The 71534-nt window shown below is 41.1% G+C and overlaps 3 protein-coding genes across 7 annotated transcripts; 2 read left to right on the top strand and 1 right to left on the bottom strand.

The window, feature by feature from the left end:
- The first annotated feature begins 4041 nt into the window (after positions 1–4041).
- On the top strand, positions 4042–14779 carry krr1 (KRR1 small subunit processome component homolog). Of its 2 annotated transcripts, none has more exons than XM_004086119.5 (10): positions 4042–4193; positions 6106–6281; positions 7237–7371; positions 9669–9794; positions 11767–11850; positions 12926–12982; positions 13582–13752; positions 13837–13914; positions 14038–14134; positions 14221–14779. In XM_004086119.5, the coding sequence occupies exons 1-10, from the start codon at positions 4118–4120 to the stop codon at positions 14364–14366; spliced, it is 1146 nt and encodes a 381-aa protein (XP_004086167.1). In that variant the 5' UTR covers positions 4042–4117; the 3' UTR covers positions 14367–14779. The 2 variants fall into 2 exon arrangements, with proteins under 2 accessions (XP_004086167.1, XP_078802929.1); XM_078946803.1 differs by lacking the exon at positions 4042–4193 and adding an exon at positions 5994–6029.
- A 7245-nt stretch (positions 14780–22024) lies between these two features.
- On the top strand, positions 22025–34700 carry misp (mitotic spindle positioning). Of its 4 annotated transcripts, none has more exons than XM_078946800.1 (6): positions 22025–22160; positions 24650–26512; positions 30620–30813; positions 30921–30959; positions 31732–31794; positions 33990–34700. In XM_078946800.1, the coding sequence occupies exons 2-6, from the start codon at positions 24763–24765 to the stop codon at positions 34074–34076; spliced, it is 2133 nt and encodes a 710-aa protein (XP_078802926.1). In that variant the 5' UTR covers positions 22025–22160; positions 24650–24762; the 3' UTR covers positions 34077–34700. The 4 variants fall into 4 exon arrangements, with proteins under 4 accessions (XP_078802926.1, XP_078802925.1, XP_011492891.1 ...); XM_078946799.1 differs by lacking the exon at positions 31732–31794 and adding an exon at positions 33199–33287; XM_078946801.1 differs by lacking the exons at positions 22025–22160; positions 31732–31794 and adding exons at positions 27491–27674; positions 33199–33287 and having other exon boundaries at positions 26349–26512.
- Positions 34701–39023: 4323 nt separating this feature from the next.
- LOC101154846 (14-3-3 protein beta/alpha-1) lies at positions 39024–52806 on the bottom strand. The gene is made up of 7 exons (XM_004086118.4): positions 52635–52806; positions 48609–48769; positions 48028–48168; positions 45685–45808; positions 43245–43408; positions 42974–43069; positions 39024–41130 (listed from the first exon to the last, which is right to left on the bottom strand). The coding sequence occupies exons 2-7, from the start codon at positions 48759–48761 to the stop codon at positions 41074–41076; spliced, it is 735 nt and encodes a 244-aa protein (XP_004086166.1). The 5' UTR covers positions 48762–48769; positions 52635–52806; the 3' UTR covers positions 39024–41073.
- Between the last annotated feature and the right edge of the window lie 18728 nt (positions 52807–71534).

Consider the following 71534-nt stretch of genomic DNA (forward strand, 5'->3'; position numbering starts at 1 on the left):
GACCGCACATTTTCCCGTCAAGTTTGCTTTTTATAAATCTCAATTATTGCGTAGAGAGTGGCGTACGGCTTCTTTTGTGCGTACGCAATGTTTATAAATGAGGCCCCAGGACGGAAACAGCACTGTTGTTCCTGAATCTAAGGTTCGACTATCGGACGGACTCTCCTCTCCAGTACCCTGGCATAGACTTTCCCATGGAGGCTGAGGAGTGTAATTCCCCTATAGTTGGGACACACCCCATGGTCCCCCCTCTTGAAGAGGGGAACCACAACCCCTGTCTGCCAATCCAGTGGTACAGTTCCCGACTGCCACGCGATGCTGCAGAGACGTGTCAGCCAAGACACTCCCACAGCATCCAGAGACTTGAAGTACTCAGGGCGGACTTCATCCACCCTGAGTACTTCATCCACTCCGCAACAGTCCGCTCGCTTAGACTCCCGATACCTGTCAGCTGCCTCTGGAGTCCCGCAAGCCAGCCAGGCCTGGTAGCACTCTTTCTTCAGCTTGACGGCATCCCTTACTTCCGGTGTCGACCACTGGGTTCGGGGGTTACTGCCGCGAAACGCACCAGAGACCTTGCGACCACAGCTTTGACTAGCAGCAGAGACAATGGTAGTGGAAAACATGGTCCACTCAGACTCAATGTCCCCAACCTCCCTCGGTACCTGTTTGAAGTTCTCCCGGATGTGGGAGTTAAAGACTTCCCTAACGGAAGGTTGGCCAGATACCAGCCGACCCTCACAGTACATTTAGGTCTTCCAAGTCTTTCCGTCCTCCTTCCCCGCCATCGAATCCAACTCACCACCAGGTATTGATCGGTGGAAAGCTCTGCCCCTCTCTTCACCCGAGTGTCCAAGAAGGTCGCCTGAAAAAACTACAAAGTCGATCATTGACCTCCTGCCTAGGGTGTTCTGATGCCAGGTGTATTGATGGACACGCTTGTGCTCGAACAAGGTGTTCGTTATGGAAAAACTATGACGAGCACAGAAGTCCAATAACAAAACACCACTCGGGTTCAGATCGGGGGGGGGGGGGGGGGGGGCATTCCTACCAATCACCAGGAGGACAATGGAGTGCCCTGTTGTGGCACTTTCCAGTACCCCTTCGAGAGACACCAAGAAGGTCTGGTACTCCAAACTGCTGTTCAGCCCGTAAGCTGAAACCACAGTTAGAGACTTGTCCCCCACCCGGAGGTGGAGGGACATGACCCTCTCGTCCATCAGGGTGAACTCCAACACTTGGCGACTAAGCAGGGGGCTCACGAGTAAGCCCACACCAGCCCGCCACCTCTCACCTTGAGCAACTCCCGAGTGGTAGAGAGTCCAACCCCTCTCTAAGGACTGTATTTCAGAGCCCAGGCTATGTGTGGAGGTGAGCCTGACTACATCTAGACGGTATCTCTCAACATTTCGCACCAACTCAGGCTCCTTCCCTCCCAGAGAGGTGACATTCCATATCCCAAATGCCAAGTTCCATGACCTCGACTGCCACCAAAACCACCTTGCACTGGCCCCTTTTGAGGTCTCCTATGTGTGGCAGGCTCATGGGAGAATGGTCCCATGTTGCTCCTTCGTGATGTGCCCGACCGGGGTCTGTGGGAAAAGCCCCGGTCACCAGGCGCTCGCCTGTGAGCCTCAACCCCGGGCCTGGCTCCAGAGAGGGGCCCCGGTGACTCCAATCCAGGCGACGTAATCGGGTCCTTGTTGTTTCTTTTCATTAGGGGGTTCTGATCCGCTCTTTGTGTGGCTCGTCACCCAGGACCTGTCTGCCATGGGAGACCCTGCCAGGGGCTTAAGCCCCAGACAGCTTAGCTCCTGGGATCACTCGAGCTCTCAAACTCCCCCACCACGTTAAGGTGGCGGTTCACGGGGGAGCTGGCTGATGGGTCTTTTTGTGAGAGCATATTGGATGCTGAGTCGTCTTGCCCCCCATCATGTGCGGTCCTTCAGGGTTCAGTTCTAGGACCACTGCTGTTCTCCCTCCACTTGTTGTCTTTAGGTTCTATCCTTCGGAGACACAACGTTGCCTTCCACTGCTATGCTGATGATTGCCAGGTCTACTTACCTTTGAAAAAGAATGATGGCTTCTTAGCTAAAGCACTCTTGGATTGCCTACAGGGCATAAAAGTACAGTTGGCCCTGAATTTCTTATATTTCAATGAAAACAAAACAGAGGGCATAATGTTTGGACCTGGTGGCCCTTGTGAGTCCACTTTGCTTTTTAAGATTGACAGTGATTTTAAATTGGAGGGCCAGATTGAATCAGTGGTGAAGTCCTGTTTCTTCCACTTAAGATGATTGGGAAAGGTGAAATTGTTTCTTTCCAGGCAGCACTTAGAAACCTTGATACATGCATTCATCACATCCCATCTGGATGATTGCGATGGACTTTAATTTGGAATGAGTCCGTCCTTGCTATCTCGTCTGCATCTGCTTCAGAATGCTGCTGCTCGACTTTTAACTGGGACTCGTAAGAGAGAGTGCATCACCCCAGTCCTTGCATCACTCCACTGGCTGCCTGTGTTTTATAGAGTTCATTTTAAAATTCTCTTGCATGTTTTTAAGTGTTTACACGGTCTTGTGATGCGTCCGGGACCACCACTGGACGAGGTTGTGGTGCATCCGGGACCACCACTGGACGAGGTTGTGGTGCATCCGGGACCACCACTGGACGAGGTTGTGGTGCATCCGGGACCACCACTGGACGTGGCTGTGGGGGACGGCGGGAACGACGTCGACGTCGACCCCCCCTCATGGCGAGACGGCTCCCAGCATAATCTGGACGGCTCCCACTCCAGGGAGATGATGAAAACTGGGCCTGATCAAAAATCCAAAATGTTCTAGTCCTTTCAGCTTCCTGGCAGTAAGCCTCTAGGAGCATCATGTCCCGCTCCGCTGGGTCCAGAAAAAATGGCTGGTTCATTCTGTCATGTGTAGAGGAGGCTCGAGAGCCGGTTGGACCCAGACGCAGAAGCGGAGGCACGAGGATCAGGGACTAGTGGTTTTAATACAAGGAAACAAACAAAAAGCGCTGCAGAGCAGGTTCACAAAACAAAAACAAAAACTTACTTGGGGAGGCATGAAACGTGGACGAGGCAAGAGACAGGACCATGGACTAGACAGGACATGAACACCATAACAGAGGTAATGAACCAGCACAGGAGGAAGGCAAAGACAAGACTTAAATACAGACAGGGCAGACAAGACACAGGTGGACACGATCAGGGCTGATGGGGACCAAAGGAAGTAAAACTCAAGAAACAAGACAAGACAGGACCTTTCAAAATAAAACAGGAAACAGAAAACAAGACAGAACAAGAACTAAGATGAAAAACAAGACAACAAACTCAAAACCATGACACTCTAAGTATTGTAGACTACAATTCTACTGTTATTTTATTGTATGTTATCATTTTCTTCATTTTTTATTTATTTCTGTTTTATTTATGTGAATATGTGTGTCATCTTTTGAAGTTCTAATAAAAAAAAGAAAAAGAAACTAGAGGAGCTGCATTTCCAGAAGAAAATGCAGGGTTGAATGCTGTACTGCTAAATGAAAGCTGAATTTGCTGAAGAAATGGTTGAACTATTGAAAGTTTGAAGAACACAAAATGACTGCCAAACGGTCGTCATCCCATGATGCTGTAGTCTAAAGCCTTGTGATCATTTTAACATTTGAATGGTGTCCCTAGCTAAAAGTATGTTGAAGTTATAATGGTTGAAAGAAGCTGAAGTTTTCAAGGATTCTCCATGTATTTCAATGAAGGTGAAGTCCTGGAATATTTTGAAAAGTTCAAGGGTTTGAAGGACCAAAATTCATGGCTGGAATAAGCTGAAACAGCAGAACATTTTAATACTAGAATGGTTTAAAATAGGTGAAAATTGGTGAGAATTTGTAGAAGGAGTTTAAAGCCGAAAAACGGTGGAAGATGCTATGATAAATAAATAAATAAAGAGAAACATGGAAACAAAAGGTTGAATGCTTTACAGCATTTCAATAACCCAAAAAGAAAGAAATGGAATATACTGTGGTCCGTTAGGGGGCGAAACGGGTTCGACATTTTTCTAAAGGAAGACACGAGTGACGCTCCTGCGTCACTTCCGCTCTACTTAAAAAAATGGCGTCCTCTTTGCCTCAGAGTGGTACGAAGGAAGCGAAAACGGACAAAAATCCCACAAAAGCTAAATATGACGGTGGGTTTCTTTGTCAAGCAGCTGGTTACCGTTATATTACTTAAACTGCTGATTTTTGTGGACTCGGAACTGATCTTTCCACGTTAAACAAGCCACATGTCCGGTGAAAACGTGTTTTGATCTACTGCTGCCTGCGGCTGCGTCATTTATTCAGCGATCTGTGTTAACTTTATTTAAGTTTGTTTGTTCGGTGACTTAATCTGCATATACTGCAACACTTTTCCTAAATGTACTTGTTAAAAACAAAGCTTTAAATATCGTATTTTTGTTCTACCCTGCCCTCTATCGGACAAAATTATCATGAAGGATGTAACGATTATCGATGTCAATTAATCTATTTATCCAACCAGATCGATGTCTGAAGCAAGTTGTTTATTAAATCGACCTTTACCATTTTGAAATAGTTTTTAAATGAAATAAATTGATGGTAGTTAATTTCGGAAATAGCATTTAGATTGAGACATGGTAGGTTTATTTCACTATAAGATAAAAACCACCAAGTGCATCACAGTGAACAACACACATGTGATGTCATCAAAAACTGATCAGTCCATCATTCCAGTCCAATGTGTTGAAACACTTAGTCATGTGACCATCCAGTGTCTAGAATGTTCCCTTTGGATGAGGAAAAACAACAGTGGTGAACTTTAGGAAACTTACTAGAATGTGAATGGATTTGACATTCATTCTAGTTTACTTGTTTGTTTGGACACAGATTTCATTTATACTTGAATATCTTGAAGAAATTCAAAAATCTGGAAAAACTTCACCTGCATTGTTCAGTAGCAGGAATTTCTCTCTGAGTCACACTGCTTGAAGTTCTGGTTTAAGATGTCCTGGATCCATTTTAGGTTCGTTCATAATGAACCAATATCGACTTTTCTACATCTACCGGTACATCTATTACTAAAAACAGAACGTTGTTAGTACAATTCCTATCAATGAGAGTACTCTCCTCAAGGGAAATAAGGCATTCTGTTTCATTCATTTCAAGTGGGAGGTAATGATGGCACACAAGTGGTCTCCAACCCTGTTCTTTGGATCAGGTGTGTTCAGTCAATCAGAAACTGGGCTAACTCCATTCAGGTAATCAGCAGCTACTGAGGCAGAGTTAGCTGCAATTCAAGCAGGGCAGCGGCTCACAAGGAGCAGATGGAAACGCCTCTTTGTACACCATGTGACTTGATAACCATCACTTTATCTCTCTGTGGGGAACATCCATTTGGTTTTCAACCTTTCAAGTCTGTAGTTACCATCAACTTAATCATCCATTTCAAAGTTTTTATATTTATAACAAATCAATCAGGCAAGAAAAACATTTTCTTTTTGTGTAAAATGTCAGGATTGTTCCACACACTCAAACTGTGGGGAGAAAGTTGTGAAGAGTTCAATATAACATATTATTGATGAAAAATGTGGCTCATTTGAGAGAAAGTTTTCTGAACATCTCAACAGAACATGTGGGTCTCGCAGGAGTTGGATCCAAACTGTACGGCTGGATTTACTCCAAAATTTCTCGCCATTTTGTTCGGTTGGGGTTGTGGTATTAAGGTAGTGGGTGGGCGTGTAAACAGATGGGTGGGGGTGGGGTTCTTTCATGCCAACCATTCAACTCAGAGGTGAATTTCTAATGAACTCCTGCCGCTCTGCAGAAACGACACTAGAAAAACAACCCAGGTTTTTGGATTTGGGTTAAAAACGCTGTCATCCTAATTAAAAGACCACTGGGAACAAAAGATGGTCGAAGTGGAACTTCAAGGAATCTTTTTAACCCAGTTAATTTTATACATCTTTCATCAGAGTTCGTCGGATTCCATGAAACACTTTAAGTTTGAGGTATTGTGGCGTTTTGGTCGTCCTCGCTGTCGGGAGGAAAAGTCTTTGAGCCTTGACTGACCTGTGCATCCTGCAGGGGCAGAAGCTGAACTCATGACTGTTCCTGACGGATGGAAAGAACCGGCCTTTTCCAGAGAGGATAACCCCCGCGGCCTGCTGGAGGAAAGCAGCTTCGCAACTCTCTTCCCTAAATACAGAGAGGCGTACTTGAAGGAGTGCTGGCCGCTGGTGGAAAAGGCTCTTGGAGATTCTGTACGTAAAAACTCAGAAGAGAAGGAATCGAATCAGCTCGATAGATTGATGATCAATATTCTGGACTGCTTTCTCTGCTGAAATACTTTTCTGCCTGCTTAATTTGGCTTGGGATTTGATGCAATCAAACAAATATGTTATTTTCTGTATTAAAAAAACAAATTTGTTTTTCTTATATACTGTTTTTGAGATTTAAACTGAATGTAACACTTTCAGAGGGAAAATCATTGTTGCATTAAAAACAACAGATTTTTTTCCAGTCCTAAAAAATACAGCAAAAAAGTTGAAAGAAAAATGTATCCATAGGTTTGATGAATAGATTTTATATGTTCTAGAACAGGGGCGTCAAACTCATATTCACCGAGGGCCACATCAGCATAGCGGTTGTCCTCAAAGGGCCAGATATAATTTATACATGTAACTAAATGTAATGAAAAATAAATGCAACTACTCCTTAATGTTAAATAACTCATTTATTTAATTACCATAACTTTTTAAAGTGACAATTACAGTTGCATAGTAAAGATATGTTTGCTTGTTACTCTATCATAAATCCTTTTACATTTGATTCTGTCAGGTTAGGTTATATGGACAGTGTTTAAGTCCTAATGTATAGTCGCCCAATCTGATATTTCAAGTCTGATTCCCTCTAGATATGAATAAACACACACCAATTTTTATTTTTTATTTTAAGAAATTATAAACATTTATGCTCTTGCGGGCTGCGGCCCGCAAGAGCATAAATGTTTATAATTTTTTTAAATTTTTTATTAAAAACATAAATGTTTTTAATTTTATGCGTAAAATGACATGGAGGGCCACATTTGGCCCCCGGGCCTTGAGTTTGACACATGTGTTCTAGATGGTTTTTGGTTTTTGGATAAACTGGATTTTTTGAACCAGTCCTAAAATTGTTGCCTTGGTTTGGTGTAGTGATGCTCATTTTGTCTCTCAGCACATCAAAGCCTCTCTGGACCTGATCGAAGGCAGCATGACGGTGTGCACCACTAAGAAAACCTTTGACCCCTACGCCATCGTCAGAGCGAGGGACCTCATCAAGCTCCTGGCAAGAAGCGTCCCGTTTGAGCAGGTAAAGACTTAAGAGTCCTCTCTCATTAAAGCTGATTTTGTTAACCAACTGTTCAAAAATTAGATTTAACCAATTGTTTTGAAAAAGTAGCTTTTACACTGGTGGACAAAATAGTTGGTCCCCCTCAGTTAAAGAATTAAAGTCCACAATGCTCACTGAAATGACTTGAAACGTTCAAAAGTAACAAATTAAAATGTATTAAAAATCAAATAATCAAAATCAGCCATTACTTTTGAGTTGTTAAGTAATAGAATCATTTAAAAAATTTAATACATCAATACATCTTTAAAACCTGTCCAAACATTATACAAACAAACTGTTAAAACCTTGGATAAAAAACCCAACATATTTCACCATTGTCCAATATTACAAAAACATGGTTTACTGCATTGGGACAACATGGTCAAATTTTCAAATCTCTGTCTCATGTACAAAATCCTTCATGGCTTCTCATCCCCTCCTCTTCACCAGTTTATTAACATCCGGACAGCAGATCACAGCAGAACTCGGAGTGCAGTCAGAGGAGACTGTATCATTCCCTTCAGAAAAAGCACTTTTGGTCAGACCGCTTTTTCTGTTAGAGCTGCTACTGAGTGGAACTTCACACCTGTTAGTATCAGAAATCAAAACACATATCATTTATTCAAGACACAATTAAAGAAATGGCTCATTGACAATCAGAGCTGTCAACACTGAGTACATTTCCTATCACTGATCCTCATTACTGTCATGTCTTTTATGTGCACGTATGTTCTTACATTTTTCTGTTTTTGGATTGTTTTATCATTAATTTGATTTTAGGTTAACTGCTTATTTTATTGAATGCATTGTTTAATATATATATGTAATGTTATGTAAATATGTAATTTTACTTTGATCTTTTAGGGTGATTTTTAACATCTTCCCAGGGACTGCAGATGAAAAATAGCCCTTTGGCTAACTCTGGCATATTGACAGAAATGTTTATTAATATGCGCTGTCCCCCCTATTCAAATAAATGACTGACAAAAAACAAACTAATGAAATAGGGCTGGACATAGATGATGGTACCCATAACTTAATATTTTGTTGAACAACCTTTTGAGACAATCACTGCAATGAAACAGTTTCTGTATTTGTCAATGAGCCTTCTGCACCTGTCCACAGGTATTCTGGCCCCCTCCTCATGAGCAAACTGCTCCAGTTGTCTCAGGTTTGATGGGTGTCTTCTCCAAACGGCATGTTTCAGTTCCTTCCACTGATGTTCAATGGGATTCAGATCTGGGCTCATAGAAGGCCACTTCAGAATAGTCCAACGCTTTTCTCTGAGCCATTCTTGGGGTTTTTGGCTGTGTGTTTTGGATCCTTGTCCTGTTGGAAGACCCATGACCTGAGACTGAGACCAAGCTTTCTGACACTAGGCAGCACATTTCTACCCAGAATGCCTTGATAATCGGGAGATTTCATTTGACCTTGAACAACTTCAAGACACCCTGTGCCAGATGCAGCAAAGCAGCCCCAAAACAGAACTGAGCCTCTTCCATGTTTCACAGTAGGGACAGTGGTCTTTTGGTTGGATGCTTCAGTTTTGAGTCTACCAACATAGAGCTGATGTTCCTTACCCAAAAGCTCCGGTTTGGTCTCATCTGTCCAAAGGACATTTTCCCAGAAGCTTTGTGGCTTGTCAACATGCATTTTTGCTAATTCCAGTCTGGCTTTTTGATGATTTCCTTTCAACAGTGGTGTCCTCCTTGGTCGTCTCCCATGAAGTCCACTCTGGCTCAAACAACCATGAATGGTGCGATCTGACACTGATGTACCTTGATCTAGGAGTTCACCTTTAATGTCTTTGGAGGCTGTTCTGGGCTCTTTGGATACATCATAGTAGTAGGTTTAGGGGCTGTCATCTGGACTTTGTTTTTAAAGTTAGAAGACGTTTCAACGTTTCTTATCCAAAAGGGTTTTAAATAAACCTCCAAAGATTTCTGCTGCGTGTAAAAATGTATAAAAATGTTCTGGTTCAATTGTTTTGTCAACTTTTGTTTCATAGAACTCTAAAGTGTTGCTGATGTTTAACTCCAATTCTTTCCTCAGGGAGAAATGAATTTGCCTAAAATACTTGGGCTTAATAAATTCCAGTTTTAACTCGACTGGAGATTAAGACATTTAAGTTGAGCTGAATGTCCTGCCAGTATTGCGAACTATCACAGCAGGAGTTAGCAGAATTGTTCCTCGTCACAGTGTGGACGCTTGGCTATCCTTCGTGATGCTGACTGTATTCTGGTCTCCCAATGATCTTGTCCTTCTGATGTCTACAGGCTGTGCGGATCTTGCAAGATGACATGGCGTGTGACATCATCAAAATCGGCACCATGGTGCGGAACAGAGAACGCTTTGTAAAGCGAAGACAGCGGCTGATCGGCCCCAAAGGTTCCACCTTAAAAGTGAGTCTATTACTCCGCTGCAGAGTTGAAGCTAAAAAAGGGACAACTGGAGATGGTTTCTGTTAACCGTCTGCAAAGCCAGCGTGTGTGTACAGTGGGGCAAATAAGTATTTAGTCAGCCACCAATTGTGCAAATTCTCCCACTTAAAAAGATGAGAGGCCTGTAATTTTCATCATAGGTATACTTCAACTATGTCTAATTTTTAAAGAATTTATTTGTAAAGTATGGTGGAAAATAAGTATTTGGTCAATAACAAAAGTTCAGCTCAGTACTTTGTTATAAACCCTTTTGTGGTAATGACAGCAGTCAAACCTTTTCTGTAAGTTTTCACAAGCTTTTCACAAACTGTTGCTGTTTTTTTGGTCCATTCCTCCATGCAGATCTCCTCTAGAGCAGTGATGTTTTGGGGTTGTTGCTGGGCAACATGGATTTTAAACTCCCTCCAAAGATTTTCTATGGGGTTGAGACCTGCAGACTGGATAAGCCAATCCAGGACCTTGAAATGCTTCCTACGAAGCCACTCCTTCTTTATCCCGGGCAATGTGTTTGGGATGGTTGTCATGATGAAAGACCCAGCCATGTTTCATCTTCAATGTCCTTGCTGATGGAAGGAGGTTTTCACTCTAAATCTGACAAGACATGGCCCCATCTATTCTTTCCTTTACACGGATCAGTCGTCCGGGTCCCTTTGCTGAAAAAAAGCCCCAAAGCATGATGTTTCCACATCTGTACTTTACAGTTGGTATGGTGTTCTTTCCTCCTTATGGGTCTGGCCTTGTTGGGGCAAGGAGACTTCTGTGAACCGATGACCCAGAGAGCGATACCGTCTGGAGCTTGCTTCTGGTGGGGTCACCCTTGGCGGGCTGGTCACTTGGTGACGTTCCAGACAAACATAGACCCGCAGCTTGTTGGAACACTGCAAGGTGGCCCCCACTATCAAAAGTGTCCTGCGGAGGGCCAACAACACAGCCAGGGGAAACTTCCTTGTTACAAAACCGACCAGAAAATGAAGCCGGACTGCCCAATATGGTAACAGACCCCAGCTTGCCCCTGAGCAAAGAGTACTGCTTGATCTTCGTCAAACAACCCGTATTGCTACCTGGAAAGATGCAAGATGCATTAACAGAGGTGGTAAACTGGTCCTAGGATTGGGGCTTTCAATTTTTAGTGGATAAAACAAAATGCATGGATTTTACTAGGAAACATTGAGGATTGGACACACGGCTTTAAATAATACATTACATCAACTGGGGAAACATCCTACTGGCCTGTGTGATTGTGGGAAAAGGGAAGAAGCACATTCTAAATCACTGAATTGAATGGGGAAGAAAGACATCAGCTGGAGGATAGAGTACAGTTGCCAGAGGGAGAGCGACTGAGTTTGAGGAGGCTTTTGGGAGGGGAGCAGAATTTCAACAGAGTTGTTAGTGGTTTTCTGAAGTGAACCAGATAGACTGTTGAGAATATAGTTTTTTTTCTTTTTTAATTTACTAAACTAGTTAGGTAGTTCCCCAGTCCGACTCACACTTTTACACACTAGGTGTTGGTATTGCACCTTGACTTTGGTGCCTCCCGCTATGTAAACTACAAGAAGAAACGGGAGCCATTATTACAGGTAACCAGTGGAGGACAGAGGATCCTCTTACAGAAGAAGTTACAGGTCTGTGAGAGACAGAAAGCCTGCTTGTTTGTAGGTGACCAAAAACTTATATTCCACCATCATTTACAAAGAACTTTTTTTAAAATCCGACAATGTGATTTTCTGGATTTTTTTTTTTTCATTTTGTCTCTCAAAGTTGAGGTTTACTATGATGAAAACCACTGGCCTCTCTCATCTTTGTAATTGGAAGAACAAGGATGAGATGTTTGTTTTGATTGTTTGAAATAAACCCATTTCAGTTCCAAAGATGGGAAGTACGAGAGTTGCCCCTTGGACGTGAAAGATCATTTTCTGTCTCCATCTCTGTCCAGGCATTGGAGCTGCTGACCAACTGCTACGTGATGGTGCAAGGCAACACGGTGTCCGCGCTAGGACCCTACAACGGCCTGAAGGAGGTAAGACCACGGACGAATGGTAAACTGTCAATGAGGAACTTGTGCAGAAACAACGAAATTGTGTTCAACTTAAAACAAAAATATGATTACAACATTTAGTTTCATGTTTAACATGTCTGTTTTGAATGCGATTTCCCGCGTTAACTCTCTGTTTTAAATACGACACAGGGTCACAGACGTATTCGAGAACTGAAACATTGTTTCAACTTTATTAGCATGTGCTTTCAGGCTAATTTATTAAACTAAAAAAGAATTAAACTTTTTAGAATGTTAATGATCACATGGAATTTGTTTTAGTACAATTGCTGTTAAAAAAAACAACCAAAAAAACAGATTATGACAGTGATATCCTTTGCCAGAGCGGGGCAGGCACACTCACTCCAGCCCCTGAACCTGTCCAGGTGTACCGACCCCCCCCCCCCCCCCCCACCCCCCAACAGTAGCCGGGACGGGCTCCAGCATTACAGTGATCCCGAAGGGAAGATGGTGGATTATGAACATGTGGGAAAAATAACCAAATTAAAGAAAGCTAACTCAGAGCTAAAGTGGACTAGCTGGTAGCTGACCGTAGGGATATTTAAAAAAAAGAAAAGAAAATTGTTTTATTTTTAACCTGGTGACATTCATTTATTCATCTAATTTGATCTTATTTTACATCTAATGAGTGGAGTGACACGTCTGCTGCTGCTTTCTGGGCTTTTTTTCACCACCTCTGGGTCTGAAACTTTCTGCTGGTGCATTTCTTACTAAATGTAGACAGTTTCTGCTGTTGTTTAGTGCAAGAAAAACATTTGCTGGTTCTAATTACTGAATACAGATAAATGGGGATGAAATGTTGACATCTTGTTTGCCAAGTTCTCACTGCGGTTTGGGCCTGAAGCAAACAGTGTTGTCCTCTTCTTTTCAAATCAAACCTTTTCTATGTCATCATCATAGAAAATCATGCAAATGAACGTCACTAAAAATGTTAAATGTTGCCCAAAGAGCTTTTCTACAAACGTTCAGCAAACGGTAAGGTAAGCCTTTCTGTCTCATACATCGTATGTTTGACATGTTTGTCTTTTCTGCTCTGCAGGTTCGAAAGGTGGTGATGGACACGATGAAGAACATCCATCCCATCTATAACATCAAGGTACATTCCAGCTGCTGAAGCTGCACAGGAATCACAGAATGCTTGGAGAGACTGCATTCATGCCCTATGAGGACTTTCTCCATCCTTGTTCTGGATCTCATGACTGAAACAAGCCTCTCTGGGTTTGATGCCTGGAGCTGAGGGCATGAAAAACACTGCTACATTTATGCACCTTGTTTGTCCAACTCTCCTGTTGTTGTTCACACATATATCTACACTTTAGTTCAATGTTGAATTTTTTCATGTGGTTCCAGCAGTTTCTATATGTTGTTCACGTACTTAAACACTTTTAGGTCATTCCCCGCCCATGTTAAGGATAAGTCTTTTCTATTTGGCCTCTGTAGTCACAGCAGATCCAGATTTACTCTGAGTTTTGTTGCTGAAGCTGTGTTCATTAAAGCAGCACAAAAACCAATGAACTGCAACCTGATCACCTGTTATAGTGTTGCAGTTTGGAGAACAGAAACACTTCTTAATGTTACTGCAAGTGCAGTTATGGAGCACCAACACCAGAAGAAGTCCATGAATGTCTTCAGGAGGACCAAACTGACAATACGTGTATTTGGTTTCCCATGCATGCTGTTCTGTCTCGCCGTCAGACACTGATGATCAAACAGGAACTCTCCAGGGACCCAGAGCTGCGAACGCAGAACTGGGAGCGCTTCATGCCAAAGTTCCGCCACAAGAACCTGTCTAAGCGGAAGGAACCTAAGAAGAAGAGCGTGAAGAAAGAGTACACACCCTTCCCTCCTTCACAGCCAGAAAGCAAGGTCAGAAAGGCCTTGATTCATGCTCTCGCATATGTCGAGTTATGCTAACAGCCCAACATAACTCATCAATGCTGGCTTTTGCAGATTGATAAGGAGCTTGCCACTGGAGAGTTTTTCTTACGAGAAAGTGTGAAGAAGAGAAAGAAGATGGAGGAAATAAAAGTGAGGATCTTTTTTTACCTTTTAAACAATGCCAGCAGGTTTTTCATGATCTTCAGCTTCAGTAGAGAAGTGTAACACTGAAAGAAGAGGTTTATAATATTCACACTGGTCTTTTTTTCCCAGGTCAAACAAGCAGAAGTTCTGACTAAAAGGCAAGAAGAGCGAAACAAAGCATTCATTCCTCCCAAGGAGAAGCCTTTGATGAAGAAAAGTGCAAAAGGTAGACACCGGTGCCAGCTACAGATAGATCACTGAGTGAATGTAACATCCCAGCTAACCTCTCTACCTGTTCTGCTTTTGTCTCAGCTTCTACAGAAGCAAAGCTGGACATAGAGGCCATCAAGGACAAAGTCAGAAAAGCCAAAACCAAGAGACTGGGAGCTCTGCCTCTAATTCCAGCTCCAAGCAGCATAAAGAAAACAAAAAACAACAAAGCTAAAAGCAAAGGCTGAGGAGCATCCTGAAGCAGAGCTGGACGGGTTTGGGTTTCACCACAAAGGGTTTCTTCTGATTCAGAGAACTTCCTCTCTGACAATGAGAAAGTGGACAAAAGTGGGAAGAGAGGATCTGTTTGTTCTCCTGTTCTCTCGCCAGAGTCTTTGTGAAGATTTTTATGAATATTTATGCAGTTTGACTGTATTGACTCAGAAACAAATGTAAAAAACCAATTTATTACTGTGTTTATCTCACTTTTAGATTGTCTTGTGAACATGAATGAAAGATTTTGGGCTTGTCTTGTCTTTTGACCATCTGTTGTTGTTAGGAATCGGCTTCTGTTATTACCTGACAGTTACAGTAATTGTTTAATTACACCTCAAAATGTTATTTCAACAGTACGAAATAAAACATTTCTCCAAAACGTAAATTCTAAGGAACATGACATTTTTTGAAGATCGTTTCAAATAGATTTTCTGGTGACACTTAATATTAAGATTCCTTAACAAGCTTTAACGTATTAACAAGCATAATAGAATTTTAGGGCCTTAGTAAGACATTTATTAGTACAATAAGTCTAATAAGGTTTATGAAATTACTTAGTTAACACATTTACAAGCATTATTATTAGGATGTTTTTAAGATGCTAATTATACATTTATTGGCATTATAGGTGCCTAACAAATTTGTCAGTGTTAATAAGCTTAATAACATTTATTAACAACCTTATTCACCTGTAAGGGCAGATAAGGGTCACCTTTGCTCGTTCGCGCCTTACACTTTGGGTTGTTCCTCCAAAGACCCGAGCTGACAGTCAACTATGAGGCCAGAACACTGGAAACATTACTAAATAGGCTAATTTTTCTATTCCTCTACACTTTTTTCTGCTGTGTTGAAAGTCTTCTGACCACCTTGGTCACTTCATGGTTTTTTTGGTAATTGTACTGGGAAAGTACTTAGAGGACCAACTCTTTACATTATTAGTACAATAAGTCTAATGAGGTTTATTAAATTACTTAGTTAACACATCTACAAGCATTATTATTATTAGGATCTTTTTAAGATGCTAACGATACATTTATTGGCATTATAGATGCCTAACAAATGTCTCAGTGTTAATAAGCTTAATAAGATTTATTAACAACTTTTGTTAACAAATTAAGAAGTATTATTAATGTTTGGGTTTTTAGTAAGACATTTATTAGCATTATAGATGTCTCATAAGTGTTAATAAGCTTAAAAGTTTGATTAACTAACTTAACAAATTAATAGGCCTTATTAATGTGTAAGATGCTAGTAAGATATTTATTAGCATTATAGATGTCTTGCAAATACCTGAAAGTGTTAATAAGATTTATTAACATCTAAAGTCAGACCATGGTCTTCAAAATCCATATTACTAAACTGCTTATAAGCTTAACAAATGTATTAATTAACTTTGTTAACAGTTTATTAATTGTTTTGCAGCACCTCATCTAAAGTGAGGAAGGTTTTTACCACAAACAACCACAAAGCATAAAGCTTGTAAAAAGAGCTTTATAACATTAAACAGACTAAGCGTACAAAAATCTTTCTGTAAAATAAATACAATTACAATAAATAATTTCAGACAAATTAAAAAAAAAACACAGGGACCGGTGTTGAATGACTAGCATCATAGCTAATTAGGATAAAGTATTAGCAAACTATCCTGAGTGAAACATTCATTGAAATCCCATCACTAACAGACAGTTCTCTGGATTCAATGCCAACTGCATTCAACCACTGTTGCATTGCTTCCAAGTCCACTGGAAAGTTGCACAAGCCAGTAATTTTTGAAGGCTATGGGCGGGGCTTTTTGTCACCTAGGTGAAAGCTTAGAGAAAGTCTAAGAGGCCATGCAATTGGCTGAAAGCGAGTACGCCTGTTTTGCTGAGGAGTTTGATTGACAGACTCAATTGTGATCTTAGTTGACCTGCCCATATTTGATTCTGTACCGGTCGGACGTTAGCGTGTTAGCTTTAGCATGGCTCCTGTAGGTTTATTCAATGATTTATTTCGCTAGAGGAGACACGCCCCTTGGGAAGCCTATCCAATGGTGGCGGAGCGCGACGCCATCTTTGGGAGTTCGTTGGCGCCAACATGACAATGATTTCCATGGCCTTTAGTATGGAGTCCTGTACTGTTCATAATTAAATAAATAAATATTTAATTAAATAAATAAATATGACCTCATGCAAATACACAATCAACCAATAAATCTCTCATAAATATATAAAAAGATCATGAAATTGTGAAAAACCTGCACAGCGATTTTATATAAGCCATTATATTATTCAATATGTTTCATTTTGCTTTAAAAACCTGTTCATTATTTTAAAACAGTATTTTAAAATATTCATTTTATTCATGTGGAATATTATTATAATTCTACGTCTTTTTTCAGAACCTTGGATTTCAAAATCAATATTTACCAAAGTAGCTTCGTTTTTATTTCATGTTGCTGTTTTTCACAATGACTGATTTATTTCATGAAGAGATTTTTCAGGAGAATGGGTCTGTCTGTCAATCAAACTAGACGAGTCGGAGACACTTTTGTGATTGGCTACTTCTTTACTCAGACATGAGCAGCAGCACCCTGACTACATCGATCGAAGATGCTTCAGCAAACGTGACGGCGCGATGCTCACTCCTCAACACTAGGGGGAGTATGCACCTCAACACATCCACGTTGTTACACGAAATTGGGCAGTTTTGGTTTTAAATTTGAGGATAAAAGTGGCTTTGGGCAAGTGTGCATAATTCAGGCGATTTTGTTGTCAGTTCGGCGGTTTTCATCTTCTCATTAACATCTAGTAGTGGCCTAAGTTAGGATGAGTGGTTGTTGGAGTTCCACAAAACTTCTATGAACTGGAGTTCCATGAACGCAACAGGCCGCGTGTGGGAGGAGCTACCAGCTAATATTTTAGCCTGATAGCCACATGGAGCCATTGCTTGTGCTTATCTCATAAACAATGCATGAATGCACAATGCACAGGGAGTGTTAAAAGATCAGGTTTATTTATTTTGAATAGTTCCACATGATAAAAATGTTTCCATGTTTGAGTTCATATGATCATCCCAGAGAGTCTCTGCTTCAGGTCCTGCAGTCAAACTACGTCTTAAATTGCGTGTAAAGAGCGCCCAGGCAGCGCAAGAGTGTGTGTGTGAGCGCAAGTTAAGGGTCTGTTGCTCAGTTCCCTGGAAAAGTAATAGTAAAAAAAGGTTTCCTCCAAGTGTAGAGACTGGTTCTTTTAACCCGCTCTGGAAGCGTCTGAACGGGGAAAGTGAAACCCAAATCAAACCCCGGATCTCCGCTGCGTTTTCCGACCACAGTCAGAAACGTCATCGCAGGAAAGGTTCAACATTTTCCCCGAGAAGGGAAAATAAAACCAGAGGACCTGGTTATAATCATTGTCTCATTGAAAATAGAAAAATATCATAAGGTTCAGGAGGCCCGAGCAGGCTTGTTCCGTTTTGCGCAGCTGCCTGGTCTGAGTCTGTTGGTCCTGCCAGCTGACAAGGCACGATGTGAGCTCTGAGAGAATGGCGTGAGAATGAGGAGTGTTTCAACGGGGGACTTCTAGACGTGGACGACCGGAGCTCCTCAGTGGTTTGGTTCACACAAACCCTCAAACTACAAAAACAGAGTTGTCCATGTTTGCATCTTCTGCAGCAGACAGATTGTCTCTATTTGATCTCTAATGTCAGCAAAGCCTCGCGGATATCGCTGAAATATGTCATCTCTCTGACTGGAACACCGCTGAGCGGGTATCGAGGAATATGAGTCGATTTCCATGGATGAGCCAATGAGCGTTTAGATCCCGCCCACTTTCACTGATTGACAGATAGAGTCATTCTCCTGAAAAAGCTCTTCATGAAATAAATCAGTCATTGTGAAAAACAGCAACATGAAATATAAACAAAGCTACTTTGGAAAATATTGATTTTGAACTACAAGCTTCTGAAAAAAGAAGACAGAATTATAATAATATTCAACATGATTAAAAATGAATATTTTAAAATGCTGTTTTAAAATAATGAACAGGTTTTTAAAGCAAAATGAAATATATTGAATAATATAATGGCTTATATAAAATCAGTATGCAGGTTTTTCACAATTTCATGATCTTTTCAAATATTTATGAGAGATTTATTGGTTGATTGTGAATTTGCATGAGGTCATATTTATTTATTTAATTAAATATTTATTTATTTAATTATGAACAGTGTAGGACTCCATACCTTTAGTGGCATCTAAGTAGCTTTTATATGATTCATATACATTCATATTTCTTTATATTTATACATATATATAAATATATAATATATACATATATTATATTATACATACATGCATCATTTGTTGCTGTTAAATAAGAGAAACAGTAAGCCTTAAAAGCTCAAACTTTAATGAAAAATGCATTGTTGACGGACTTCTTATTATTTAAAAAATTATTACAAAGAATTTTTAAAGATGATTTCTAAACATTTAGAAGTTTTAGACCTCTTTGATATTTAATTTAAATTATTTAGATAAGCCCAACAATAAGTAAATAGTAAGTCAATAATGATAATAATGAATCAATAAAAAATAATAATAATAAAAAATCAATAGTCAATAAAAATAATAAATAATAACAACATATACATAAGTCAATGTGGAAACACATTTGGAAACACACAACGGCTCATGTTGCCTGTGTTAGCGACAAAGTCAGAGAAGCCAGACTGAGATGGTTTGGACATGTTCAGAGGAGGGATAGTGGATATATTGGTAGAAGGATGTTGGAGATGGAGCTGCCTGGCAGGAGGGCAAGAGGACGGCCAAAGAGGAGATACATGGATGTCTTAACAGAGGACATGAAGTTGGCTAACGTTAGGGTAGAAGATGTCCATGATAGAGTGAGGTGGAAAACGATGATTCGCTGTGGCGACCCCTGATGGGAAAAGCCAAAAGAGAAAGAATATACATAAGTCAATAATAATAATAAATCAAAAATAAGTCCAAAAGTTAACAACAGATTTACCCTTAAAAAAAAAAGAAAAACAATAGATTTACTGATTCATGTGAGTGATCAATTTGTGTAACACAGATGTTCTGGTGTCTGGTTTCAAGCAAACAGTCTGGCCTCTCATCAAAATGTGTTTCCACAAAATATTTTGAACATAGCCAGACTGTATTACTAGTTGGTACCACAGTGATCCATCTGGGTTAGCTCTTTTGATAGCTAAGGCCCACTTTTTCCTTAAGTCTGAATTCATTGGAAACCTGCAAGAAAAGTTCAGTCACTGAGTCAGAAATGTTTAAATCTATATTACTATAATAGCCTAGTCCTAGTATGCTGTATATAGGTTTAACACAATAAAATATACATTTATGTCGACAGCAAATTCTCCGTACATCATGCAGCATGTTGATAACAGCCCTGCAGCATCATACTTGTCAACATGTGTTCTATTAATGAAGCCCCTGCAGCATTAAAAGAAAAAATTATAGTACTTACCTGTGAAATGTTATGCCTTCCTCCTTCATGGATTAATTTATCTTATTTTGTCAGTTGAAACCCGCACAATGAGCTGGAATTTTGGAAAAAATGTGTTCACATGCATTCACTGCAGTAGTGACTTGACCTCACCAAGATGGCGGTGCTCTCCTCCCATGAGGAACCACGTGACGTCTCCTCTAGTGATATAACTCATTTTGTTTATTGCCTTCGGTCATCTAAGTCATCTGACTTTAGATGTTAATAAATGTTATTAACACTTTCAGGTATTTGCAAGACATCTATAATGCTAATAAATATCTTACTAGCATCTGACACATTAATAAAGCCTATTAATTTGTTAAGTTAGTTAATCAAACTTTTAAGCTTATTAACACTTATGAGACATCTATAATGCTAATAAATGTCTTACTAAAAACCCAAACATTAATAATACTTCTTAATTTGTTAACAAAAGTTGTTAATAAATCTTATTAAGCTTATTAACACTGAGACATTTGTTAGGCATCTATAATGCCAATAAATGTATCGTTAGCATCTTAAAAAGATCCTAATAATAATAATGCTTGTAGATGTGTTAACTAAGTAATTTAATAAACCTCATTAGATTTATTGTACTAATAATGTAAAGAGTTGGTCCTCTAAGTACTTTCCCAGTACAATTACCAAAAAAACCATGAAGTGACCAAGGTGGTTAGAAGACTTTCAACACAGCAGAAAAAAGTGTAGAGGAATAGAAAAATTAGCCTATTTAGTAATGTTTCCAGTGTTCTGGCCTCATAGTTGACTGTCAGCTCGGGTCTTTGGAGGAACAACCCAAAGTGTAAGGCGCGAACGAGCAAAGGTGACCCTTATCTGCCCTTACAGGTGAATACGGGCTGCCTGCGGTAGCAAAGGGCATCTACATGAGGTGAGGATGCTGGTGTGTCGCATGGATTTTTCTTTTTTTCAGATTATTTTTTTTTTTACTTTAACAGCACTAACAGGCGTGCCATTCCTATAACTGTACTCAACACCACACAGCTGCTTTCACACCGTACTTGTTGGCAGACATCCTAGACTCCCAGTTGATCTGATTTTTGGGTTCTTAACCACCAATGAAGGTGGGTACAGGAAATATGTCCAAAAATGACATGACAGCCTCTCACTTGATCATGCTCAAGCAAACCAATCTTCTCGGCATGCTAAAGAGCAGAAGAAGAAGTTCTATGACAACAAAACAGGCAATAGAGAACAGAAATCTGCTAACATCGCATGTTTCTTCCAGTGGAGGAAGACCAGGAAGTGAGTGTGGGAGATGAAGGACTGCATTACAGATAGGTTTAAAAAATGTTTTAATGTAAATTGAGATTGAAACTTTGACTCAAAGCAGACAGTCAAACCATCTTAAAACACCAGTTTAAAATATTTTCCCTACCCTTAGAGGTAAAGAATCAAAGGAAACAACACAGCTTTGATACTGGAGCCACACATCACTGAGTGGACGTGATGGTAGTACTGGGTGGGGTTTGTGGCGGGATGAGATCTTAAGAGTCAGTAGAATTAAGCTACATTAGTGACCTGTTCTGGTGCTGCTGACAGGAAGTTAGAGGCTGGTTTCACTCAAACAGGATTCAATTTAATTAAAGTAATTTTAGCATCAATAGACATTTTTCGACTTTCATTTAATTTCGTTTCAACCTAAAAATAAACTCAACCTTTGATGCAAAAAACTCCAAATCATTCTGTGTTTTACAAAAGAAAAATACTATAATCAGACAACTGTGTGTTACGTCGATGGTTGGAATAGAAGCCAAGCTGAAGTCCCACCATTTGTCCACAGTGTGGTGAAATGGATTCTCTGCATCTAAGTCCTTCTCTGGAAGAGCAGTGAGCCGCCGCCCTCAGTTTGGGGGTTTAACTCTCCAATCCAAACATTTGATGCCATGTCAATCAAGTACATGAGGGTTTGACACATTTTTGGAGACGTTGGTATTATCGGATCATAGACATATCTTGCAGGATTTATGAACTGGACATCTTGGTAGTGTGTGGACCAGTCAGCCTGCCGGTAGTGAACCAGCAGGGCTTATCAGCTGGCAGCAGACGCCTCTTGACCCTTATCTGTCAGACTCCAAACTGCAGCTTTGTCTCTGATGATCCACTCGTACCGTTGGTCTTCTCCATCAAACCAACGTTCTTGTGACCCGGGTTAGGAACGAGCTCATGTTTATGCTTTATAAGTTGTTTATGATAAAAACTTTTCTTGTAACCATCAAGAGTTGGAAAAACGCCGGAAGACGTGGGGTACGTCTAAATTTTCCTTCTGATAATGATCCTAAGTGAAAGAGGTTATAGACCTCCAGAATAATGACAGGTCCAATGTATCCGGAGGAATTTAGGCTGCTTTTGGGATCTCATTCTTTATGGTAGCCATTTTTTTTAACTATTTTAAAACTAACATAACATGTTGGCTGTTGCAACCAAGCAGCAGAAATGTATACCAGCAAAACTCCCTGAACTGCAGTTCAGTGTTTATATGTGGTGAATATTGTTCACTCCTAAAAGAAACAGTGACGTGTGATCTCCCTAAAATTAAATGTATCATTTGCTGTCAGACTCATTTAGCTCTTTCAATTTTGGTTTTTCAAAATAGAAAGAAACCTCAAACATCTCAAAGCCTCTGGCCTGAAGAGGTTGATCAAAAATCTCACAGCTGCTCCAGTTTCAGGGCTCCATTGGTTTAATACACATGAAGAAAAACGGTATTTGCATTTATTTTGCACATTTCTATTTTCCTGTTATTTGTTTTGTTTTTTTTTTATGTAAAAACGTGTTTCTTTGGCTATAATTCTTAGTAGATACACCGTAGATAAACTTTCAGCCGTTTCAGCTTTCTGGAAGTTTCTTCTCTGACAGTTTGGGGTTGAAATTTAAAAGTTAGTCATTTTGGTCAAACTACATTTTTTTTTTAAAAAAATCAAAAATTGTTGTAACAGTTCATTTCTACAAAAGCTAATATTTGCATTTAATGCTAGAAGCAAAAGCATGTCTGGCTGGAAAACCAGCCTCCCAACAAATTCACTAATCGGCTTCTCTGCTGCATGTTTGAACTCCTCACCTGACAAAAACTTTGGTAGAGTCTTCAAAGAGGCGAGAGACTTTAACAGTAGTGTTGTGTCTTCAGAGAAGTGTTGGTCTTTTCCTGTCTGAGGAGAGGAGTGACCATTACTTCTTAGTGGATGGTCCAAACCTCCAGAACATTCTTTCTGTTGAGCTTAAGACAGATCCTGACACACTTTTGTTTAGAGCAAAACTTCTGTCAACCAAGTCTCCAGCTTCCATTTACCAAATTTCAAGCAGACTCAGAAGTATCACATGTTGCAGTTCCTCAAATGACCACCAGGAGCTGGTTAAAAAAAAGACAAATGAGACAAAAACTGAACGGGTAGAAGCCACATACTCAGCTCCTTCACCCATTCCACACCTGCTTCTTACCCGTGTGGCATCATTTCAGGTGGAAATAATCGAGCTTCCCAACAGAAAAGGTTTATTGCCAGGAATCACTGTTACAGCAAATGATCTGCCAAACAGAAGGTGAAACCCTTGTGCTATCCTATGACCCCCCCTTCCATTGAGGTGTTCTCCCTACCATGACAAAGGTGGATAAAGGTGGAAAGATTTCATGTGATCCATGGACACCAGTGAAGATCACAAATCATTGAAGAAAAAAGGTTCAGAGCTCTGTCTAGTGGGTCTAGATGACCCAACTCCCAACATTAAAGTGCCTAGAATAGCACAAGGGTTAAATGCTCTTTACAATGTTATCAATAAATCCATAAATTGATAAGGAAAAAAATGAAAATCTATTTCTGTTTCTCTCAGGTGAGTAAAGCACACAATAAACCTTTTTATAAACGTGTTTTTAAAATGTTCTCTTATCGTTTGGTTGAGTAGACAGTTCAAGAAATATACTTTTTCATTCATCTTCTTCCATTTATTCCCTTTTGGGGTCACGGGGCTGCTGGGCAGAGTGTCCGCAATCACACACACACTCTCACACAATTTAGAGTAACCAATTAACCTATGAAGCATGTTTTTGGACGGTGGGAGGATGCTGGAGACCCCGGAGAAAACCCACACATGCACGGGGAGAACATGCAAACTCCACACAGAAAGGTCCCCCATTGATGTTCTGGTTCAGGTCCCCCAGCCGGGACTTGAACCGGGGGCCTTCTTGCTGTGAGGCACGAGCGAACCACTCTCCCACCATAAAATAAAAGAAGAAATATACTATAAACTGTATATTCCCTTATTCAACTGAAGCTTCTTTTGTGTTTCTTTTTTCATATCTGTTCTTGAGTATTTAGACTGTTTAAACAGCAATGTAGAATAATGTTTGTGGTTTGTTATATTCCATAATGAATTACATAATACAATGATAATAATAATAGCCCTGTGACAGATTGACAAGGAAATACTGTGACCCCAAAAGGGACTAAGTAGCTTCAGAAAATGGAAGAATGGATGGACAAAACCAACATGACTACTATGACCTCCACTAACATAAGAATCTTTCTTTGATCTCTGTTGTGTGTTTTTTTTACATATTAGCCATACTCCCATCAAGACTTGCTTCCTCTTGTAACAGAATTAAAATCTTCTCCTGCAGTTGTTACCATGTAATTCTCATAGTGTCACCGCCTTTGGTTGTTTCTTTTTTCCTTCCACCTGCTGCAGTTTGGATGTTTCTCTCATGTTGTCATAGTAACGTTTCCTCCTCTCTGTTGTTTCAGAATCTCTCAGTAAATCATCATCTGGATATTAAGAGATTTCAGAGACTTTAGAGTTCTGTTCATGATCCTTTTCCATCAGAAGCCTTGTTTTCCTGCTAAATCCCCCTACAGTCATGAACAGCACCCCCAAAAGGTGGATACTGAAACCTCTGTCCCCCATCCTGAGACCTTCAGACCTTCAGAGGATGACTTTTCCTGCCTACCCTCTCAACTGCAGCACCTCTAGCAGCAGTAACTCCTCTCTTGTGGAATCTTCATTTAAGAGGGAAAGTTCCCTGGACAGATTGGCTCAGACCAGCCATGTTTCCATTTTGCAAAATGGGAACACAGATGATTCTGATAAATATCATCTTAGCAGTTCCGGTAGCGTTGAATGTCCCAGCAGCTCTTCAAGCCTCCGGTGTGGGTTCTATTCTTTTGTAGAGGATCCCATGAGTCCGGAAGCGAAGCAAAACGAGTCTTGGATGGTATCATCTCAGCGGCAGACTTACCTTGCCACACTGAAGGAGGAGACTGGATTCAAACTGCAGGCCTACAACGGCATCAAAAAGCCTCAAACTCTATTTTCTGTGGACAAAGAAGATTTACAGTACAAAATAGATCCATGCATCTGCATTGAAGTGATCTGTGAGACAGAGGAAATGCAGCTCCGAAAAGAAATCATTCGTAGTCAGGCACCAAGAAAGATTCTAGCCCAGACGACACGCCTGGAGGGAAATCTGAGCCAGTGTACAGAAACCTACAGGACTGTCCTCCAGTCCTCCAGAACAAAACCCTGTCAACCCACCCAGCCAGAGACCACGGAGAAATATCAGACCAACTTCAAAACTATCAGGAAGCACTTTCTGAACATGGAGCAGGAGAATTTGAAAGCTCCTCTCAGCCCTGATAGGTCCACAAAGTTCCCTCAGGTTTTAGCACTGCGGTCCAATCTTAATGTTCCTCTATCGCAAAGACAGGAGGAGCAAAGCACAGGGAAAATCAGCCCAAATTTAGCAGCAACGGAAGAAGATCAGCTGAACCAGCAGAAGAGGCCGCAGACAAGTCTGAGCAGACCTGATGAGCTTGAGAGGCGCCACAGGCTGACATCCGAACAGGAGGACGGTCGCCTCACAAGTAACCTGAACCTGTTTACAACTCATAAATCTGCATTGCTTAATGGAAGTCCCACTGGAAAGGAGATCTTATTACTAAAGGAAGAGAACCTGCAACGTTCTTCTGAACTGGACAACAACAGTCCAGGAGAGGAGGCTGAAATGAAAAGTAAATGTTCATCATCCTATCTTTCCCCCAGAGACACTAAATTTGTTGGTCAAAACCTTAAAAAAGAGAATGACACGCAGAATCTAGAGGAGCAGGATCATCAACACCATGAAATTCCAGAGCAAAGTCCCTTAAGGGGAAATGCTGACAGGACTGATAACATAGAAACTGAAGATAAGCCACAGGTGGAATCTGGAACAGGTGACAGTTTCCCATTTCCTTGCTGTCCACATCGTCATCATGAAGAATCAAAGTTCTGTCGATCAAATGTTGCTGCTTCCTCCCGTTCTGAAGGTGATAGTGAGGTCTGGAACGCAATGTGCTTTCAAAAAGACCCAGCTCCCTATTTTACCTCAGCGCCCTATCTCCCTTCATTTCCATCCCTAAAGTCAACACCTCACTGTGAATCAGACTCTAGGGGACCGGCACCTCTAAACTTAATTAAGAAAGAGATCCAAGAGGTTCTAAAACGAGAACAAGAACTAAAAGAGATGATGGAGTCCAGAAAAGTGATCCGCCAACAACTCCTGTCTCCAGCTTCTCTGGTGGAAACGGCAAACATGATGGCTGTCAGACAGTTCTACCCCCAACCAAACAAGGGTAAGTGATCCGCTTCTCCTCAAGCTCCACGTCCAAATGTCTGTATTCTTTGCTTTACTGATGACTTCCATTACAATCACTGTAGTTAGGAAAGCTGTGTCTAGATGTGTAATTCGTTTGTGGTCTTTTGTCAGGAACTGCAGAATTGTTTTAGTCATTCAGCATCAACTTTGATCCCACTTCAATGCTGTCACAGTAAAAACCCTGTTTAAGGTTCCTGGATGAAACTGGACAAACAGCACAAAACCACAAGGATTTTCTTTGAGCTGCACTTGAGAAACCTGCTTTCCAGGACAAATGTCTGTTAACAGACACACATATGACGCAGAAACTAAAGGCTGGTTTCAAGAAGGAGACCCAACATAGCCTGTTGTTACTGAGAAACCCCATTGAGACCAAGTCTCTGAGCGGGGGAGTCTTTTGGTTGATGGATCTACCATGGCGAAAATCCGTTTTTGTGGTCAAAGTATTTTATAGAGCTAGAAATGTTTTGAATATCAATTTATTAAAACCTATTTTTAAAAAACCTTTTGGAAACACGGAAACTTGCTAAAGACTCATTAAGGTGAAGATCCAGATCAATGCAGACAGAGAACGATCTACATCCACAGTCTGGATGATCCGGCTGTAGAGAGTTATGGATGGCAGGAATAACATTCTAAAAGATCCTGCAGACCTAAGAACCTTTATCTTTACCAAATTAGAGGATTGACCACAAATTCTCAATGGGATCAAGATGTGGGGAGTTTCCAGGACATGGACCCAAAATGTCAATGTCCCCGAGCCACTTAGTTTTCCCTTTTGCCTTATGGCACAGTGCTCCATAGTGCTGGAAAATGTATTGTTGGTCACCAAACCGTTGTTGGATTGTTGGGAGAAGTTACTGTGCAGGGTGTTTTGGTACCATTCTTTATTCATGGCTGTGTTTTTTGGGCACGGCTCATGCGTGACTTGAGCGCAAATTCTGTCTGTCATCAGAAAGTCGCTACTTGCCTCATGGCACGTCAAGTCCCCGGCAGAAGACCACTCCGGCCCACTGGAGGGTTAATTGAGGCCTCCCCCGTGCCTCCTCGATTTGGACTCGCCCCTTCTGACACAGCTGTCCTGCCACATTTCCCGCCCGATGGATCCGAGCCCACTAAGGCAGCAGTGTTTTCCTGTGGTGCGCGCTTCTCGAACGCTGCCCACGCAGCCAGCAGCGCTTTACAAGTGCCATGCTCCCCCTATTGCACGGTTTACAGCATGGCATGAAAAACAATAGTGGCTGCTTTCTGTTTTTGTAATAAAACGCCTCATCTGTTAATACAAGTATCTCCTCACATAGATTTGTGTACTCTTACTATGTAGTTTTTGAATTATCAGTACATAAATGTCAGATAAATGCATCTAGACATTAAAGAAAAACACAAGTGTAAACAATAGACCACAACAAGTGTTACGGCTGTGGCCGTATTTGGTTTTGTTTTGTTCTGTGTTTTGTGTATTATTTCTGTATCAGAGTGGGACTTGTGTTTTGTGTGGAGCTTTGGGTTTGTATGTCTTTGTTTGTGATTAATTTCAGGTGTGGTGGAAAGGGCGTGGCCTCCCAATCGGACCAGCTGGTGGAGGCAGCCTTTAAAGCCACCACTTGGACCTCCACACCGTGGGGAAGGGAGCCTTGCTGCAACAGTCTCCACTGCAGCTTGGCCCTCTTCTCCATTTTGGTTTTGATTTCACCTCTTGTTTAGTTGTGTGTTGCACTTTAGTATTTTGTATTCGTAGTTCTTTGTAGTTTGTATTGTTTGTGCCCACTCTGATTAGTCTTTTGGTTTATAGTTATTTAAGTGAAGCTGTAGGGGTGAACCGCCATTTTGTTTAGTACATGTTTTCTCCTGTTTTTGTTAGGTTAGGGAGGTTAGAGTTTTGTCATTTATTTCCCTTTCCTTTCATTTACAGGTAAGATTACATGTTTCAGTTAGTTGGGGTTTTGTTTGTTATTTTGGCCTGGGTTCACCCTGAAGCCTTTTAGCTTCACTTTTAGTTATTGCTGGATTGTTTGTTTATTTGTAAATATTTTGGTTATTTTATGGAGACATTCGTTTGGTGCTTTTTGTTACGGTCAAATTTGGTAGCCAAACCGTTACTTTTTTATGTTATGCCCCCCCTAGCACCCCTAGACACAAAGGGGGCGTAACAACAAGATTCAAGTTTCTCATGCAGGAGGGAGAGGAGCAAGAGTGACAGAAAATGTCTACCACGTTTCTCTTCTCCAAGGTCTGCCTCTCCTCGTGCTGCTTTTATTAAGAACACAAGAAGGAGGTAACATTTTCAAGACAAAGAGAAAAGTTCATTAGGGGGTGTCGTCAAATGACCCTTTTGGTTGGATTCTAAGTTCAAACAGTATTCCTTATCAGCTGAGGACAGTGTTGTAAAACCCCCTCTTCCTGGCTGGGGAAGAGAAGCAGATGAACAAACACAACTGTTTTTAGAAGAGGTAAAAAGGTCAATCTGAGTTAACATTTAAACATACATTTAACCAAATACATTTAAGCAATGATAATACTAAAACAATTTCCTTCACAATAAGCAATGTCATGTACTAATAGCTCATAATATTATGTTATTAAGGTAGGTAATAGCAACCAGGCTAATGCCAAACAAGAGCAAACAGTCAAACAATGCTCAGGCACTGGATTACACTCACCCAGAAATAAAAAGAAATGAAATGAAGTGGAAATACAAAATAAACAACTTCATATTTATCCAAATGCTCCCCACAGCTTAGATTATTGTGGGCACGATAATTGCATGATGAAAAACAACAACCACCCCCACAGTAAGTAACTGCTGGAAGTATAGTGGCTGGGTGGCTCGGTTGGTAAGGTTGGTAAGCTACCATGCAGGAATCCAGGGTTCGATTCCCGCCATATCAATGGCGAGCAGTTAACATCACCCAGTGGGGGTCCTTAGGCAAGGCCCTTAACACTACTGCCTCCCGAGCGCGGTTCAGCTGCAGCTCACCGCTCCCCCAGGGGATGGGTCAAATGCGGAGAAGAATTTCCCCATTGAGGGATGAATACAGTATAAATTTATTTATTCTTTATTTAGCTGTCAGTTGTTTCCACTCTGATGTTTTGCTTGCAGGCTCTCAGTACCTGTTGTCCTTCGTCTGGGGTCAGACCAGCTGCAGAACTTCATTCTCCTCGTCTTAGTGTCTTTCTGCACACTGGTTTCTCTGCGTTACCCGAAGCTAACAATAGACCGGCACCCGCCAGTTTACCTTCCAACCCGGTGTTACATGGCTTAGCTAAATATTTGGTGCTGTTATGCAATCAAAATTTGTGTGGCTTTTTTGTTTGCGTTGTTTTTTTATTTGCAGCAGTGTTTCTTTTTACTTGTAGCATTTCTTTTATTTTCAGTTTTTTTATCTTTGCACAGTTCCTTTTTTTTTTTTTCGCTGTGTGGCAAGTGAAGATGATGTAGAGGAGAGGGTTAGATGGGGGTGGGGGGTATTTGCTGTGGAGCCACCTAAAAGAAGGCCGCCAAAAGGTAAATGGCGTTTACATGTAGCGCTTTACCTTCAGAGAAGGCCAAGAGCGCTTTGCAGCCACAGCCAACCTATAACCATCAGGAGCAAAGTTCAGTTCAGTGTCTGAGGAAAGAAGATCGTTTATAGAGTGCAGTTTTGTGCCAACATTTCAATGATTCTAGAAAACAGCTCCTATCTCTTGTACTACCTGACAATGAACAGCTTCTTACAGCATTCTTAAACTACATTTAGATATTGTCACCAAACAAATCTCTCTAACGGGAAATCATGTGCCTCTTCTGTGATGTGAACAGGTGTTTTGCCACTGTGGAGGACATGAGTCTATTCACAGGTTTACACAGATTACAGTGGAATTCAGAAACCACTCCTCACACTAACTTTGTGAACTCAGTTATTCAAACAACTTTAAAAACAGCTGGAAGGCTCTGTGAACATTGGGATGTAGAAGAAGACATTATTTCATTAAATGTGGAAATATATAAACAATATGTCAGACATAGCAGAAACATTTGTATTTTAAATGGCTAATTTTTCATTCAAAAGATGTTTCTTTTCTTTTCTTTTTTTGTATGATTCAGAAAAACTAGTAAGTTTTTCCTCCTCATCTGCCTGTCCTTCTGGCCATGTGACCTCCGATTCCTCCAATGCCCATCAGCGTTGGACAACCTCCTCCAGGGTCCAGCAGGTTCCACCAAGTCTGCAAAGTCTGACCGAGATTCCAGTGCAGGACTTTGAGGGGCATCAAGCCAAGCTGAGGTTGGAAGAAAGCTCAGTGAGTGTTGCCTCATTTGTCGCTCAGCTTCTTTCTTTGTAGTTCAGGAGAAGACATGAAGAGCAGCAGCACCTGTGGTCATGACCATCTGTATCTGTGTTTTTCAGTATGGAGGGATCCTGCTGGTTGACAACATTAACAACAAGGTGCAGACTGCCGTTCACATTGACCCTAAAGGTTTCAAAACTGGTCCTTGACTGAAAACTACAAACACCAGCACTGCTGATCTTCAAAGTCCCATTCTGATCATCTTTTGATCTATTTTCAGAGTGTTCCTGGTGGTCTTTTAATGATGATGATACAGTTTTTAGCAAAAACCCAAAAATCTGTGTCGTTTTCTGGGACATAGTTTCTGCAGAGCAGCAGGAGTTCATGAAAAAGTCACCTCTGAGTTGTGGGCGGGACTGTGGGGGCAGAAGTAAGCCTCTGCTTCTTTCCCATCATCCCTTTGTTTACACTCTCTTAGGCTAATATACAGCCCCTCACTCAAGTAGATGCATCAGAATGGAGCAGAGGAGGGAGACCCAATCCCCAGCTAAATGAGTCTGGAAGGATGATTGTGGAAGTGAAATGTTTTGCACTGTTTGTGTGTTTTCTACTTAAAAACTGAGAGCTTTTCAATTTGCATTTTTCCTCTGCTCCTGATGCACCTCAATTTGAATAAAGCAATACTAGGTAACACAGTTTGAAGTTGATTTTTTTATATGTTCTCTAGCATGGTAGCGCAGAGAAAGTGAGAAAGTCCTTGTTCAAATCCCGGTTGAAACCGTTCAGTGTGGAGTTTGCATTCGTAGGCACTCCAGCCTAAAGGACCCAGGTGTGCCTAAAACCGCTACTAGTGCGTGCCCACCCGTTATCGCATTGGTGCGCCCCACTATTTGAGAAGCACTGCTCTAAAGCAAAGATGTCCAACTCTAGGTCTCCAGGCCAACCTCCTGCTGGTTTTCCAGAAATCTACTGCTGATTGCCTGGATGGATCAGGTGTGTTTAGCTACTGAGTAGTTTTAATGGCAGGTTGGTTGGAGAACATGTTGGACACGGCTCTTGAGGCCTGGATTCTGACCACCCTGCTCTAAAGTGTCCCTAGGTATGTGTGTGGGAGTGATGGTATTCGTTACATGACCGTGAAGTCAGCCACGTACTGAGAAGATTCTTCAAGATACAGTGGAGCATTGGTTAGTGCTCTTGCCTCAGAGCAAGAAGACTCCAGTTCAAGTCCCCACTGGAGGATCTGAAACAAACAACCAACAGGGCTTTCTGAGTGGAGTTTGCATGTTCTCCCCGTGAACAAGTGGGTTTTCTCTGGTGGACTCCTGGCTTCCTCCCCCATCCAGAAAAACATTCTTCATAGGTTAACCCCATGGTTCTAACTTTTTCTCTTGTTCCCCCCTTTGGTGGAGGAAAACATGTTCACCCCCCCATCGCGAAAAAACTGTGACAAAATAAGCCAAATATGTTCAACTTTACTACCATATCAAAATCTCAAACATTCTTGCTGCTAGAGACTAGAAAAAAATACTTTTTAACAACCATAACTAAAACAAAAAGTTGTGTTAATGGCTGCAATGTGTCTGCTTTGGGCTGCACATCTTGTAACCCTTGTCCTATCCTAGGCCCTTTGACATTGGGAGTGGGGTCATCTAGACCCACTAGACAGTGCTCTGAACCTTTTTTCTTCAATGATTTGTGATCTTCACTGGTGTCCATGGATTACATGAAATCTTTCCACCTTTATCCACCTTTGTCATGGTAGGGAGAACACGTCAATGGAAGGGGGGGGGGGGGGTCATCTAAGATAGCACAAGGGTTAAAAACGAGGTTGCAGGTTTGTTACTGCAACTCTCAAGTCATGCTCAATACTGAGCCAAGATCTGTTCTTTGTTTTCAAAGTGGCAACAGCAGAAAAGCCTATCTCACAAACATGGGATGTAGCGAATGGAAGCAGAATGCCCACAGCCTTCTGCCCAATGAGTGGATGCTCCCTCTCCACACCCGGCCAGAATTCAGTGATTGTCTGTGCTGGAAAGTTCATCCTCAGGGTGGAGTCTGATTGGTCAGACTGATGACATGTGATTGAGCCTTCAAGAATGATTGGTGGAGACAGTTAAAGGGGCGGGACTTGTTGAATGTTTGAGATTTTGATATGGTAGTAAAGTTGAACATATTTGGCTTATTTTGTCACAGTTTTTTCGCGATGGGGGGGTGAACATGTTTTCCTCCACCAAAGGGGGGAACAAGAGAAAAAGTTAGAACCATGGGGTTAACCTATGAAGAATGTTTTTCTGGATGGGGGAGGAAGCCAGGAGTCCACCAGAGAAAACCCACTTGTTCACGGGGAGAACATGCAAACTCCACTCAGAAAGCCCTGTTGGTTGTTTGTTTCAGATCCTCCAGTGGGGACTTGAACTGGAGTCTTCTTGCTCTGAGGCGAGAGCACTAACCAATGCTCCACTGTATCTTGAAGAATCTTCTCAGTACGTGGCTGACTTCACGGTCATGTAACGAATACCATCACTCCCACACACATACCTAGGGACACTTTAGAGCAGGGTGGTCAGAATCCAGGCCTCAAGAGCCGTGTCCAACATGATCTTCACTGGTGTCCATGGATTACATGAAATCTTTCCACCTTTATCCACCTTTGTCATGGTAGGGAGAACACGTCAATGGAAGGGGGGGTCATCTAAGATAGCCCAAGGGATAATTGGTCACTCTAAATTGTCCCTAGATGTGAACGTGGGCACACATGGGTGTGTGATTCTGACCCTGTGACAGACGGGCGACCTGTCCAGGACGTCCCCCGCCTTTGCCTACGAGTGGCCGGGTTAAGCCAAAAGGGACATTATGGGTTTTAGATAATGACTGAATATATTCATGGTTTTGAGTTAATCAAGTAATGTATTAAAAATATGCTAATTCAGTAAAACAAAAATATTTTTAAAAGTTATTGATTCAATATAATGTATATTATGCAATCAGTTTCTTCATAAATCTTGAGTTCACTGAACCCATTCAGGTTTACAGTATTCAAAAACATGTTCAAACACTGTTTGCATTACAGTGGGTCTTTAAGAACATAGCTGAAGTCCATTCTTCCAATGCGTTGCTACCTTAGGCTAATTACCGTTGTGTGACTTTGTCCCCTGACATGTTTGTGCTGCTGCATCTGTTTCCAGGTCATTGAGTCCACAAGAGTTGTTCGACAAAAAAACCGGCAAGCTCTGCGTTGGGAGGCTGGCGTGTTCACCAACAAGGAGAAGTAAAGAGTCTGTCCAAAAACACTGAGTGGAGACAGCTGCATCTGAAGCCAATACTTTTGGGGTGCACACTCACACCTCTTGGCCCTAAAACTACACACTTGTGGCATCATACATGGCCACAGAAGGTTGAGCTGTTCTGCAGCAAAACAAACCTAAAGAAAAAACTGAAGAAGTAAAACAAATGTCTTTAATGTGTTCTGTTGTTTGAGAAAATGAAATGAGCTTTTTTAGAGGTTGTAACCAGCAGAAATAATTTTTGCCACTGATTTCAAACTTTTATTTTGTTCATGTGCTCTGCTGTTTTGAACAAGCTTGGATGCGATGCTTGTAAAAAAACTGCTGTTTATTACGTATTTCAAATTGCTTGATTGCTTGCTTTAACAAAGATCAGGTCATACACCACTGTTTTTTCATCAACAGAATCAAATTCATTATTTGGTTGATGTATGAAAGATGTTAGGTTAAAGGCCTTTTGATGGGACAACACTGACTCTTGTTGCTGATTGCTTTTATTAGCTTTACAAAGTCTGAACTCTTAAATATTGTTTAAATATTTAATTTTAATGTCACTTAATATCTGAACATTAAAAACTGTTTGAAATAAATGACACATTTTTAAGAGATTAACTCAATCTGCTCTTGTCATTTGTAGAACATTGTATTTATTTATTACAAGAAACAGAAGGCTGAACAATGTTCTACACAGCAGATAGAAGAGGAGGAAATTGTAGTGAAGAAGTTTCTTTCAAAAAAGTAGAGAAAAAAAGTAGAGAAATGTTCTCAATAACTGTGGAGGTCTCTTGTCGATCCTGTTTTAACACCTTTGCCCACAAAACTAGTGTTATGGCAGGTGGGTGGAAGGTGGAATCCAAATGTGGACACGGCTTTGTGGGTAGCAAATTTTCATTTTAAACTGGTGGAGTGAGAGAGATAGAGGCAGAGAGGCAGGATGGGAGGATCAGAGCACATAAGAATAACTTTCGGCTCTGCTAAAGCTGTCAACATTGTTACCAGAGGTGAACGATAGTCTGGTGTCGGCTGGAGGTCCATCTGAAGAATATGTAGAGTGGCTGATGAGGTGCAGGTGTGTGATCAGGAGGAGGTGCAGGTGTGTGATCAGGAGGAGGGACAGGTGTGTGATCAGGAGGAGGGGCAGGTGTGTGATCAGGAGGAGGGGCAGGTGTGTGATCAGGAGGAGGGGCAGGTGTGTGATCAGGAGGATGAGCAGGTGTGTGATCAGGAGGAGGTGCAGGTGTGTGATCAGGAGGAGGGACAGGTGTGTGATCAGGAGGAGGTGCAGGTGTGTGATCAGGAGGATGAGCAGGTGTGTGATCAGGAGGAGGTGCAGGTGTGTGATCAGGAGGAGGGGCAGGTGTGTGATCAGGAGGAGGTGCAGGTGTGTGATCAGGAGGAGGGGCAGGTGTGTGATCAGGAGGAGGGACAGGTGTGTGATCAGGAGGAGGTGCAGGTGTGTGATCAGGAGGAGGTGCAGGTGTGTGATCAGGAGGAGGTGCAGGTGTGTGATCAGGAGGAGGTGCAGGTGTGTGATCAGGAGGAGGTGCAGGTGTGTGATCAGGAGGAGGTGCAGGTGTGTGATCAGGAGGAGGGACAGGTGTGTGATCAGGAGGAAGTGCATGTGTTTGATCAGGAGGAGGTGCAGGTGCGGTTCAGTCACTGGAAAAGAGCACGCCCACAGGATCACAACAAATCATTGAAGAAAAAAGGTTCAGAGCACTGTCTAGTGGGTCTAGATGACCCAACTCCCAATGTTGAAGTGCCTAGGATAGATCAAGGGTCACACGATGCATGCATGGGGGGTGCTCATGATGCATAACTGCCTATAAGAGGCATATAAGAGGGTAGGATGTCCACACCAGCTACATCCTGACTGTCAAATGACTGCCAGGATGCATGAAAGGATGTAAAAAGAGCACGCTCATTTCACTTGAACAGCACTAACAAAGTGCGCAAGGTCCGGTGGGTAGTAAAAATGAAAAATCCATAGGATGTGCATGCACCTACTTCAACCTTACCCCTTACATGTCGTTTAGGTGTTCGCTACAACCTGTCGGCCACAGCATGCCCGTAGAAAAATGTGCATGAACATTTGGGTTATACAGGCTCACTGGGTGGTCTATGATCTTAAAATTTTGTGCAGTTTATCTGAGTGTCCCGTACAGATTCGCCCATTTTTCACCCGCGTCCACCTGTAAGTGTGATTGTGACTAAGCCATGAGATGAGTACTGGCTGCTGAATGCTGCATACACGCAAGAGTACCTAGCTGCAGACAAGATGGCGGATGAAGCCTCACTCCATGCTGAAAGCAGGAGTTGGTGTTCCCCAAAAGGGAAGTAGTGGCTTTGGTTTTTTTGGTCTTTCTTTTTTGGGATGCTAGACAACCAAAGCTGAAATGTAAAATAAAACTCAATAAGCTCACATATTTGTGACGGGGTGTGTTGTTATTGCGTTAATTCTGGGCTCCTCGTTCTGGACTGTGATGCTGTGAGCAGAAATTTTGAGGACCTTGAATTCCTCACCGGCGTAATTGCAGAACTAGAAACAGGTGTGGAGCTGGCATGGATCAGCTTTTATAAGAGAGCAGGACAAAAACAGGAAAAGAGGGAGAACACCAGAATGAGAAAGGAGAACAGACAGGATGCCAGGTTACCCCCCTCCCTACCGGATCCGTGGAGTGAGTTGTGTGCAGTCTCCCCGCTTGGGAGAGGATGAAGATGGGAATGACCCATCCCCCTGAGAGAACATGATGCTGCACTGGCACTGATGGAGCCCCCTTGTGGTGGGCGGAACCCTAACTGAGCCTCGTTGCAGGACAACAACAGAGGACGCGGGACCACTCTGCTGGAGGAGAGAGACACGCCGCCAGGACGCAGAGCTAGAAAGGAGAACCGTATGGACCAGCAGAGGCGTGTGGTCGCAGCGGGGTTTTCATGTACAAGGAGTTGCCTTGTTTTTGCGGGGATTATGTTGTCAAAAATAACCTGCATTGTTGAAATCTACAAAATGGGTTACAAATGTTTTAATCATTTCAGTAACGAATTGGATTTATCTGCGTTTTTCCAGACCCTTCCAGTGCTTCCAGTGTGTCCGTCATTCATTCATACTTGGTGATGGTAGCTACTGATGTGCCACAGCTGCCCTGGGGCAGACTGACAGAGGCGTGGCTGCCGGTTCGCGTCTGCGGCCCTCTGGCGATCATTGGGACATTCATATGCATTCACACTCCTGTGGAGCCACACTGGAGGCATGGAGGGTGAAGTGTCTTGCTCAAGGACACAACAGTTGACTTGGGGGACCGGGGATCAAACTGCCGACCACGCAATCTATGGCTGACCTGCTTAATTATCTGAGCCACTGCCCCCCTGAATGACAGCTTATAATGAATGCAATATTGTCAGTATTCCAGTAGGCCACGCCCTCTTGAGAGAAACTGTGATTGTGAGGCTGCTGGAGGCCAGACAAACCTCTGCAGAACAAAGAAGATTCTGGTCTGCAGCAGGCCGCATACTGTTAACCAGTAGGACTGTCTGGGCATCTTCTACCTCTCCAAGTGACCCATAGAAAGGGCAAATTTCTGTTCAGCCTGCATGGCGAAACTAAAGTCAGACCCATTTCCGCCTGAAGCCATAGAAACAGGACCTTTCTTTTCCCCCGGGGTGAACTCTGGGAAGTGGCTGAGCTGGGGGCTTGAGGGTAAGCCCACACTTGCCCATCACCTCTCTCTTCTCATTTAGCAAAAAGGTGTTCTCAGTTCATCCCCAAAAGCCGGGGTCGCTGCTGGCGTGGACTGCTGGTACCCGTCAGCTGCCTTATTAGTCCCACAAGTCAGCCTGGCTCCAAAGAGTTTCTTCTTCAGCTTGTCGGTGATGAACACCAGAGGAAGGGATTTCCACCCTGTAGGTCACCAGCACCGGTAAAGGTTAAGTTCTGTTTGTGATTGACATGATTGGTTGTTCTATACGTTTATTTGGTTAGACATTCTAGGCAAAACGCCCTGCATTTACCCAAACACAGAGGCACTAGATTGCACCCTCTTGTGGTTGCATTATTTTGCCTAAAAATGTCCCTTTATGAATCCAAATGTCCTTTTTTATTATTGTTCTATTTTATTATAACACTTATGATCATTAATATATTATTTATCAATAACAAAGTTTTATGTTTATTCTAATAGTTACAGTTAATAGATTTGCTATTCACATAATTTTATATTAATGTTCATTAGTCATACGTTTATTTTATATTTGGTTATATTTATTTTGATATCATTTGGTTTTATATATATATATATTGATTATATATGTGTTGATTATATAACATTTCTTTGATTATGTATATGTATATCTATATTATACAAATATTTCACCTATTTAATAAAATGTTTTCTTGTTACAGGCAGAACTGCCTTTTTCTAGAGGATGTCATTTGGGATAGCTTTTAAATAAATAAATACATAAAAAATTAACAGCCAGCTAACAAATTAACTTAGAACTTCTAAATCTTAAACAGCTAAACCATTTTTTTTCACTCTTCTTGCATATCTGGACTCCTGGGTATGAACTAACGGCATATTTATTATAGAACTTTTTCCTGACAGCGTTGCACTGCAGCATCCTGAACCCTGCCTTTACCAAACAGTAACTGCATTAGTCTCCAGCAGTCTCATGACCCCAAAAGGGGTTCAGTAAATGGATGATTGTTTTGTTCATTTGCATTTTCTAGAAATATTTTCTTCTCATGAAACACTACAATTCATGCGACTTCATTCAGTGTTGAATGGTCGGTTGGGGCTTTTTTATGTATTCTCATAGGGGGCTCCAAAGTTTGGGATCATTTCAAAATGAATTATGAAGAAGAAGCAAATGACTTCTAGGCAGTTTAAACATTTCAGAAACAGTTAAATAAAGATGATATACAGAGCAGGACAGAGGTGGAACTGATAAAATCTTTATTTCATTTTACATCATCTCACATCTTGTCCAGATTATAACATGTAAGGTGAAACAAGAGTCTGATTTTTTTTAAAGATACACTAATCTAGTATTACTCTTATAAACTGGGTGGAAGAAGGGTCCCGAAAGGGTTTTTCATTTATTGTTGGGGTTTTTTTTCTTTTTCTGATGTCCTCAAGCTTACTAAAACTCACAACCACAGGCTGGCTAAGCAGGAAAACCACCAAAGAAGCAAGTATACGTTATGAATTTTGTACTTTGATTTTAGGCAAAATACTGTTGAGCAAAAATGACTTCAGAGAGCAGAGCAACATGAACTTACTGCCACATCCACCATCGCGTGGGATCTATAATTTTTTTTCTTTAAAAATTGGAACGCACATTTGTCTTTCAGGAAAAGAAAAAAGCAGCCGGGATGATTTTTTAAAAATCCTTGGATGTTGGTTCATGACAACCGTCTCTGGTTTACAGACCATTTCTACAACTATAGTGGAATGTCACTGAGCTTTATGAACATGGTTTTTGACACTGACGATTTCCTGACACACAAAAGTAAAAGCTAAAACAGTGGTGGTGTTGCAACACATGGCAGTTCTTTAATTGTTTTGTCAGAGGTTTAACAAAAGACCATGGGGTCAAAAAACTGAGAATGTAGCAGTGATCGATCGCATGCAAGACATTTCTGACGCAGGTTGCCTGAAAAAGCATACGGGTTACTGAAACAGGGATTTCAAAATAAAAATGGAAAACGTTCCTACTTTTCCTGGCTGATGAGCTTTAATTTTACTCCTTCACTTTACAAACAAATGCTGGCGACTAACTACTTCCTTTGAATTTACTTCAGATGATCTAGCTTGAAGAGCAGGGTCCAGGGGGAGTGGGATTCACCCCCCTGAGCCACATGTTCAGATGCTTTACCATTCTGAGACTTAACTAGACCTGCTGCTAAAAGCAAAAAACATTAAAAAAAGGATGTAATGAATGATGGCAAAGAAGGAGAAAACAGTCAAACACCAAAGCACACAATAGCAACTAACCATCAGCTCTAATGACCAAGTTTTCTCTGCAAGAAACAAGATTGATTAAATTTACAGCACATATCCTAAAAACAAGCAGGGAAAGAGGCTCGTCACTATAGAATCAGATGTAGCTACAGTGGTGCTGACATTCACCTGCATGTGCCAGCCACATCCAAAACAAAAGACTAGTACAGTCCAGTTTATGTCTGAAATATGCTTTCAGTCTAGGATAAGAAGGATGGTATGCTTAAGCTCAATTTTCCAGATTTATTTAAAAACTCCAGCTCAAAGTGTTTGATGACATTTGTTTGGCAGTGTCACAATAAAACCGTACAAGAGGACCCTTCTGTATAAACCTCAGCAGAATCACATTGCTATCCGATAAGCCCCGCCTCTCCAATCGTTTTTCTCTCGTCGGCATGATTTGGTGGTGAAGTGGAGAAAAAAAAAGTAAGCATCACAGTGATTGTTGAAAATAAATGGATTGTTTAATAACCTCTTTATTTTCTTTAAAGTAAAAATGAAACCAGTCATGTTTGCCAGAACACTAAAAAGCCAAAAGAGGAGGAAGGAATGGAACACTGCATGAGCCTACAAGAGAGAAGTAAAGCAGGGAAGGGCCAGCCAATGGACAGATGTTAGGAAAACATAAATGCAATTAAGAGGGGAAAAAAGATTTTAAAAAAAAGTGGCCTGTTTAAGGTCGTTATCGATGTTTGGAGTTGTTCCTGCTCGTTTTTTGACTGGCCAGATTGCTGGGCTGCTCTGAAGGGCCATGATGGAGGAAGGGAAGGTGGATGAGTGCTGAGGACCAATGAAAGAATTGAGGACTTATTTTCCTCTTTCAATTTATTTTATTTAACATTTGAAGTTCAAGTACTATTCATGCTGTTGGTTATACAGAAGGGACACGGGAATGAGCAGGTATCTTATGTGTACAAAGAGGAGAAGAAAGAGGAAGAGAAAAACAAGAATAGGATTGTTGGGATGAGTTAACATTGAAGTGCACACTAGTTCTCTCCATCACCAGTTTCAGGTTCATCTCCCTGGTTTTCTGATGTCCACAGCTGCAGACAAAAGCAAAAAAAACAATTAAACCAACGTGGTTCAGTCACTGTGCAGGTGAAACGCAAATGCATTCAGCATCACATCACCTTTGGCCCTGCACTCAGCATCCTAATGAGCTCAAAGGATCATGGAGAACTGCCTTGGTTATCTGAACTACATGAATTTACTTTATTTTCATATTTTCTCTGGTGAAGTTGCTACTCCAATGAATTTGTAAAAAGTATGAAAATGCAAGAAAAACCTGAATACATGAAAGTATATGTATAGTTCTGAAGTCTAGACCTTTATCAGAAATATCAACTTATAATACTTAAAGAACATTAAGATATTTTTAACAATGCAGTCATCTATAATTACTTAAAGACCCACTCTGATGAAAATTGTGTTTTCATTTGATTATATTATAATCTAAAGGTAAACTGCATAGGATTAAGTGAAATGGATGAGTGAGGTTTCTCTGTGACTTTGGACAGGTTTAATACTGATGGGCCTGTAATGGAAAGGCTAAAGGGAATCTCCTTTTAGTGAAATGGAACGACAGCTGATGGATGACTTTGATTTATTTGAGAATAAAGCTTGGTGTTTCTAACAGGTTCTTGTGGCATTTTTCTCAGGACATGTATTGAACCATTATGCTTAAAATGACATTTCTGAGTATTTCTTCATTCAAATAGTTGTAAAGGAGCAGACAAAAAAATGACATTTAAAAAAATCAGATCCATGAACGTCTTTGCTTTCCTGGTCTGAGCTGGAATCTGGATCAGAACTGTGTGTGGTGTGAGGGGCTGTAAGCCTACGGGAGAATGTGCAAACAGATGGATGGTGGGAACTCAGAAGTGAATTTCTAATTAAATCCTGCTGCTCTGCAGAAACTATGTCCTAGAAAAAAACTGTTTTGGTTAAATTTGGCTAAAAGCGGCATAATCAATGAAAAGACCACTGAGAACACTTTAAAAATAGATCATATGTGATCTGAGTGGAACTTTAAATGTATATCATCCTCCATTGAGTTTGCCAGGGTATTTAAATGTTGACCACTTCTCAGTTGAACAACCATCTCCACAGTGGTCTCATGTTCTGTCAGAGCAGCATTCTCCTTGCCCACACCACCACCACCCTAAATCTAACCCAGGATGAAGAGAAGGTGGATCAAGTCCTCCACCACCTCCATAAAGCCTATTACTTTGGTCTTCGTCTAGGTACTCAACTAAAATTAAAAGAGGTTGCGTTACACAAACGTTTTGGAAGCAACACTCCAGAAGATCATAATGTCTGTTTACTGGGAATAAAGTATTAAGTAGCCTGCATGGAATAAATAGTTGACTGTCAAATCAAATTCATTCAGGACAACTCAAAAGGCTTTTGGAAAATGTATTGTTTAACATTAAACTGACTATGTATTTCCAGTTATATCTAAAAAAAAAAAAATCGTATCTTATACACCTTAACTGAGAAAGTCTCGACCAATTTAAAAAGCTAAAAAGTCTGAAAACATTGGAACAGTTTAAAGGCTCATATTCTTCCCCTTCTATAAAGGGTCATTTGTACTTGTCTTCCTTTGTCAGTCTCACCCTTCCTTGCTATTGTATTGGCCATCTCTCTGGTCTACACTATCAAAGTTCCAACATTCACAGTTCCCACTCCAACTCCTTTAGTGCCGCTGCATGCCCTCCTACCATCAACAGCAGTCTAATGTTCACCAGCACACTGTGGGTGAAAAGCACAGGTCTGTTTCCTATTGAAGTAAATGAGTAAACCTGACATTCCACAGGTCATTCCAGTGACTTGTTTGGTAATTCCACAAATGACCATCTTTTCTGTTTTGTTGGAGGATGTACTCACAGTAAGGTTGTCCCTTAGTAGTTGCATGATCAGTGTACTGTCTTTGTATGAGTCCTCGTTCAAAGTGTCAAGCTCTGCAATTGCCTCATCAAAAGCCTGCAGAAAACCAACGGCAGTGACGTCAACATTTCTATTCAAACCAAAATGGAGAGTTACAGAAATTACATGAAGATGTATTGTTGTTTAATTCAGTTTCATAATGCATAATTGAAGAACCTTAACACGTGTTCTCATCTCTAAAACACATCTGCATGAGCCTATGTGGATGCACCTGCTTGGCCAGAGAGCACGCCTGCTCTGGCGAGTTGAGGATTTCATAGTAGAAGACAGAGAAGTTGAGAGCCAAGCCCAGCCGAATGGGGTGTGTCGGCTGCATGTCCTTCTTGCTGATGTCGAAGGCATCCTGGTAGGCCTGCTGAGAGTTCTCCACGGTGTCTGTCCAACACAGACAAAAGCACTTCCTTTCACTTTGCTGCACATGGTTTCACTGCACACGTCAAAACCATCTTTACGAGTTCATGTTTCCTATGGCAGACAGAAAATGTCTGCCATAGGAAACATGGATGATTGTTATAATAGCAGCCAGATCTCAGCCTAGGTGCTAAAATAACCTTCTAACACAGGTATTATTAGATTAAATCAATATAGGCTTAATGTGTTTAAGAAACTGGAATATTTACAGAATAAGATATGCTTTTAACCTTTTTAATTGGCTGGCTGAACTGGTGAGACATTCTAGAGTCCTTCCCCATTTATGTGCAGGGCAGAGGTCTAACTGTAAGCTGCTAAACTCACCAATTATGCTAACAAGTTACTTGGAGTCAGCACAATTTGTTATTAAAACCTCTGACCTGGGTTCACATTTTTAAAACCAGCTAAGGTAGTAGACGTCAAATAACTGAAAAAGGTGTATGAATAATTTAAAAAGTACAATTTGAAGATCTGCATACTTCTGATTTAAAGAGAAGCACAATAAAAAGACCAAAGACACACTTGCTGTAACATAAAATCCTGCTGAACAAGCCACACAAACATTTCTCTGCAGCCTGTTCTTAGCAGGAATGTACACACAGATATAAAGCACCTAAACGTCTTCGTGGCATGACAATCTGCAAAAGTCAAACTGACGAAACCAGTGGCTTCATTCATGACTCTGCCCACTTCTGCAGGACACGCCACTAAAAATGAAGTTTTCTTATACACACACATTAGCTTAATAGATACATTTTTAATACCAAAGAGTAGAGCTGTGACGGTGTGGGATTTTTGATCTCCGCTGTGATGAACCAGCAGGGGGCGCTGTGTCACGGTTGACCGACAGCGTGAAGAGACAAACTATTGATCCCACAATAAGGGAAATGACATTGTTTTCATAACTCCATTAAAAACAGCGGATAGATAAGACTAAAAATACATTTAAAAATGTGGCTGTGTCTGAAATTCCCACCCTAAGTACTAAAAAACGATATAGAGCGGCACTATGTGGTGCCTTGAATTTTAAAACCAATTTGGACACCATGCTCCCTACTTTTTATTTTTATGGTTAAAGTTCAAATCTAATTGATATGAGCGTGTTGTGACGATTATAAATCCACTGTCTTCTGGAGATAAAAACGTAGATGGTTTATTAAAAAAATATTTAAATACATTTTTTGGGTAAAAATGTTCAGACGCAATGCATTGTGGTCTATATTTGCCGATCAATGCACACTGGTTTTTCGCAGAGACTTCTGGGACATTTCTAGGGCACTGGGTTTTGGAATTGTTGATACAGACACCCCTACAAAATGGCAAGTGCACTATATACTTTAAACTAGATCCATATTAAATGATGCTTCTTTCCACATTATCACTTATCTAGCACAAACTTTTTGGTATTATTGCTTACACATACCAGCTAAACATTATTCAGGTTTTTTAAGCTAGTTTATCTTGTAACTTTGAGGTTGCAGCCTCTGGAACAAACCCAACACAGCTCCCAAAGAACACCATCTTCCCATGGTGGTAGCAGCCAGCACTGGGAAACTGGCCATAGTTTAAGGAAATAGGAAGGTCATTAAATACAAGACATGTTGAGCCGAACCTGTAGAGCTCTGCGTGTGATCTGAGGCTAGAACAGAGCTTCCCCTCCCAGCAGGACAATGACCCCAAACACACAGCAAATCCAACACAATAGTGGTTTAAGGAGAACATGCAAATGTGATGGAATGGCCCAAAGCCCAGACCTCAATCCAACAGAAAATCTACAGTCAGACTTAAAGTGTGATGTTGACATGTGCAAACCATCAAACCTGAAGGAGCTGGAGCCGTTTAACAAGGAGGAATAGGCAACAATCCCAGTGATAAGATGTGACAGGCTCACTGAGATGAACCTAAAGGGACTTGGAGCTGTGACTGCTGCTCTACAGACTATTGACTTTAGGGGGTGAACAGTTCTGTATGTTGACTTTCTGTATATTTTGAAATTGTCATTTGCCTCACACAAAAGAAAACTTTTCAAAGTTGTGGGCATGTTCTGTAAATTGTATTATGCAAATCATCAAACTTCCCACCTTAACTCCAAGTTGTGAGGCACCAAAATACAAAAAAACACTAAGGGAGGGGAATACTTTTGGAGAGCACTGTATACATTTAAAATGCAAGACTACATGTACTGGGGGTAAGAATAACACACAAAACATAATGCATATTGTGTTTGAATCCATACTTACCCTTTTTAGAGTCTCCAGAGGCCACCTCTGACAGGTATCTGAAGTAATCTCCTTTCATTTTGAGGTAGAACACCTTGCTCTCTGCCTGAGACGCATTAGGAATGAGGAATTTGTCAAGCAGGTTCTGAAACAGAGAAACAGGCAGCAGGTTTTAGAACCAGAAAGACAAAGTCCAATCAGTAAAATAGGACGTGAGACGGCACATCCTTCTTAGTAACAGTATGGCATGGCAACAGGTACAGAATCTCATAATTATGCCCGTTACAATTAAATGCTTTAGGAGCTGTTCAACTGAGCTGCCAGCCCCGCCCCCAGGCTATCACCGTCTCCGTGGAGCTAGCCGTGATTGGCTAAACGCTTTCAATTTATATGCATAGCATTCACATTAGGCCTGCACAATATACCACAAATTTATCGTTATCGCAATATCCAGCTCTGCAATAGGCATATCGCAAAAGAATGCGAATATCGTGATAAATCATAAACCCAAATAAATCCCTTTATGCTTTGACCGATCAGATGGACGCCTTCCCATTGTTTACCAATCAGATGGAGGCCTATTATGTTAGATGTTTGTCACCTATGTCAATGAGGGTCATTTGGAGCGTAATTTTAAACTGTTGCAATGAAATGGGAATGATGTTTTTGGCATTTTTCTATTTTTTTATATACCGCAAATTATATCGTTATCGCAATATTAATCTCTAATATCGCATATCGCAAGTTTTCCTCATATCGTGCAGCCCTAAGTCACATCCATCTTTGCAAAAGTTTGGATGCTGCTTGTTTTTGTGGGAGAAATGCAGACATGCTGCCGAGGCCGGCTCTAGGCTGATGTCATGAAATGGGCGGCACACATAAGAAGGGAAGGGCGGAGCCTCAGATCGAGTCGTCTTACTTCTGGGTAGGAAAATGAGCTGTGAAAACAAAAAGAAAATGGGTTCTTTTGTGTGCCAAAAGGTAATATATTATTATTATTATAGGGATATTATTATACTATACTACAAGAGGCTCATGAATAGCATGGCATAGGCCCTTTAACACTATCTATATATCTATCCATCTATATCTATATATATCTTTGGAAAGTTTCTTTGCACAGAAAAGAGTCAGTGAGGGAACAGAAAAAAAGAAATCTGCATTTTACACTACAAAACCAGGATTCCAACAAGAAATATGGATTTATTGGCATGTTGTTCCCACATACCAAGTTCAGTCCGCACTATATGGACTAGAGCTGTGACGGTGGGGGATTTTTGATCACCGTGGTGATGAAGCAGCAGGAGTCGCAGTTAAATTCTTGAATGAATGTGCCTTAACCAATAAGGTTCTAAAAGTATGATGAAGTTAATAAAGTGCTTTTTACTTTCAATATTGCTTAATGTAGCTTCTCCAGTACTTTAAACAGCTCAGGAGCCTGGATGGTACTTCAAAAATAAGGGGGGGGGCACACTCATTCTTTGCAGAAAAAATAAAGTGTGATGAGGCAGCAGGACAGGATGAAGGAGACGCTTTAATGTGACAAAGATGCTTTGTTTCCATCACAGTCTTCTCTGCACCGTTGCAGCCACGCTTTCTCACGTGGAAGTAAACTAGAAAGGTCAAAAGAGAGAGATGCTCTCTGGAGGTGAGAGAGAGCGCTGCAGATCCAGCCGTACAAATAAGCGTAATCTCTGGCAGAAGTTGGATCATGATTATTTTCAATATGAAATGTTGTGTGGTGTGCAATTCTTAAAAAAATAAATAAAACAGAATGTGAGTAAAAATTTGCAATCTCAGATGGATGTTTGGACGATATGGCCAAGAAATAAAATAGCTGATTTTCCTTTTTAATTCGATTTTACTTGATTTTTTTTTTCCTTGCTTTGTCTTTTTTTTTTTTATGATGGACTTTAAAACCTATTTTCTTTTAACATCTCCTTTAGAAATTTTAAAACATTGTAAAAATGTTGCAGAACATTGCAGCAGATGTTTTGGGAGCTGCCACTAGCTTGAGCATCGCAAAGAGAAATACTAGAACGCACTCAAGAATACAAGTTTTAATATTCTCTGGCTTTGGATTTTAGAATTTAAAAAAATCTATTTTCTGAAATTCATGTAACCTTTTTGGACCAGTGAGATAAATTTCAGGAAGAAATATTGGGTAAAAGGTTGTTGTGTTAAGTTCTATAAAAAATTAAACTGTACGGATCCCAAAAATGTTCGTAGATTCTGACCTGAAAATTAAAACCCAAAGCTTGAGAACCACTTTAAAAGTTTTTCATTACATATTGTGCTCTTAAAAAAGATAAAAACCAAATAGTAATCTCCTCCCCTCTCCTCTCCCCCAAACCTGGTCCTTACCAGCACGTCATGGCAGATTTCTTGGAGTTCAGCCTCAATCTTCACACGGTAATCACTGGCCATCTGCCGTTTTTTCTCGTTTCCTTCTGTCTTCTGCTCAATGCTGGAGATGACACGCCAGGATGAGCGGCGTGCACCCACCTACAGAGGTCATAAATGACAACCAAAAATATCTGAAATTAGAAAAAGACATGCACACAGTGGTGCCAAAAACTGGTGATAAACTTTTTTTTCCCTTTTATGCATTACTTTGATGGAATCCACCTGGATGAACGAATATCTACACCAAAAAGGTATCCTTTTTATATCATAATGCAACAGTAAAAATAACTCCTGATTTATATAAATGTAAAACTATTTCTCTTAAAAAGTCAATAAAAAAAAGTATTCGGCATTAATCGGTCATTGTGTCATTTGTAAAGGAAGAGAAAGTGATGCGCCAATATGTTGTTAGTCCCCTACCCGCCTCCACCTTAACTTTTCATAAATGTGATGTCAGATGATCAAAAGGATCAGAAACAGCCGATAACAGAATCCCAATATCTTATCAGTTTTGGAAACAAACCCAATGGCTGCCATACCACATTCTTGTAGGCAACAGACAGAAGGTTGCGCTCCTCGTTGCTGAGCTCCAAGCCCTGCTCCGTCACAGCCTTCATGGCAGCCGCCATATCGTCATAGCGCTCGGCCTGCTCTGCCAGCTTTGCTTTCTGCACCAGATCATTCTTATCCATCTTTTAGGCTGCAACATCAAAAAACACACACAGGGTTATGTTTACAGGAAAATGACTAAAAATTAAAAAGGAAACTAAACTGTGTGCACATTAAGAACGTCATCAAAGCTTGACATGGTTGTGGAAATGGGGGGGGGGGGGAGTGTGATAAGCAATAAAGTATAGACAGACAAAGAGTTGTTGAATAGTCAAATGTCATAACCCAAGACAATGTGATAACAGTAGGGTTGCAACAATCAATTTTGCAATTTATCCAACTAGATGAATCCGTTTAAAGCAAGTTGTTAATCGACCTATACCGTTAAAACGTTTCAAAATGACAAATCGATAATCGAATTGGTATTGGGAAATACCATTTGGATTGAGGTGCGGTAGGTTTATTTTACTCTCAAGCCAAGACGCTTGTATTTGACTTTTGCATCCGAAGGAGATGCTGGTGGGAGGGGGGAGGAGATGAAGAGCAAGTCGGCCCGTCGGCTTCCTTGCCGGCTGCTAAGGAATATTTCCACTATTCCGACATGTTCCTGAATCGCAATGACCAAAGTTTGTGCCCCTGCAAAGAAAAATGACATCAGCTGACTCTGAAGCTGATCAGCTGATACACCGAGTAAGATAATCAGGGAGAATAAACCTCATCCAGAGCACGGACTCCTGGTTTTAAGGCAGAGAGCGACAGCGTGACACTACTAATGTGCCTTATAAAGTACGCCACGTTACAGTCCATTGGTCTGAATTTAAAAAAAAATCTTTATGTTGAGCAATCTTCCAGTGTTCTTTAAAGCATCAGGAATGTTTCAGATGGGTTTTTGATGAGAAAGGATTGCTGAAGGACATTCTTCGGCCGCAGGGGAAAGGATGGTTCTCCTTACCCCCCGTGAAAAAGGGGGGAATACTGCACTGTAAAAACCAACACACGTGTATCACAGCAGACAAAACACACGTGATGAAGCAAGAACTGTTCAGTCCATCATTCCAGTCCAATGTGTGAAAAGACATGTGACCATACAGTCTGCAATAATGTTCCCTTTGGTAGTTAGCACAAAGGGCGCCGCCCATGCCGTTCGCACACGTTCACTTCGCCAAAGAAGAACTTGGTTTTTTTGGGGGTTTTTTCCGGTGCTTCCTCAGTTGGGACCTCTCCCTCTGGATCGGCTGCTGTTCAGCACTGCGGCTCTGGATGGGGACCTGCATCACCACTTAGCTGTGGTGGAGCGGTCCCCGCCTGTGATGCTTCATTTGGCTGATTATGCGGCTATTCACAGAGAGGAAGGTTCCAATAATCAGCGTTTCCAACATCTTGTTTTCATGCTCAGCCTGTTTCTATTTCTTATTGGGGGTGGGAGATGTGAAAGAAGTGGGGGTAGTGTAGGCACGGGGAGGGGGGCCCTATTTTTATTTATTTATTGATTTTGTGCTTCTTTATTTTAATTTTCTTGTTTTTTTCATATTATTCATTTTGTTCTTTTTAATGTACAGCAGTGTTATATTATTACATGAACAGTACTTTAGAAATAAAGTTTGATTGGTTTCAGTACTGGAAAATGTAAAGTGTTAATATATGCGTTGCTGTGCTTACTGGGATAGCTTATAGTTTGATTTTAATTCAGAAAGAAGGTAAAGTGGACTTAGCGGACATTTGTGAGCCAACGGCAGCGCTCTAATGACTTTGGATCAATTTCACACCTTCGTGAAAGGTACAAAATAAATTAGTTCCCCAAAACCACCCCCCCACTGAGGAAACTCGATGTAAAGCGCAACGTTCATCGTTACAGATCCACATCCCACACATCACATCCCAAATGAATTATATTAAGGAGCGGTCACAGGTTCAAGCCCTTAATACAGAATAATAAAATGCACAGATGTTTAGAGCACAGATAGAGAAGATGCATCTAAAAACTTTGCAAAACATTCTGATGGCGTGGAACAATGCTGGAGACAAAGACCAGAGCCAAATCTGAGCATTTCTTGGTATTTATTCAAATCGTAAATCAGGAGCAAATGAAAGATGCAGTTGAAATGTGATGTAGAAGCTACTATGGCAAGCCACAAGCTCCCTGCTCTGCTCCATTCTGATGAATCCACTTGCAGACAAATGGATCTGAGCTGGAATCTGGATCTGAGCTGGAATCTGGATCTAAACTGTACGGCTGGAAAGCTCCAATATTGCTCGCCATTTTTGTTGCATTGCTAATGTTAGGTTACCACACTGAGGGACTGTAAGCTAGCAGGAGAGCATGTAAACAGATGGATGATGAAGAGTGGGCAACAGTCCCACCAACAGTTCAGAGGTGAATTTCTAAGTAACCCTTGCCACTCTGCAGAAACTATGTCCTAAATAAAACTACAGTTTTTTTCCTTTGGGCTAAAAACAACACAATCATAATCAATCACAATCATTGGACACAGAACGAATGCTAATGTGGACCCACAGAGTTTTACTGCTGTAAGAGCTAATAGTCACAGTTTTATTCATCCATTTTCTCCATTAAACTTATCTAACCTAAAGTCACTCAACTCATCAATGCAGCTCATTTTAGAATCCGTTGTTTCTTCTTCTTTTTATGATTATCATTATTCCTCGACTCCTGTTTTATTTTTGTTTCGTGTTTGCTGGCGAGCTGCTAACATTTCCCATTCAGAATCAATTAAGTTGTTTCTATCAAAACAGTTTAAAGTTTAAGCTTTATGACAGCTTGATCAAGTTAGGGTCAGATGATTAAAATATTTTCTGAACAAACCTTTTTTCTTTTTCTCTCTAAGAGGACTGTTCTTTTGCTAATGCATAAACAGGAACAGGCGAAAAAGTATATATAACATGTAGTGAATGTTGCAGTAGTTATTCGCTATGGATGCGAAAAACACTTCAGGCGATGTACAAACTTGGTACGATGGAAAGGTGAAAACCCGTTAAGGTATCAAAAACGCGGATATGCAGCAGGGTTGGGGGCCTTTTCACGACAATCTTTGGCAGGGCCCGGACATTCTAGTTTAATGCAAACAGCCAACAACACAAACATAGTTAGTTATGCTTGATATGTATGTTTTCTGACAATTATTCCCTTCTTATATGTCCTTTCAGAATTTTAAGATGGAGAGGGACAAGATAACGTCAGTTAGCTAGCAAGCCAGCTAACTGCACAGCCGAGCTCCTACGGAGGATAGCTTAGCTGTTAGCAAGACTTGACCCAATTTAATCTGCTAGGCGAGCAAAAGGTCAAAAATGTATACGAACAAAGCACTTCAAACAAATAAATCGTATGCATTAAAAAATAACTCTTGGGCTTTCTGATTCACATTTATTTTAATATTCATACATGTTCTTGGGTCCATGTTAGCTTTCCCTTTGACGTTCCATTACGCCACGGCACTGGCCGTTAAAACCACAATTAACAACCAACGAGGCTTCTTACATGATACTGGTCTGCATTTAGTGGATGCTATAGGATAACATGTTCAAGAATGTGCCAAGCACCAATAGCTAAATGTCGAACGTGTTTCTTCGACGGTCGGGGCTCGATCGCTGTTGTCAAAATGGCCCAGCTTGAGACTGAGTAATGCTTCACCCTCCCTACATGGACACGCGCGCTGAACGTGTAGGAAGGGAGTAGTCTCTGTCCTTAAAACAAGCGTATAGCTGCTTCATCTCGACTTCAAATTAACGTGCACAACCCAACAGTATGTTTTTGCTTTGCGATTTTCAAATGTATCCATTTATTTTCATTTAATTACATTCTTGGCCTATTTTTTTGCAACCAACATCAAACCGCAGTAAGAACGTTCCGCGGATGAGGTACGTGAGCTCGTGGGCAGATATATCAACTCGATAGCCGGTATAAGCCAATGAATAAAATGTTATGATCATGAACTCACATTTAAAGTGTACTGGTGATCCCGACTTTATTCTCTGAATGATTAAAGTTCTTCGAGCCGTCCTCCGCTCTTTGGGTCCTCAGGGCAGTTCCACTTCCGCCTGTTTTGATACTTCCGCTTCCTCTAAAACCCTCATTTCACCCTCCCCTCCCCGCAGTTTCCATAGCAACCCTGCCAGGGGGTTTCTTAATGACCTTGCAAGGGGCTTTGACGTCAGGAGGATCATGGCAACCGCTTAAAGATGACGTGCAACAGTCTCCGTGGAAACTGCTCTTGAGGCCGCCTCTTTCACATTATAGATTTATCAGAACAGCGAATGCAGCTCAGTCCTAAATAAACAGACACACGCCAGCCAACATATTAACTACTCACAATAAGTTCGAGATATTGTGAAAAAACTCAGTGGAATTTGTTTTTATTGTCGTAACAAACATACTTCTCAGATGTTCAGGATTGGGAGTTGCAGCTGTATTGGGGTACAAACACAACACAATTTGGCCCAAAATATTCTGAAAGAAAAACCTTTTCAACATGGCATCAATTTAAACATTCTAAGGCTCTAAAAAGCCGATTTTGCCATCAAGTCATTCCAAGTTCATCATTCAAACAGCCATGAACACACAACGTTGCTTAATGGACAACGGCAGCACCACCTGGCCATAGCACGCCTTCAAATCAAATCAAATCAAATTAAAACTTTATTTATAAAGCACTTTTCATATAAAAATATAACACAAACTCCTTTACATTAAAACACAACAAGATATAAAAACAAGCATGACGATTAAAATAAACAAGCACAAAAATAGGGCTCCCCTCCCCGTACCTAGACCCCCACTCCTTTCACACCTCCCACCCCCTAACTGATGAGAAAAGACAATGAGAAATAGGCTGAGCACCAAAGCAAGACGTTGGAAACGCTGATAATTGGAACCTCCCTCCCAGTGGACAGCTGCATAGACAGCCAAATGCAGCATCATAGGCGGGGACCGCTCCACCACAGCTAAGTGGGGATACAGTTTCCCATCCAGAGCTGCAGCGGCTATCAATTATTGTTTTTAAATTATTGTTTAAAATCAAGAGAAGCAAGCAAGTCCAAGAACTGAGTGGTGCAACAGTCCGAGTTCCTGTCTATATGCAGGTTAAAATCACCTGTTATTAAAATCATGTTAAAGGAAGTGTGGACAGATGCTAAGAACTCAGAAAACTCCTCAATAAAAACAGAGCTTGGTTTGGGTGGTCTGTACACTGTGATGCATAAAACTGGAGGGCTGTTAAAAACAAAGGCATGATGTTCAAAGCTTGGGTACTCATCGAATGACATCTGTTTTACTGCAAAGAAGTTGGACTTTATAGATGCAGTACCCCCACCCTTTTTGCCCTCCCCGGTTGAAAAAACAAAGCTAAAATTGGTTGGAGAGGCCTCTGTGAGAACAGTAGATGCATCCGTGCTCAGCCATCTTTCTGTTAAAAAAAGACCATCAATATTATAATCTTGGATAAAATCGTTTATAATAAAAGTTTTGTTCGACAAAGATCGAATGTTAAAAAGTGCCATGTTAAAAGAGGGGGGTGGAGTGGTTGTGGAAGCTGCTTCCTCAGGTTTTGGTGCTTCCTTTAGTGGACGAAGCCAGTTAATGTTTGCTTTTCTTCCAGCACGTCCCTTCATAGAACACCTGGCTGTAATATTAGTCTTAATGGGATAGACTGGGGGGGGGCAGCAGATCGTGGCAAGGAAGCTCTGAAGCAGTTTCTTGGGGTATGTGGAGGGAAGATACCAAATCCAGTCAGTCAGGTTGGTAGTAAACAGTCAGATGTTACAGGTGAATGTGGTAGTGTCATCAGCAGACTTGCTTCAAGACACAGAACTACTGGCAGAATTTGTCACAGACCCAGGAGTGGAGCCATGCAAGTGACAGACCACAACCATGAGCAGTACAAGGACCTCTTTACTCAGATATGGTTTAGCAAATGCCACACAGCTGCAGGCCTGTTTACCAGACGTGAGGGGTACTAAGTTTCCAGAAAAACCTGACTCCACAGCTTTGATTTGATTGCCAGATGACCGTTGCTGGTGACCCCACTAACAACACCAGAATGAATGTTTGCAGTAGGAACAAGAGTATGTGGCCTGGACAATGCAACAATGTGTGGCAGAAATGGTCTACCCCTGATGAGGGGTGGGCCACCTTGAGCAGAAACGTTGGTTGTCAACTTTTCTGGCGAAGGCGAAGTGAGTGATACATCAAGATCAACATGGTGTCCAGGGTTGGTTTTGGTGTGTGTGTGTGGGGGGGGGGGGGGGGGGGGGGGGCAACAGTCTGGGCAGGCATCACCAGTCAGCACAAAACTGATTTGGTTAATGTAGATGACCCAGTCACTGCACAGATACATCATAGAACCCATCATCATCATGTGGTATGACCAGGTATGACCACAGACCTGAACACCATAGAGCAGGGGTCGGGAACCTTTTTGGCCAGGAGAGCCATAAACGCCACATATTTTTAAATGTAATTTCGAAAGAGCCATACAATAATGTAGTGTCCCTTTCCCACACTGAGGCACTGAGACTTAACCTCTTTTAAGGTTCTTTATTCTGGTTACTGTAGACCACAACAAACGCCGTACGATTAATTCAGCAACTCTTGAATCTCTCCCGCCGAGACGAGAGCACTTCTCCCAACTTTATATTCCCCCGTCCTGCTCCAGCCCTCCCATTTCCCTTATTCGGCCCATAGCTGAACCCCATTGGTCCAAACTCCCTAACAACAGGCTGAGCGACAGAACTGAGGGCCAATCAGATCTCTGCTTGAACGATGCGTTCCATGAACTCCAGAACTTTTAACGCGGCCCAACAGCCAAGTTAAACTCAGTCCGCGACAATATGTTTAAAACTAAAATACAAGTGAATGTGTGCATTTGATGTAATTTCAACATTTTTAAAGTCCAATAAGTCTGTGGATTCTTTTTAATAACATTGTTATACTGTTGCTAATAAATAATGAGTATTTCTCGTGGTGGTTTTGCTGATGGTCTAGTCTGGTTGATCCGTGGTGAGTTTCTGCTTCATGCAGGCGTTGAGACTTTAAACGTGATCGTAGGTCTGAATGTTCTTTAGATGTGAGACAGACATGGAACAAACACACACACCCACGCTGCAGGAGTGACGGGCAGCAGGTTTACGTTTTTACCATCTCTGCGCGATTCACCTGCTGCCGGTCCCCCCCCACCCCCCACCCCCTCTGCTTTCTTCCTCACACATCCCGTCCCCAAAACTGCGCGCTCTTCCTCAGGGAGGCAATTCAAAGGTTTCCGGGTGGTACAAACTCTGTGAAATAATAGATAACAGTAAACTGATAGTTTTTTCTCCAAGCACCGCTACTACTGCGCGCCTCTGGCATTGCATCGCGCCGGAGAAGGACTGGTCTAATGAAAAAAAAAAGTATAATTAAGGATTTGTCTGCGAGCCACATGTGACCATCAAAAGAGCCATATATGGCTCGCGAGCCATAGGTTCCCGACCCCTGCCATAGAGCATGTCTTGGACCAGCTGAGACTGAATGATAGTGTACCACTCCTAAGTGTCCAGGCAAAAAATCTGTAGCACTTGTAGAAGATTGGAAGGCATTGCCTCGGTAAAATATCACAGAGTTGGTGAGGGGCATGAGAAGTCGCTGTAAAACTGTCAAACGGTAGAAATATCCCCTATGAACATGGTTGGTTTTTGTTACGTGGGGCAATCTTTAAAATTGTCTTAATTTGGGGGGTAATAAATATCCAACTACTGGAAATGGTGTTTTTTCTCATACATCATTAGTAAAATCAAAGGGAATTTTTCCCAATTTCTTGCTAAAATTGAGACCAATTTTTTGTAAAAAAAAAAAAAAAAAAAGTCCCAAACTTGCATTTTGTTTTTGCATTAAATCATTTTTTGGAACAGCCCCTCTATTACAAGGCATTCCCTCTGGGCACTTTATCACTCTGCCTTCCAAGTGACTTTTAGTAAAATGTAAGCTCAAAACCTTCACTGACAATCAGGGCTTGGCAGCCTTTACCACTCAAAAAGCCATTCAGACCATTTTCCCACAGAAATTAAAACACAGAAAGCTGCAACATGGATTTAATGGGTTCTGGTGAGAACTATTTCCAGAGAGGCATCAAAACTAGAAAATATGTCATAATAGCAGTTAATCCACTTCTCCAAAAGATTTTTGTCAACAGCTTTTTTTCTCATCTCGATCAGGATGTTTTTGGGCAAACGCTGCGGGTTTATTCTGGATTGTCTTGCCACATTTGAGACTTTGTTATTTGCCAATTCCTCATTACATATTAATCATACTGGTAAAGTCATTGAAAGCAGACAAATCTGCCCAGTTGCCATTAGACGTACTGTTGTCTTCAGGAACTTCCATTTTCTCAAAATTCTTCATCGTTGTTCTACCTGGGTTGGAACATTGTTGGGATTACACGCCGGCGGGAGTTGTGGCAGTGACGCAGGTCAATAGTCACGTAGAACTTTACTTAGAAAATGTCAACATTTAGATTTTTGTTTTTTAAACATAATACTCTGCCTGTTAGTTTAGAACATAATAGTTCATAATAATTCTAATATTTATAAAACCACGGAGAGCCACAGCACTGGGATGAAAGAGCCGCATGCGGCTCCAGAGCTGCAGGTTGCTGAGAAAATCCCGACCCCTGGTCCAACTCTGTTCTAATTTTTTCACCTCATATGATGCAGTTTGAAACACCCTTCAAAGTTATTATGCAAATTTCACAAAGATACAATTATTTGTTTTTCAATTAAACTAATGGATGATATTGTTTCTCGGGTCTCTTTGGATTATAACATAAATCTCAGAAACCTGTGAATATCCGTTTGCCATGTGAATTCAATTAAAGAAAAAACTATAGAAGGATGTTCAACATTAAATAGCAGACAAACATTTTCAAGCAATATGGAGATAAAATGAATCTCTTCTGCTGAAAAGTGTGAAATAGTTAAAAGCTTTGGATAAAATTTAACTTAAAGTTAAAGTCCCATTATTTATCACACACCTACACAACCTAACCCCAACCATAATCCTAACCGGAGCCCATCCTCTGGGTCCGTGCAGCCAAGAAAAAAGTTAAGGGCTGGCTGCAGGCCTTTTGAAAATGATGTGCGAATAGACACTTTCACAAAAACGTAAAAATTATTATTGTACTATGAAGAAATTTGTGGCTGATTCGGAGCACCCACAGGTTGGTGCAGATAAAGGCAGAATTAGGAAGGGTTCTGTGTTACTGCCCCGACAGGCAAACCTGTCCCAAACATGTTGGTTTTGCAGGGCTTTGTCCCCAGCTAAATCATTTGTTTTCCTGAGACATCCAGCATCTACTCCACAAACCTCAGGCTTAAGCGCATATGCATGTGCGCATATGCACACGCGGCGCCATGGTGTGGCAGCTTATCTGGGCAGCTCTACCTTTTTGTGTTCCTTACTTTGCGTTTTTTAATATTTTCTTCCAACTTATTTGTTTTTTTTTTTGTATTTTTCAACAACTATTACAAAGTTCTGCGACAAAGGACAGGAACATCATTACTTTTGCTTTTTGTTTTTTTATTTTTTGTCAACTTTTTGAACCGGCCTCGGGGGATCCGTTAGGATGCAGCTCCATTGTTTACACTCGAGATCAGCTGTTAGCTCTTGGACGAGTTGAGATTCTCCTCGCTGGAAAGCCAGATGTTCCAGCTGAAATACGGAGGAAACGACGAGGCTGCAGAGCTGAAGTTAAACGCCGGGAGAGAAGACGGAGGTACAATCCATGTTTACCATCCGTTACTATGGGAAACGTCCGCGCACTCTCTAACAAGCTGGACGAGCTAACAGCGCTCATCATGCGTCTGCAGCGGGTGTACCGTGAGAGCAGCCTGCTGTGTTTCACCGAGACGTGGCTCCACCAGGACATGACAAACTCCGTGGTCTCAGTTAACGGATTCACGCTGGTGCGGGCGGACCGGAGCGCGGCGCAGAGCGGAAAGAAGAAAGGCGGTGGTCTGGCGGTGTTCGTGAATGACTGGTGTCAAGCCAGCCCCCTCTCGTTGAACGGCTGTCAAGTGAGCCCTCTCTCAAATACGGTGTGCCGCTTTTTTACATACATTGCGGTAAAAGCAAGAATGCCTTCATTCGGGTAAAAGCAAAGTGTAAGAACTGTCATTATACTCATTTACTATTTACACATACGCCCCCCTCCCCCGTATATAACTATATATTTATATGTGTATATTTAATTATATGTTTCAGGTGAATTATCAATTAAAGACCAAATTAAAATCATATACTGAAGAGGATTTACTATAATGTTCACTTATGTTTAGAGAAAAAACTGCTAGTTTCCACTGAGTCATTTCACTTCTCACTGATAGTAACCCACCTGGTGATGTCACAAAATAAGTTTCAGAGGGATCTGATGTGGAATTTCAAAGTAAAACCCAATTGAAATCTGGTATGCACGCGTTATCACCATATGTTGACAGAGCTGTAAAATGAAAACTGCTAGTTTCCACAGAGTCATTTCACTTCTCACTTATAGTATCCCAGCTGGTGATGTCACAAAATAAGTTTCAAATGGATCTGATGTGGAATTTCAAAATAAAACCCAATTGAAATCTGGTATGCACGCGTTATCACCATATGTTGACAGAGCTGTAAAATGAAAACTGCTAGTTTCCACAGAGTCATTTCACTTCTCACTTATAGTATCCCAGCTGGTGATGTCACAAAATAAGTTTCAAATGGATCTGATGTGGAATTTCAAAATAAAACCCAATTGAAATCTGGTATGCACGCGTTATCACCATATGTTGACAGAGCTGTAAAATGAAAACTGCTAGTTTCCACAGAGTCATTTCACTTCTCACTTATAGTATCCCACCTGGTGATGTCACAAAATAAGTTTCAAATGGATCTGATGTGGAATTTCAAAATAAAACCCAATTGAAATCTGGTATGCACGCGTTATCACCATATGTTGACAGAGATGTGAAATGAAAACTCCTAGTTTCCACAGAGTCATTTCACTTCTCACTGATAGTATCCCACCTGGTGATGTCACAAAATAAGTTTCAGAGGGATCTGATGTGGAATTTCAAAATAAAACCCAATTGAAATCTGTTATAACAGTGTTATTGTCATATGTTGACAATGGTGTAAAATGAAAACTGCTAGTTTCCACAGTCATTTCACTTCTCACTGATAATATCCCACCTGGTGATATCACAAAATAAGTTTTAGATGGATCTGATGTGGAATTTCAAAATAAAACCCAATTGAAATCTGTTATTACAGCGTTATTGTCATATGTTGACAATGGTGTAAAATGAAAACTCCTAGTTTCCACAGAGTCATTTCACTTTTTACTTATAATATCCCACCTGGTGATGTCACAAAATAAGTTTTAGATGGATCTGATGTGGAATTTCAAAATAAAAGCCATTAGAAATCTGGTATAAATGCGTTATCGCCATATGTTGACAGAGCTGTGTAATGAAAACTGCTAGTTTCCACAGAGTCATTTCACTTCTCACTGATAATATCCCACCTGGTGATATCACAAAATAAGTTTTAGATGGATCTGATGTGGAATTTCAAAATAAATCCCATTAGAAATCTGTAATAAATACGTTATCGCCATATGTTGACAGAGCTGTAAAATTAAAACTGCTAGTTTCCACAAAGTCATTTTAGTTCTCACTGATAGTATCCCACCTGGTGATGTCACAAAATAAGTTTCAGATGGATCTGATGTGGAATTTCAAAATAAAACCCATTAGAAATCAGGCATAAATGTGTTATCGCCATATGTTGACAGAGCTGTAAAATTAAAACTGCTAGTTTCCACAGAGGCATTTCACTTCTCACTTATAATATCCCACCTGGTGAGGTCACAAAATAAGTTTCACATAGATCTGATGTGGAATTACTAAAACCCAGCTTTTTACAACTTTATCACCTTATGACAATAACACATGTATACCAGAATTTAATGAGTTTTATTTTGAAATTCCACATCAGATCCCTCTGAAACTTATTTTGTGACATCACCAGGTGGGATACTATAAGTGAGAAGTGAAATGACTCTGTGGAAACTAGCAGTTTTCATTTTATAGCTCTGTCAACATATGGTGATAACACGTGCACACCAGATTTCAATTGGGTTTTATTTTGAAATTCCACATCAGATCCATTTGAAACTTATTTGGTGACATCACCAGGTGGGATATTATAAGTGAGAAGTGAAATGACTCTGTGGAAACTAGCAGTTTTCATTTTACAGCTCTGTCAACATATGGTGATAACGCGTGCATACCAGATTTAAATTGGGTTTTATTTTGAAATTCCACATCAGATCCATTTGAAACTTATTTTGTGACATCACCAGGTGGGATACTATAAGTGAGAAGTGAAATGACTCTGTGGAAACTAGCAGTTTTCATTTTACACCATTGTCAACATATGACAATAACGCTGTAATAACAGATTTCAATTGGGTTTTATTTTGAAATTCCACATCAGATCCATCTAAAACTTATTTTGTGATATCACCAGGTGGGATATTATCAGTGAGAAGTGAAATGACTCTGTGGAAACTAGCAGTTTTCATTACACAGCTCTGTCAACATATGGCAATAACGTATTTATTACAGATTTCTAATGGGATTTATTTTGAAATTCCACATCAGATCCATCTAAAACTTATTTTGTGACATCACCAGGTGGGATATTATCAGTGAGAAGTGAAATGACTGTGGAAACTAGCAGTTTTAATTTTACAGCTCTGTCAACATATGGCGATAACGTATTTATAACAGATTTCTAATGGGTTTTATTTTGAAATTCCACATCAGATCCCTCTGAAACTTATTTTGTGACATCACCAGGTGGGATACTATCAGTGAGAAGTGAAATGACTCTGTGGAAACTATGAGTTTTCATTGTACAGCTCTGTCAACATATGGTGATAACGCGTTCATACCAGATTTCAATTGGGTTTTACTTTGAAATTCCACATCAGATCCATTTGAAACTTATTTTGTGACATTAACAGGTGGGATATTATAAGTGAGAAGTGAAATGACTCTGTGGAAACTAGCAGTTTTCATTTAACACCATTGTCAACATATGGCAATAACGCATTTATAACTGATTAGAATTGGATTTTATTTTGAAATTCCACATCAGATCCATTTGAAACTTATTTTAGAACATCACCAGGTGGGATACTATCAGTGAGAAGTGAAATGACTCTGTGGAAACTAGCAGTTTTCATTTCACAGCTCCGTCAACATATGACAATAACGCTGTATTAACAGATTTCAATTGGGTTTTATTTTGAAATTCCACATAAGATCCCTCTGAAACTTATTTTGTGACATCACCAGGTGGGATATTATAAGTGAGAAGTGAAATGACTCTGTGGAAACTAGGAGATTTTCCTAAAAATAAGTGAACTTTATAGTAAATCCTCTTCAGTATATGATTTTAATTTGGTCTTTAATTGATAATTCACCTGAAACATATAATTAAATATACACATATAAATATATAGTTATATACGGGGGAGGGGGGCGTATGTGTAAATAGTAAATGAGTATAATGACAGTTCTTACACTTTGCTTTTACCCGAATGAAGGCATTCTTGCTTTTACCGCAATGTATGTAAAGAAGCGGCACACCGTATTTGAGAGAGGGCTCACTTGACAGCCGTTCGACGAGAGGGGGCTGGCTTGACACCAGTCGTGAATGACAGGTGGTGTAACCCGAACCACATCACTGTGAAAGAACAGCACTGCAGCAAGGACATTGAACTGGTGGCAGTCAGCGTTCGGCCGTACTACCTTCCACGGGAGTTCTCCCATGTGCTGGTGGTGACTGTTTACATCCCTCCGTCGGCTGACGCTGCTGTCGCTTGTGAGCGCGTGCACAGCACCGTGTCCCAGCTGCAGACACAACACCCACAGGCCCTGATCCTGATTTCTGGGGACTTTAACCATGCATGCACCCCCCTCTCCGCCACCCTGTCCAACTTCACCCAGTATGTGAACTGTCATACGAGGGACAGAAAAACTCTGGACCTTTTCTATGCTAACATCAAGAATGCATATGCTTCTGCCCCCCTCCCCCCTTTAGGACGCTCTGATCACAACCTGGTCCATCTTTTCTGCGTACACTCCAGTGGTGAAACAGCAGAAACCACAGATTAAAACGGTGAAGATCTGGACTGAGGAGGTAACAGAGCGACTAAGGGACTGTTTTAACACCACAGACTGGGACGTTCTCTGCAGTCCACACGGGGAGGACATTGACAGTCTCACTAACTGCACCACGGACTATGTCAATGTTTGTGTGGAAAACACAGTGCAAACAAAATCAGTGCAGTGTTTTTCCAACAACAAGCCCTGGGTCACTCCTGAGCTGAAGACCCTCCTAAATGAGAAGAAGAGGGCTTTTCTCTCTGGGGACAAGGAGCTACGCAGAGTACAGAAGGACCTGAAATACAACATCAGGAAGTGCAAAGACGCTACAGGAAGAAGCTGGAGCAGCGCCTGGAACAGAACAACATCCGTGATGTGTGGAGAGGTCTGAAACACATCTCAGGACATGCTGAGGCTGGAAATGGTCCCAGGTCACAGGTGACCAAGCCTGGGCAAATGAACTGAACCTGTTCTTTAACCGATTTGATTCTGCCCAGCCCCCAGTCTCCACCCACACGGCCCCTCTTCACACCTTTCCAGCTCAGGCGTCTCCTCCCAGCTGCAGCTGTTACCACCTCGGCACCAAACAGTCCACTCTCCCCTTCTTCCAACAGAAGCAAAGGGACCCCCCCAACGACTCACAGCACCAGACCATCCACCGCCCACCCATCCTCCAACCCCCCTCTGCCTCACCCTGAATCAGGTTAGGATGGAGTTAAGGAGAACAAAGGCCAGGAAGGCAACAGGCCCTGACAGCATCACCTCCAGGCTCCTCAGGGAGTGTGCAGACCAGCTCTGTGTGGTGATGCTGTTCATATTTAATATGAGCCTCAGACTGGAGAAGGTACCAGTTCTCTGGAGGACTTCCTGCCTGGTTCCGGTTCCAAAGGTACCTCGTCCTACGGAACCGAACCACTTCAGACCTGTCGCCTTGACTTCCCACCTGATGAAGGCTATGGAGAGGATCATCCTCAGCCATCTCCGCACTCAGGTGAGCTCAGCACTGGACCCGCTGCAGTTTGCATATCAACCAGGCATCGGGGTGGATGACGCCATCATCTACCTGCAGCATCGGGCCCTGTCTCACCTGGAGGCCCCTGGGAGCCCTGTGAGAGTCATGTTTTTTGATTTCTCCAGTGCTTTCAACACAATTCAGCCATCACTGCTGAGGAGGAAGCTGGAGGTTGCAGGTGTGGACCAACATCTGGTTGCTTGGACCATCAACTACCTCACAGACAGGCCACAGTTTGTGAGGCTGCGTGACTGTGTGTCTGATGTGGGGGTCTGCAGCACGGGGGCACCTCAAGGGACTGTGCTCTCCCCATTCCTGTTTACCCTGTACACATCGGACTTCACCTACAACTCCCACCACTGTCATCTGCAGAAGTTCTCAGATGACAGTGCCATTGTGGGCTGTGTATCAGGGGGGGATGAGCAGGAGTACAGGGGGGTCATCACTGACTTTGTTAGCTGGTGTGAAGTTAACCACCTGCTGCTTAACACCAGCAAGACAAAGGAGCTGATACTGGACTTCAAGAGGTCCTCACCATCACAGTCACCGGTGAACATCCAGGGTTCAGACATTGAGGTCGTGGACACATTTAAATATCTGGGTGTTCACCTGAACAACAGACTGGACTGGACCAACAACACGGATGCTCTGTACAGGAGGGGCCAGAGTCGCCTTCACCTGCTGAGGAGACTGAGGTCCTTTGGCGTGTGCAGACAGCTGCTGAGGACCTTTTACGACACTGTGGTGGCCTCAGTGGTCCTTTATGGAATTGTGTGCTGGGCGGGGGGCAGTGCAGGCAGAGACTTGAAGAGGCTTAACAAACTGGTTAGGAAGGCCGGCTCTGTCCTGGGCTGCACACTTGAGTCCATCGAGGAGGTGGCGGACAGGAGGATGTTAGCTAAGCTGACATCCATCATGGATAACCCCTCCCACCCCCTACACCAAACTGTAGAGGCGCTGACCAGCTCCTTCAGCACCAGGCTGTTGCACCCTCAGTGTAAGAAGGAGCGCTACCGCAGGTCATTCCTCCCCACAGCCATCAGACTGTACAACACCGTGTCAAAGTGACACTCCACGGTCCCAGGGGTGTTTTTTCTGTTTAGTCATTGATTCATTTACTTTTGTTGTAGTTGTTGTTTTTCAATTTTAAATTGTTTTTTGTTCCTGAACAGTTGTTTGTTTTTGTTCTTGGTGTGAACTTCATTAGTTATTTCTGTATTTTGAAAAAATTTGTAATGTTTTTTTACAGTTTACATGTTTTGCAGACCGCATGTTTTTTACACTTTTGCAGCTGTATTTATTTAATATTTATTTCTTTATTTAATAAGAATCTCATTTTTGATAATAATTTTTCATAATTATTTTAGTAATATTTTTAATTATCTAATATAAATGTAATTTGTGATGTCCTTTATTGATGTTATGTTATATAGATTATTTCTGAATGTCGTGTTGCTGCCACAGATAAATGAAATTTCCCCATTGTGGGATTAATAAAGTCATCTATCTATCTATCTATCTATGTAGCACCACAGCCTTCACCTTCTCATCGTCCAGACTTGAAATGGTTGGCAAGGACACCACTGCTTCCTGTGCCTTCCCCGTAAGGACTCTTTGCAACAAAAGTGGCCAAACCAATTTAGGACACTGCAACATCCTCGCAGCATGATCAAACAGAGCAAAATACTCATTAATGGCCCTGTCACCTAGTGGAGGTACAAATTTAACACATTTGTCCACATCAAACTGTGGCACACGGAAGGAATGAGGTGGTGCAACTGAGGTGGCTTGTTGCAGTTCCAGCTCCTTTAGGCAGATTTGCCTGTGGTTTTCCTCCTTCATTTTTTTTTAGCTCAAACTCATAACCAACTTCCTTCTTCTTTATTCTCAAACGGAGCAGTTCAACCTCAAGCTCCTTAAGATAAAGAGACCCAGCAGAAGCTTTGCTGTCTGGCAAACTCATCCTGCCAACCAAAATACCTCCAATGGAACCAACAAAATTTGACTCAGATCAAAACAGTTGATCCTCAGTCAACTGACATGCAGGGGCTTAACAAAAGGAGTAAGAGAGAAGAGGGGGAGAAAATAAATTGAGGCAGGGGCAGTAGATTAGCCAAAACTACAAACTGATGTCAGCACAAGACACAAAGAAAAGCACCCCAAAACAAAGTGCTAACACGAGTCACAAATGCGCATACCAGCGCCCAAAAAACCAGGGCAGATGACAGACAATACAGGCTGTATAAAGACAGACCTCCAAATAAAAAACTGCCACTGGTCAAGCGGGATAAATCCCGGACGAGCCCAAAAACATGTTACGGCCCCTTCAGACAAACCTGTCCCAGTCTCGGGGAAATCACAATGGGGCCAAAACATATGAAAGATGGACACCAATAAGTTTAGGAACACAGTTTATTGAGTGGAAGAAGGAACCTGTGTCCTGTTAAACAAAAATAAATAATTACTGTGCTGGTCCCAACAAAAGAAAAAACCGAGGGACTGGAGCCTTGGCCAAACATAAAATAATTCAGGGAGACAACTGACCCAGCTATAGTTGACTGTCAGAGTCAGCAGTTCCCTGCTAAGGCTGCCTAACAGAATCTAACTATTGAAAGAAAGAAACAAAGCCAGCAAATAAGGACTACCAAGGTCCAACCCCAAACTAAAATAACAAAACCCAGCAGTATAAGACTGCTGAGGACCAAGAGGGAATAAAAAGACAAACCAACCAACCAACACAGCTCCAACTCAAACCCAAATGTTCCTCAGTCTCCTGATCTGCTCTCTCTGCATGCCTCCCTGGTTGATGGCTCCTCGGACTTAAATAACTGGCAGGTGGTGATCAAGATCATTTGCCACACCTGGCAGGTGAGCAGAATAATAGGGATGCAGCAAAGCAGCAACAGCAAGACGTAACATTGTGCCAGAAAAATACATAAAGAGGATTAAGAGAGCAGACACTAAAATACCATTACAAAGCAGAAAGCCCATATTTGTAGCTGCTGGTGTCTCTGGAAACCCACCAACATCAAGGTGTAGGATCCTGCAGAGGCTTCCCGTTCTACGTAAGTCTTCTATTTGGCCACCCCTAAATAACACTCATATTCAGAAATGACTGCAGTGGGTCCAGATATACATCAAGACTCATTTTCTGTCTTGTTTACTGATAAGTGCTGTACAACCATGGATGGTCTAGATGGATGGAATGCTGGATGGTAGGTGAGTGTTAACCTTGTACTAGGAACTTTTTCTTAATGTATCTGGTTCTGCCTTAAGATTTTATCTTATTGGAGAGACATTTTGGAGGACATGGAAAAAATACTTGGGACAGCCCTGCCCTGGATCCGGTCTCACTGCCTCTGGGTTATAGGGATGATAAAGTCATCTCTACTTCTGGCATGTTGTATGACATCCTGACATTTGCTGCACGTAAAAATATTTTTCCGTCATGGATCAGTGACAAACCTCCATCCAAAGCAAACTGGCATTGACTTGTCATTGAACTTTTTCCTCTGGAATACCTGACCTGTCTGCCCCACTCAACTAAAAGTGATTTCATAAAAACGTGGACCCCTACCTCAGCTTTACCCGTCTCACTATTGCTTCCATTCTAAACAGCGGGATTGTTGACTAACTTTATTTTCGTTATTACTCTTGTTTTTTCTGTTTATTATTTTTTTTTGCATCTTTCACTGTATGAGAAGGAACTTTATTTTGGAATACACTTCTGCAAAAATGTAGATAATTGTGGACCAGTGTTGTGCTGTTCAATGTTTGTGTTTGTTAAAAACTTTGCTTGAGAGACAATAAAAATATATTTAAAAAAGGAATCCCGTTATTATAATTGATCAGAATCTAAAATGGTAGTCGATAGAAAGTCAGAAAACTCATTTAAAAATTCTGAATACGGGCCGGGAGGACTATAAATAATTATGAATAAAACTGCTTTTTGAGTCTTCCTGTTTGGGTGATTTATAGACAATATGATATTTACAAAGCATTTATAAACATGTTTGACTTTAGTGCTACGAAGTAAGCTAGACTGTGCCATTACTTCTCAACCACCTCCTTTCCCTGAAATCCTGGAGTCATCATAATGGAGCCACGTTTCTGTTAAGGCTAACAGACAAAGTTTGTTATTGTCAGAAGTCAGAACCCTGTCTCCCCCTTTGGTCACCAGTGGGAACCAGAGTTCTAGCCACACTTCCTGAATGCTGCACACCTGACTCTCATTTACTAAATGAACCACAGCATACTTAAACTCTGCACTGAGCTCAGCTCAGTGCCAAGTATTGTTTGTGCCACTCTGCCTTTATCTCTGTTTGCTTGCTTGCTTGCTTGCTTGCTTGCTTGCTTGCTTGCTTGCTTGCTTGCTTGCTTGCTTGCTTGCCCCGCCCCTGCCTATATTTTGACTACCCTGTCTCTCTTCTCATGATCTTATGCCTGTTATCAACTCCTGGCTGCCTGACCCTGATTTGGTTTTTTGGACTTTCAGCTGAGCTAACAAACCTGCTGCTGTCATGGTAATTGAGACTTTGATGTAGACCCAGATGCTGGAACCCGGAAGGATAACAGGAGAGATTTATGGTAAGTATTTTTTTTATTTTTGAAAAGAAATCATCAGTTGGGGGCAATGGCAAATTCTGAAACACGTACAACATTTTGGGGAGAATATTCATTTTTATAACATTAATTCTTCCCATCAAGGACAGAGGTAAGGACATCCACCTATCAACAGACACTGTAGTTTCATTTATCAAAGATTCATAGTTAACCCTAACAACGTCGTTTAGTTTACGTCTGATTTCTATACCTAAATATGTAAAATGATCCACAAGATTAAATGATAAAGCCCACGAGTTAGGATTGCTAGCTTGTTTTTCATCAAGTACTAGAATGGATGATTTTGTATTATTGACTGTATAACCAGAGATCTTGCCAAAGTTTTCTATCAATTTTAAGATAATTGGAATTGTTTTACTCATGTTTGAGATGAATAGGATAACATCATCTGCATACAATGCAATTTTGTGTTCTTCGTGCCCGATTGTTATTCCTGCTTTATCCTTATTTTTCCTTATGGCAATTGCAAAAGGTTCTATTGCCAATGTAAAAAGGACGGGCGACAAAGGGCAACCTTGTCTACATCCTCTCTTTATCGTAATCGGCTGCGAGACATTTTTGTTTGTCACCACCTCAGCAGTAGCATTTAAGTATAGTAAGCGCACCCATTTTAGGAAGTTTTTGCCATACCCAAATCGAAGTAAAACGTTAAAAAGATAAGCCCACTCAACCTTGTCAAACGCTTTTTTGGCATCCAAAGATAAGAAGGCTTTATCTGTGGTGTTATCTAAACCATGAATAAGATTAAGAACCCTCCTAACGTTATGAATCCCCTGCCGCCCTAAAATGAAGCCGTTTTGATCCCTATGGATTACATAGGGTAAAGTTTTTTGTAGCCGTTTGGCCAAAATTTCTCAAAGAATTTTTAAATCAGCATTCAAAAGGCTTATTGGTCTCATGTTTTCGCAACAGTTGTTTGGGCGGCCAGGTTTGGGTAGTAGTGTTATAGTGGCTGCTGTCAGTGATTTTGGTAAACTTCCACATTGAAATGCTTCTAAAAACATATCCAAAAGAGGTTTAAGTAGTTTAGATTTGAATTTTTTGTAAAAGTCAATTGGAAGTCCATCAGGGCCAGGTGTTTTACCTACCTTCATATCATCAATAGCCTTACTGATATCTTTTTCCTCCAAACTAGCTTCAAGTCTTTCTGTAAATTTGTCTGGAATTTGAGGAATTTCTCCAGAATCTAAAAATATATTATGACTACCACAGTTTTCCCCTGAGTTGTATAATTTCCCATAATATTCTCTGAATTCTTTGTTAATTTCTACAGGATTGGTTATTGTAATACCCTCGCCATTTATGATTGAAGTTATTGCTTTTTTAGTTTCTAATTGTTTAATTTGCCATGCCAATAAAGTCCCCACTTTCTCTCCTTGTTCATAGAAGTTCTGATTAAGCCTGATGATGTCAGAAATTGCTCTATCTGCTGACATTTTGTTATATTCTGCTTTAAGTGTCAACAATTCTTTTTCAGCATTAGCAGTATTATTTTTGATCACCTGGTTCTGAAGAGTTTTTATTTTAGTCTCGAGTAATAATCTCTCTTTATGAAAATCTCTAGTTTTGGATGAGGTGTAACTAATTATATATCCTCTCACTACAGCCTTAAACGCCTCCCATTTTATTGCTGCAGTTGTTTCATTTCTATTAACCTTGAAGTAGTCATCTATTACCTTTCCAATGTATTTCAGAAAATTATCGTCTAACAGCCATTTTTGATTTAGACTCCATTTGGGTGGATCTCTGACAAGGGCATCCTCTGTGTAAATGATGCCACATGGTCCATGATCTGACAGGAGTATACTATCATAAAAGCAATACTCAATTTTGGATATTAATAAGGCAGATATTAAAAAATAATCAATGCGAGAGAAGGTTCGGTGTGTTCCTGAATAGCATGAGTAGGTAATGGCATTGGGTTTTAAATGTCTCCAGATGTCTATTAAATTTAATTCACTCATAAAATGTTTGATCGTTGTCCTGCTTTTATTGTGGGTATTGTCACATCCAGTAGATCGGTCCTTAGTTGGGTCTAATGTACAATTCCAGTCTCCTGCAATTACATAGAGACCTGGGAGGGTGGAAAGAATAAGAAATAAATTGACAAAGAAATTATCGTCATCGACATTTGGCCCATATAGATTCACTAGATTCAATCTGATTTCAAGTAGTGAGCCTTGGAGAATCAAATATCTTCCTAATTTGTCTTCAATTACATTTGACACTTGAAAAGGAACTGAATTATGTACAAGGGTCATAACTCCTCTTGCTTGTGAGCTGTAAGATGCTGCATAGACAGTTCCCTGCCATCTCCTTCTAATCTTCACATGGTCCTCTTTGATAGTGCGTGTCTCTTGTAAAAAGACTATTTTTGCACCTGAGTCATTAATCTTATTCATTACTTGTTTGAGCTTTTTTATTTTCTGCAAACCACTGCAATTCCAGGATATGAAGTTAATTTTCATCTTTTCAGACATTTTAAATCAAAAAAGTTCTGATGACTGATTGTTTGAGAAGGTTGATCACTGAACAAAACACACTCTGAACTTCACAAACAAAAGGAAAACCCATCCCGCACTTAAGTGGTTACCCCCCCCCCCCCTTTCTATATAGCTTCCTCTAACCTGTAAGGATAAATCGTTGACCTCGATTGGTCCTCTAAAAAAAAAAAAGAAATGTCACTAAATTAAAACGCTCCCCTGCTCCGTTTTATTTTCTCGTTCTCTACCCCTTTTTATTCCCCTTTTTTCTTTGTTCCCCTTTTTTTTTCTTCTTTTATAATGCTTTTAAATGTTACTGTGCACTGATATAAAGATATCAAACAGAAACGTACATAAGAGAGTCAGTAAATAAGGCATGTGCAGATTTAACTGAATACAATTAAAGAGATGTTAATGATATACAAAAACAACAAAATAGATAAATAAATAAAAACGCTGCTTTATTATGCAGTATTATCTAGCAGGTTGGATTTCTCTTATTTTCCTACTGTGTACTCATTGTTCATTAATTTAGAGATATC

Source organism: Oryzias latipes, chromosome 5 (genome assembly GCF_053564925.1).
Source record: "Oryzias latipes strain Hd-rR chromosome 5, Olatipes_Hd-rR_3.1".
In the NCBI taxonomy this organism is placed as follows: domain Eukaryota; kingdom Metazoa; phylum Chordata; class Actinopteri; order Beloniformes; family Adrianichthyidae; genus Oryzias; species Oryzias latipes.

What these genes read in the sequence shown, in the direction of transcription:
- krr1 (XM_004086119.5), top strand. Translation starts at nt 4,118, where the DNA reads ATGGCGTCCTCTTTGCCTCAGAGTGGTACGAAGGAAGCGAAAACGGAC. An exon ending in GAAGCGTCCCGTTTGAGCAG is followed by an intron (nt 7,372 to 9,668) that starts GTAAAGACTTAA and finishes TGATGTCTACAG; the next exon opens with GCTGTGCGGATCTTGCAAGA. An exon ending in CCTACAACGGCCTGAAGGAG is followed by an intron (nt 11,851 to 12,925) that starts GTAAGACCACGG and finishes TCTGCTCTGCAG; the next exon opens with GTTCGAAAGGTGGTGATGGA.
- misp (XM_078946799.1), top strand. Translation starts at nt 24,763, where the DNA reads ATGAACAGCACCCCCAAAAGGTGGATACTGAAACCTCTGTCCCCCATC. An exon ending in CTACCCCCAACCAAACAAGG is followed by an intron (nt 26,513 to 30,619) that starts GTAAGTGATCCG and finishes TGTATGATTCAG; the next exon opens with AAAAACTAGTAAGTTTTTCC. An exon ending in TGAGGTTGGAAGAAAGCTCA is followed by an intron (nt 30,814 to 30,920) that starts GTGAGTGTTGCC and finishes TGTGTTTTTCAG; the next exon opens with TATGGAGGGATCCTGCTGGT.
- LOC101154846 (XM_004086118.4), bottom strand. Translation starts at nt 48,761, where the DNA reads ATGGATAAGAATGATCTGGTGCAGAAAGCAAAGCTGGCAGAGCAGGCC. An exon ending in AAATCTGCCATGACGTGCTG is followed by an intron (nt 45,809 to 48,027) that starts GTAAGGACCAGG and finishes TCTCTGTTTCAG; the next exon opens with AACCTGCTTGACAAATTCCT. An exon ending in CGTGCTCTCTGGCCAAGCAG is followed by an intron (nt 43,070 to 43,244) that starts GTGCATCCACAT and finishes GGTTTTCTGCAG; the next exon opens with GCTTTTGATGAGGCAATTGC.